The sequence below is a fragment of the Ochotona curzoniae genome, unplaced genomic scaffold (genome assembly GCF_017591425.1).
Source record: "Ochotona curzoniae isolate NIBS_2020 unplaced genomic scaffold, NIBS_Ocur_1.0 contig_392, whole genome shotgun sequence".
Taxonomy (NCBI): Eukaryota; Metazoa; Chordata; class Mammalia; order Lagomorpha; family Ochotonidae; genus Ochotona; species Ochotona curzoniae.
This window is the reverse complement of record NW_024466046.1, coordinates 202371-274459: the sequence shown is the minus strand read 5'-3', so window position 1 is coordinate 274459 and position 72089 is coordinate 202371. Positions and strand designations below refer to the sequence as shown.

Genomic DNA, 72089 nt, shown 5'->3' with positions numbered 1-72089 from the left:
TGCTGGGTCAAGCCAAGTCATTGAAAGTTACTGGTGGGTAACACAATCCTTTTATTGTTATTCCATATCAGCAGTAACACTTTTTGTGTTTTTATACATGGATTAGTAAAATTTCTCTTTATAATGATTGTTCATATTACATTTTAGTGGATTGTTACCTGCTGAAATTGTGTATAGGACTACGTTTTTTGGGCATCTTTTTTGTCCTTTGTATTAAGAGCTGCAGCAGTGGATCTTATTTATGCTGCAAGAGGTTCTGTACGCATTCATGAGAGAAGTTTCTGCTGTGTGTCCTTGCAGAAAAGTCACTGGTGCAGCTGGACAGTCTCCTGCTTTATGAGCCGTTTGGATATTATTTGCATTTGCTCATTCATTTATTGTTTTTTGTCTAATGTTACATTCTTGCACCATCATGGGATTATCATGTCATTTTTTAAAAAGTTTCATTTTTTTGTGATACTTATTTTTAAGTGAAGGGTCTCACCACTCTCCCCCATTCCCTTCCATTCCCCCCTCCTGTGATTTGTTTCTAATTTATTACAATGGCATACTCCTTCATCCTTCTATTATAAGCTTAACCTCCTGATATATGTGTGTATATGTATGTATGTGTGTATATAAAAATTTACAAAACAAAATTTCCAGCTGCATGCAGGATTCATCTGGCATGTGATGCTTGGGGAGAAGATTAGTGTAAAGTTCTCCCAACCCCCAAGAGAGGGCTGGACCACAGAGGGCTGGCTTGTCACTGACCAATGACAAGATTTCTGCTATATAAATGTTTATAGTGCTTCAAGGTTTGAGTCCTCCTTCCAGCATAGAGAGAGTCATTTTTTTTCCTTCTAAATTTCCCATTTTCTTGGCCCCTCCTACTCACATAGCCTGTTCACTTAGACTGATGCCTACCTAATGCTGTGATATTGCCCCCTCACAGAGACATACCCCACAGCCTTAACTGGATGATATGGATGGAGGTCCATTTGCACCTGCGAGCAGCCAGCTGTGGTGACAGGTGCAGGGCATGGAAGGCAGCATGTCCGGGTGCAGGTGTAGGTGCAGGGTGGTGAAGGGAGCAGGTCCTTAGAGTAAATGTGGGGGGGGGGGGATTCAATGTGTAGGTCCCTTGAGTTCCTGACGCTTGGACAATGTGCACACCTCCCTTGTCAAAGTGGTGACCATCTCACTGCCTGCACTTCCATGGAGGGAAGACACTGTTCCTAGGTGTGTGGTAACTTGGGGTTCATGTAAAATGCACATCCTGAAGGTGGTGGGTTTGGAGCTGGGATGAATCTGCCCACCTGTTTGCAGCTCTGCCCCAGGATTCCTCGGATCTGGATGAAGTCACTCTCCCTGTTGACGCAGACGTGCTTGAAGCTGAGCTAAAGAACACCTTACCCCTTAGCCTGGCATGCCTAGCTTTCAGGACTTGGCAATGGAAATGACTGACCTCTGGTCTCGCTTTTCTACTTTTCAGTGCATGAGGTGAAGGTCCAGATGCAGGAAAGCCTGACCTTGCTGAGGAAGCCCTGCCTCTCCCACTCCACCTGAAGCTAAGAATGCTGCACAGCCTTGGGAAGGTTTGAGCCTGGTTGCTCTCAGTTCTTCCCAGCGTGGACGCGTTCCTGCCTTTCCCAGCCTGCAGGAGTCAGAGGGTGCTGTGCAAGCACACTGAGTCAAGGCCCAGTGGTGATGGTGGCAGCAGTGGTTGACCATGGATGATGCTGGTGGCCCTGAGGAAGACCGCTGGGTAAGTGAGGTGGCCCTGAGGTATCCCTGTCCTCATCTGCTCCCTGTTAAGGCCTGGGCCTTCCTTAGAGTCCGTGTGGGGTGGGAGGTCCCTGAACTCAGTTGTGGGAGTTGTGGCTGTAAGGTCTTGAAGGTATCTGGAGCAAGTGTGGGCCAGGTGGCTGCCAGCTCTAGGTGCTCCGTGGAAGCCTAGGTCCCTGAAGGCCTGTCTCTTCCTTGGGGATTCTCGTTTTGAGAAAAATCTGATTGACTTGGGCTGCGGGGTGGTCACTTTCATTAGCTGTGATGGGGGCAGGGCAGGGCAGTGGGGAGCACTGTAGCCCCTTGCAGAAGATCCAACGTTCTGCTCCATCTGTAGTTAGCTGGGATTCTGACAGAGAAGGCAGTGCAGGGTTTGTGGTGCAGGAGGAGGTAGCCAGCAGGGTGGGTCCCCGTTTTTCTTCTGACTGACAGGGTGCTTGCTGTGTGCCCTGCTATCCTGGTGCATATGCACACCTGGTCTGTGTGTGTGTGCTTTCATGGGTCAGATGTGTGGGGTTTAGAATTTTATTCGTTTTTAAAAACCAACTAAACAGATTAACTAAATCAATGACGTGACCAAGCCAAAATGGTTGGTTAATTAATTAAATCAGCTTATTGATTGAATGAATTGATGAACTTGTTAGAGCAGATGAGTGAGAATCTGAGAGGCCTGCAGGAGGCAGGCCCTGGAAGCTGACTAGGAAGCCTGTCTGCCAAAGGCCTGGTGAGCAGTGACAGTGATCAGAAGCTGAGAAGATGTGCCTGTCTTTTGTAGCCCTGCACCTGAGGGAAGAGCTGTCAAAAGTCAAAAAGAAGGACTTTGAGCACTTGCTGATGGAGGTGATGCAGATCTGGGACTTTCTGCTCAGGATCCTCAATCAGGAAGTCCTGGAGAGTTGCTCCAAGTTGAAGATTGTCAACAAATTGAGTCTCCCTGCATCCCTAGTGGGCATCAGCTCGGGGGTGTGTAATTCATTCATTGCTGGTTCAGCCTAGATGAGCAGCTACTAAGTAACTACAAGTGACTAGAAAGGATAGTTAAGCATTGGTGGGTGCTGGGCAGAATTGGGCTGCTTTCTGAAGCACCTGCCATGGCCTGTCTCTCTCTCTCTCTCTCTCTCCTTTCTTCTGGCTCTCCTACCCATCAGAGCACGTTTAGGTCTTTACTAATTGGAGAAAATGAGGTCCTTTCCTTGCATAAATGAAGGACTTTGCTGTGTGGACATCTGGCATGGAGTTGCTGGCTGGGCCATGTGTAGTGCAGACTTTGACTCACAGTGGAGCTGATGTGAGAAATAGCCTTCCAGGATCCTGCTGCCATCGGAGATTACCCTAAGGGAGATTTGGACCTGGCCTGTCTGGGATGGAAGTAAGATGAAGGTGGTCTTTTGTGGTTAAGGCTACTTTACCAGGCACTGTTTGACAGCCCCCCCCCCCCCCCGGAGTGTCGTTCTGGGCAAGGAGATGTCAGGGATCAAGAGTGTGAGTTTCTGGGTTGAGCAGGTGAATGAGCCTGCCAGCATGAAGCCAGAGGTAGAATGTTGGTAGTGCTATGCGACAACAGCCTTATGCTCTAGGGGTCAATTTTTAAAAATTTTTTTTTACATTTTATTATTATTATCATTTTGTGATACAGTTCCATATTCCCTTATCCCCTCCCCACTTCCCTCCCCCCCCCACCTAGTTCCTCTATATCATTACTAATATACAGTTCTTCATACACAGTCATATGTCCATCATTGTGGGCATGTCAATGGTAGAGTCCAGAATCCAATACTCAAAATATAGAGGACATAATATAATAAATTGCATTAATCCAAAATAATCATTCACTTACCCTTGACTCTAATAGACAACCTTTATTTTAATCAGTTCAAAGATAGAATAAATTTTCTTCAGGTATGGTGATAGCAATATAATTTCTTTTTTTTTTAAAAGATTTATTTTTATTATTTTTTCATTGGAAAGGCGGATATACAGAGAGGAGAGACAGAGAGGAAGATCTTCCGTCCAATGATTCACTCCCCAAGTGAGCGCAACGGCCGATACTATGCCGATCCGAAGCCAGCAGCCTCTTCCGGGTTTCCCACACGGGTGCAGGGTCCCAAAGCCTTGGGCCGTCCTCAACTGCTTTCCCAGGCCACAGGCAGGGAGCTGGAAGGGAAGCGGGGCAGCTGGGATAGAACCGGCGCCCATATGGGATCCCGGGCGTGCAAGGTGAGGACCTTAACCACTTGCGCCACCGCGCCGGACCCATGTGATAGCAATATAATTTCTTAAGAAACAATATGCAGCAAAAAAGAATATGCAGCATGTGCTAAAGTTATGAAATAAGAATGAAAATTAGATGATCATGCTCTGGGAATCCCTAGTGCAACACATACCTGTTTGTGTGTGTGTCCAAAATGTCTCTGAAATACAAGCCAGAAACACATGATGATTCTATGAGGAGCGTATGCTCCTTGGATTAGGAATGCAGAAACTTACACTGGTGTCCTGGTATATGTCAGTGTCAGTCTGTACTCACACTGACATTGCAGAGGTTACCATTTTCCCCACAAGCAAAGTTACCAGAAGTAAACACTGAATCTCTTTCCACTGATGCTTAGCAGTGTATCCCGTGCCCAGAACGTGAGTACCCAAATATGGAGAGAAGTTACTGCCTCCCAAATCGGTGATCTGCCTGGTGTTGGAGGATTCACAGGGGACAGCTCAGGCCTCCATGAGAGTATCCCTCATTGTCACCACAGTTGTGGTTTTGGCAGTCTTTGTGAAGCCCTGAGATATGCTCATCATCAAGGCCAATAACCAGACACTCAGCTACACCCCGCTCAGTGCACTAGTACTCTGCATCTTTTTCTTCATTGGTTGTTCCAACACAGTCACCTGCCCCCTGCAGTAAATTACACTTGGACTCATGTTGATAGAGGCTGCTCCTGCCATGCTGTCCAGAACCATCACTGAGATTCTGGACTTCAAGGCCATGAAACCTGGAAGGACCATGAGGCAGTTGCTGGTGGCAGGAGCCCAAACAATGTCATTCCTGTCTGCTTGCCAATGCAACTAATTACCCATTGTATCTGTCTGTGAACATCTTCTCTTTGTTGATACAGACACATACGTTGAGCACTGCCACATCATCATAAATCTGCAATGATGGCTAAATCATTGCCTTTAACTGTGCCCTGGGATGCCTGAACACTGTGGCCTCTGGGAGCTTCATCGTGGCTTTCTCTGCCAGAAACCATAAGACGAGTTCTGTGTGGGGAATTGCCCTCAAGCCTTTCTTGGAATTGCCCTCAAGTCTACCTGGTGGACATGACTTAGAAGTGACCTCCCTATATATTGAGGCAGAATTTCCAGGCTGACACATGGAACACAACTTCCAACATGACTAGAAGATCAAGGGGAATACATGTGGAACATGACCTCCTACCAGAAAGGGAAATGGACATTTCATGAAGTTCCTGGCTCCTGGCATCAGAGAAACACAACTCTGGTTGTTGTGGAAACTTGGGGAGTGAACCAGTGGACATAAGATCTTTCTCCTCTCTGTATATCTGCCCTCCAAGCAAAAATCAATACATTTTGGCCTTGCCAGTGTAACCTACCCACTAAAGTCCTTGCCTTGTGTGCCCGTTATGCCATAGGTGCACTGGTTCTAACTCCAGTGGTCTTGCTTCCCATCCAGATCCTGCTAGCACCCTGAGAAACAGTCGAGGAGAGCTGAAAGGTTTGTGACCCTGCAATCATGCAAGAGACCCAGAGGAAGCTACACACTCCTGCTGTGTATTGGCTCAGCTAATGCTACTGAAGCCGGTATGGGGCATGAATCAGCAGACAGAGTATCTGCCTCTCTGTTTCTCCTCCTCCCTGTATATCTGACATTACAATAAAAAAATAAATTTTTAAAAAAGATCTAAAAAATATATCTTAAAAAAAAAGTCTTGAACAACCAAGCTCTCAGATTCTGTGGTTTCAATGAAACAACTAAAGGCAACTGCCATAATTTTCAATCACTCATTTCTCGGTCTATAAAAGCTTGATACTACAAATAAATGTTCTCTATTGACCATAGGTCAGTAGTCCATGTGTATGATTATTAGATCTGTGCACCAATTCCATCACAGTCAGGCAGCAAACAGTGACCTCAAAATTGCCACATCTACATCCAAAAACAAACAAACAAGAAAAAAAAACAACCCAAAATAATAACCATCCATATCATATGGAATGAAGAAAATCTGAAATCTTTTCTACATGAGAACAAGGATGTCCACTTTAACCACTGTTGATACAGTACTGGAAGCTATAGCGGGAGTAACTGGGGGAGGGAAAAGTGAATACAGAACACCAGCTTTATAGAGGTGCAAGTGAAAATAGCCATAAGGTGACATATAAAAAATCAAAATACTGGGAAGTTCTTTGGAACTGAAAAAAAAAAAAAATCAAAGGATGGTATTATGGCACAGCAAGTAAAGACTGCCTGTGACAAAACATCCTATTTGGTGTCCTTGCTGTTTCAGACAAGCTTCCTGAAAATCCAACCGGGGATAGCAAGGGGTGAAAGCACAAGTGCTTGTGCTGATGTCACCCATGTGAGACTCAGCAGAGGCTCCTAGCTCCTGGCTTCAGCTTGGTCAGTCACAGTCACTGGGACCTCTTTACTTCTTTATCTAATGGCTGGAGGAAGCTCCTGGATCCTGGCTTTAACGTGGGTAACCCCAGCCATTGTGACCATCTAAGTCATTGTCTAATGGCTGGAAAGTAATCTCTCGGTTTCTTGCACTCTCTCTGTTAACTCTGACTTTAAAATAAAACTCATGATACATCTTTTAAAAAGCGCTGATAAATTGATTTGCTAAATTCTCAGGATACAAAACATTTTAAAAATACTATTAATTTACCAATAATTATCTTTTCTAGGGGCGATCAATGAAAAAATGCCATTGACATTAGTTCCAAACATCCTTAAGCATAAATTTAATCAAATGAATGAAAATTACTCAGCACCAATGAAAGGCATCACTAAGGATGGAGAGAGAGTTCTTATCCATGCCCATGCTATCCAGAATCAATGAAATACTTATTACAGGAGGACATTTCACTGGCTATAAAAAACTAAGAGTTAATTCCAGGCAGGGGTTTGGAAAACACTTAAATGCATCTATAGACAGGCTTATGGGAGCTGCCAGAATCTCATGTCAAATCTCTGTTGTTGATTTGTAAATTCCTGAAACCCTCCACCCTCACCCAGTGCGAGCACCAGTCTATACATGCATGATGCTCAAGAAACCTCAAGATTGTAGCCCACATGTTTGCTTGTTGGCTCCGTGTACCATGTCTATCAGTGCTGAAGAGCGAACAATCTATTAAATTCCTAATCACGTTAAAAAAAAGAGAGCGTGGAACAGAGAAGAGCTGTTAGGAGAAAGGATTGGGTGTCTCTCTCCCTCCCCTTTCGTAAGGCACCCTATCCTCCTGGCTTTCTCTCTGGAGGTGCTCCCCCTTTCCTCTCCCTTCCCTGCTTATCTGGTCCCTTCGTAAAGAAACTTTTCTGTATGTAACAGATTCCTGGCTTTTTTTTTTTTAAATATATATATACTAAACTGAGAAAAGAATCCACAGGGCATTTCTGGTAACAGAGGACAGCTGTGAAAGCCAGGCCAAAGCCTCCCTCGAAAAGCCAGCCTGTGAGGCACTGCACAAAGCCAAAACCTGTGAGGCAGGCCAGACCCAGCCACATGTACCCCACAGCGGGCCTCAGAAAGACCCCGCTCTTGGGCCTCTTCCACTTTCCACCTCTCTGGGGTCCTCCCACCTGTGGCTAGCAGCTCTTAGCCCCTGGAGGTCAGACTGCCGCCTTACCAAGAGCTGCTCACTCAGCAAGACCCTTCCTGAGGGGGACGTGCCTGAGCCCCGGAAAAGCAGCAGCACAAGATGGCACCACCCGCGGGCGGCAGCAGTTGCCCAAAACAAAACCAAGTTGTCCAAGAACTTACTGCACTTGAAGTTCATGCAAAGGGGATTGCAGTTGGTAACCAAGAAACAACTTGAAGAAGGAAAGAAAATCATTAGTGAAGAACACTGCTTGGATTTGCCAGAGCTAAAAGAAAGAGAGTTACATAATAGAAGAGCAGAGCTTCCTGTTGTGTGAAGATTTTCTCCATGGAAGAATGTCATTTAGAGGATTTAATTCTGAGGTTGAGAAATTAATGCTTCAAATGAATGCTAAGAGCACAGCAGAAGGAGTTGAAGATGAAACAGTGGAGCTTGATGAATCAGATGAAGAAATGGCTAGAAGATATGACACCTTGGTTGGGACCATTGGAAAAAGTTTGCCAAGAAGATAGACCATGCCAACTATGAAGAAGATGAGAACGAAGACATGAAGCCCATCCAGACAAACAAAAATGTTCCTGAAGCACCAAGATTCAAGTGGACACCCCAAGTTACAGCTCAGGGAGTAACTCACTTTGGGACACTTCTGGTGGTGTCTCTATAGTGATGCACACTTCAGCATTTATTGGTGAAGAGATGTGTCATGTTTCTGAAAACAAGTTGTTTTTGAAACACGTGTAGTGGATGTTGTACGTCCTTTTCTCAGTGATGTTCATCATGAGTAGTCCCTGGACTCAGTCTTCCCACATCCATAGGTTCCGGCTCCTTGGAGGGTTTTTTTTTTTTTTTTTTAACCTCAGCTGGTTTGTTTGTTGGTTAAACTCCAGTACCTGCCCTTGAATTGACTCATAAACTTTTCCACCAATGTTTATATTTTATGTTACCAATCATGTGAAGTCAATTCATGCATACATTTTAAAATCCATCTGTTACCTGTAAAAATATTGAACACAGACAGCTTCTCCAGCCTTTAGATTTTGCATGCTGCCAGGTTAGTTTATGGTGGAAGAGGTTTGGTTTAAAGCATTTAATGTAACATTCGGTGTATTATAAATGCCTATTTTCACATTTAACATTTTAAAAGGTAAATAAAAAGCTGGATGGGAAAAAAAGAAAAAAGGAGAAAGGATTGAAGTAAAAGGATGAGACCTAATTATATCATAAATGATATAAACATATTAGTATTAGTATTAGTATCATAAATGATACTAACCTTGTAAACAAGGTTAGTAAACATCGTAAAACTCATGTAAAGCCACACAAGACAGAATATCCAGAGAAATTCTGACAGAGAAATCGAACTAGTGGCTAGACAGGGAAATCATTCATACCTCACTAACAATCTCATTGTCATCATTCCCCATCACAATTGTTGATGCCACTGAGAATGGTGTCAGTTTATGCTATATACCCATTTTGACATATTCTTTTCTACACTGTCAAATATATGAAATTTCTAAATAACAACTACTGATAAAGTAATGCTGACTCTAGAATTCCATTTCTGTAGGCACCATAATGCTCATGATCACTTCACGGATGATCGTATTTTCTGAATGCTTAAATGATGGATAATGCCAGTGGGGCAAATTATATCCTAAGCAATATGCACTCATAATATTCCTATTATTCTATGAGCAATGAGAAAGATCTTATTTACCCAATGTGGATTTAGATATTAAAATATCATATGAACAGTATATTTTGCACTGTAACAAGCTCTGCTACAGGTAAAATGTGAAAATAAGGTGCACAAAAATACCCAGTCACCAAAGATTTCAGATAAGGAGCATCAATTTACACAGTATGTCTAATAGGCAGATCCGTGGAGACAAAAGATGTGTTAGTGTTATCTAGGGCAAGAGGAAGGTGGAAGGATGAGAATACACTGAAAATGGGGATAATCTGAAGGGGCAATGAAAACCTGCTAGTTTCTTGTCACTAAATAATTTGTAGGAAGCACCAAGAGTTTTATGACACAGCATGACCTCCTGATTGCATATAAATAGCCCTATTTTCTCTCTGAGAAAAATGAGGCAAATGTATTAAATAATAATGCTTCTTACATATTACTTACAACCACTCATAACCAGAATCACCAGTGTCATTGTAAACGTTCTATACTGAGTCACAGCAAGGGTCATTCTCCCAAAATAAAACTTAGTCAGCATAAAACACTAACATGGTGTTAGAGGGAAAGACACTCCCGTTATATTGTTAGCTGCCTATCATAGACCGTCTACCACAGTTCTGCATATCACAGGACTGACCTGGGTCAAGAACGAGATCTTTCTAGGACATGACAAACACAAAGTGAAGGTGGGCAGACATGCTTCAGCTGGATGACAGCAGCGGAGTGGAAAGTTTATAGTGTAGCCTAGGGTTCTCATCTGGGGGCCATGAATAAGACTTTCAGGTACAGCAACAGCACACACACCACTCTTAGATGCCACCACTCTATGCTCAGGCTTGCATATGAAGAATAACCAGATCATTACTGCTTCTGGCTCCATGTAGCAAAGGAAGAAAAACCCAGCAAGCTCCAAGGGCACATCTCTGTCTGAGGAGATTCTAAGCCCAGGCTGTGGTTGGTACACAGAATAGGACAACAAAGGAAATACGAGTTGATCAAATGTAAATGACATGTACGCTGGATGCACAAGAGATACAGTCCCAGACTTACTCAGCCATTGCAAACTGTCCCGTATCACCCCAAGTACTCACACATACTGCTTCACATTTTGGCATTTACACTTGGACTTTTTCCAATAGCAAAAATCTCAGGATGTAATATTGATAAGGATATCAACCAAACAGCATCTCATTGACATCCAATACTAATGGTGGTAATATCCTCCATGAATTCACTGGAGCTCTTCTTTCTTTTTTTTATGATGTATTTATTTTTCATTACAAAGTCAGATATACAGAGAGGAGGAGAGAGAGGAAGATCTTCCGTTCGATGACTCCCCAAGTGACAGCAACGGCCGGTGCTGCACCGATCCAAACCCAGGAATCAGGAACCTCTTCTGGGTCTCCCACACGGGTGCAGGGTCTCAAGGCTTTGGGCCATCCTCCACTGCTTTCCCAGGCCACAAGCAGGGAGCTGGATGGGAAATGGAGCTGCCAGGATTAGAAGCATTGCCCATATGGGATCCCTGCGCATTCACGGCGAGGACTTTTAGCTGCTAGGTCACTGGGCCCTGGAGCTCTTCTCTCTTGTGACAGCATAGGAGGTGATTAGGAGTACATATGGCATTGCACCACCTCCTCCCACACCTGCATGTTCCCACTGCTGTCCTCTGGTGAGCTCTCCCCATGTGCTGGTTCACTGTGTTGCTTTCCGCCCACACTAGCAGTGAGCTTGCTCTGAAGTGGAGCAGAACTCAGCCAGCTCTGCAATTGCATGTGATTGTCTCCTGAGGAGACGTAATCTCCAGAGTCACAAAGAGCACTCCTGAGTGTGTCTCTCCATCTATCTATCTATCTATCATTTCCTTTTCTAAAATATTTTGCCTATGGTCTGGTGTCATAGCCTAGTGGCAAAAAGTCCTTGTCTTGTGTGCACTGGCTTTCCATATTAGTGCTGGTTTGTATCCTGCTGGTCCTGCTCCCCATCCATCTCCCTGTTTGCTTTCCTGGGAAAGCACACCAGCAGTGTCTGGTCGGGTTGGACATCAGCACAGCAGACCTAAGTGCACCTCTGGCCCAGCCACAGATTGCTCCATGTCTGTTCCCCTGTTGGATCTGGTTCTGTCACAGGAGCTCTCCAGCCAGCAGGTGACTCCAGGAGACATCCAGCACGGGCATGGAAGGTGAAGGAGCCAAGGAGAGGGTTGCACAGGCCTTGAAGGCAGGAAAGATCATGAGGGAAGAAGAATGTGCTGCAGCTCCTGTGGAGGAGAATGAGGAGCCTGGTAGTGTGGGACTTTCCATGTTGCATCATGTGTTTTCTGCAAGTCCTGCTCTCTCTCAAATTCTTTGGCACCCCTCTTTGTGCTTCATGACAGTCCTTGAAAATATAAACTATTGTTTCCTTGGTTTTTATTCTTCATTTATTTTCCTTCCTTCCTTCTTCCCTCCTCCCTCCCTCCCTCCTTCCCTCCTTCCCTTCCTTCCTCCCTCCCTCCTCCCTCCCTCCCTCCTTCCCTCCTTCCCTTCCTTCCTCCCTCCCTCCCTCCCTCTCTTCCTCATTCCTTATTATTTTCTTCCTTCTTTCTTTCTTTCTTTCTTTCTTTCTTTCTTTCTTTCTTTCTTTCTTTCTTTCTTTCTTTCTTTCTTTCTTTCTTTCTTTCTTTCTTTCTCTTTCCCTCCCTCCCTTCCTTCCTTCCTTCTTCCTTCCTCCCTCCCTTCCTTCCTTCCTTCCTTCCTTCCTTCCTTCCTTCCTTCCTTCCTTCCTTCCTTCCTTCCTTCCTCCCTTCCTTCCTTCCTTCCTTCCTTCCTTCCTTCCTTTCTTCCTTCTTCTTCTTCTCATGCTACATCTTGCATTTCCCTTGTGACAAGAACACTTGGGATGGAATTTATAGTAGATACATGGATGAGGCAGGAAAGCATGTGTTGTGGGTTCACTTTCCACTCAAGGGAATCCTAGTGACCCTAACCTTTCAACTCAGGCTCACAAATGAAGAGGTACAAAGCAGCTCCACCTGTCATGGAGGCATGTGCTGTAGTGTAGACAAACCACCTCAGTGGCAGGATGATGGACTTGTGAAAATCCATTGTAAGACTGGAGGAGAGAAGAGTGTGGCGGGGAGGGAATTTGGGAGAGGGAAGGGGTACCCCAGTGTCTATTAAATAATGTGATAAAGCAACAATAAAAAATATAGTAGATTAGAACAGAAAAAAAGAGTAGGCTTCCTTTTCCTTGCTCTATGAGGACTGGGTCTGTGATGTGGCACTGTGCAACAAGCCACCACTTGTGACACTGGCCTCTCCTATTGCAGTGCTGGATTGAGTCTCAGTTACACTTGTAGCCATCTAGCTCTTGGGAGAGCAGCTGGTGATGGCCCAAGTGCTAGGGTCTGTGCCATCCTTGGAGACAGCCACCAAGTTCATTCACTGTGGGCACAGCATCTTCCAGACTTGCTTAATGGAATTGCTATGGCATGGCGCACAATGAATATGTGCGTGTAAGCACAGGAACTGACACCCAGAAGAGGCTGGTGCGGTAGTGCCGTGGGCATAGCAACCTCCTTGGATGCCAACCTGTCATACTAGAGCTTAAGGAACCCAAGCTGCTTGGTTTATATCCGGCCTCCTCTTAATGCACCAGAGAGAGGAGCAAGAGAATGCCCAATTATTGTGGTCGCTCTTTGATGCTTTTTATCTTATTGTCTTTAGATTCTTTCCTTGTCTTTAACTGTAAAAATTTTGGGGAATAAACTTTAGGGAAATCTTTTTGTTGGCTGATTCTACTTGTGGCTTTCTGAGTTTCTTGTGTTTTGGGATTCATATCATACTGAAGATATGAGATATTGTCAGCTCTTAATTAATTTAGCAGATTCTCAATCATTACTTTCTTTTCTTCCAGGAATCACTTTAATGCAAATATGTGCTCAGTTAATGGTATCCCATTTTTTGGTTTATATTTTTCCATTCCTTTAAATTTCTTCTCTTTATTTTTCTCTGATTGCCCTTTTTAAAATCTTGTCTTCAGGATCAAAAATTCTTTTCTACGTATGTTATAGTTTGCTGTTGAAATGCAAAATCATATTTTTTACCTCATTTATAGGAAATGAATTCTTCAACACTGTTTTTTTGTTGTTGTTGTTGTTGGAAAGGCGGATATACAGAGAGAAGAGACAGAGAGGAAGATCTTCCGTGCAATAATTCACTCCCCAGGTGAGTGCAATGGTCGATGCTATGCCGATCCGAAGCCAGGAGCCTCTTCCAGGTCTCCCACGCAGGTGCAGGGTCCCAAAGCTTTGGGCCGTCCTCGACTGCTTTCCCAGGCCACAAGCAGGGAGCTGGATGGAAAGCGGAGCTGCCTGGATTAGAACTGGCACCCATATGGGATCCTGGGCGTGCAAGGCAAGGACCTTAACCACTGCGCCACCGCACTGGGCCCAACACTGTTTTTTTTTTTGTTTGTTTTTGTTTTTTTGTTTTTTTTTTTTGTTTTAACACTGAGTTTTGATATAGCTTTCTGGAATTACATACATCATAGCATCACACTCTACATGATGAAAGTAAATTTAGTAAAGGTGCTTTTTTTCTTTTTTTTTTTTTTTTAAATTCACTTTAAAGTCAGAGGGAGAGAGAGTGTGTGTGTGAAATTGAAAATAAAAAGGAGAATGAAAGACATAGGGGCTAAGAGAATGAGAGAGAGGCTGAAAGGTCTTCCATTATTAGATTTTCTCCCCTGATGGATACAACACCTGCAGCTGACCCAATCCAGAGCCAGCAACTTCCTTTTGAGTCTTCCAAGTGACTATATTCACAAGCACTTGGGCAATCCTCCATTGCAATACAAGGCACGTTAGGATGGAACTTGAACAGATTGGCCAGACAAGAGCTGAATGGGTGTCCATGTAGGGCACCAGCGAAAAGGTGGCAGTTTTGTCTGAATGCTACATTGAAAGCCCCAAATATACAAGACTTTAGTTGTTCATTACAAGCTATTTAAATATTTCATTTTTAAAGTTTGGAATCTATTGATTGTCCAGACATGTCTTACTATTTCTGTGCATAATGGAAGGGTTGAAAGAATGTTTTTGAAACATTTTTTCTAATTGGTTGTGAGATGTCTTTTGTAATATTAAAACAAATTCTTGTAAAAACAGAGAGATGACATTGTGATGCAATGTGTTAAGCCCTTAGTCTTGGCATCACATGTGGGCACACCTTTAAGAACTGGCAACATTACTCCAGCTCCACCTCCCTGATAATACAACTAGAAAAAAAGCTGAATATGCTTCGAGTGCCTAGGACTCTAAAGATATATGGGAGACCCAGAAAAAACTCCAAGCTCCTAGATTCATGCTGGCACAGATTCACCTGTTGCGGAATTTTGGAAAGTGAAGCAGCAGGTGGAATATTTATCTCTGCTTCTTTTACTCTGTCTGAAATTCTGCCTTTCAAATTAATAACAGTCATAATAACAAGCTTTTTTAAAAAAAGAAATCAAAGAACAATTTTCTTGTAATATTCTAAGTATGAGTTTATTTCCCCCATATTGTTTTCTTCTTCAGATTACAGTGTAAATTTTTTTCTGTGATAAACTTTTTACACATATAGGAATTCCTCCCTTCCCTTCTACTTCCTCTCCCAACAGTGTTTCTTTCCCACCATTTCCCCCTTATTATCACAATTTTATGGTTCTTTAGCAACAGTTAACATTCTGCTCATTGAATGTACCATGTCAATGTAGGTATAGACAAAGATAGAAAATCTATATATGTCAAAACATTTTTAATGTGATCATTTCCATTGTACAGTTAATATGTGACAATATATGTGCACACTTCTTTACCCATAAATCTGGTAGGTTTGTATTTTGCAAGAAGGTTGCCTTACACCAAAGAGAACATATGGCACTTGTCCTTTTGGGATTGACTTATTTCACTGAGCATAATGGTCTCTAGTTGGGATCATTTTACAATTGCAACCAATAGAATTACGTTCTTTATAATGGCTGTGCAGTATCCCAAGGTAAAATGCATCATAATTTCTTTATCCATTTCTCTTTCAAAGGACATGCATTGTTTGCATGTCTTCACTATTATGGATTATGCTGCTATAAATGGAAAGTCATATTTCACTTTCTCATATGCAGGTTTCACTTCAGTTGGGTGTATGGGAATATGTATCCGATAGCTGGGCCATACATTCAATAAGTTTTCAGTGCAGAGTGACATACATAGTGACTGCCCTAGTACGTAGTTGAAACAACAGGGAAGTAGGGAACTTACTACCACATTCTGGCCAGCAGGTGGTAGACGTAGATTTCTGAGTGTAGACCATTCTCACTGGAGTTAGGTGGGATCTCAATGTGGTTTTTATTTGTACTTGCCTAATAGCTAGGGAGCCTGAGTATTTTTCATATGTCTAATATCTGTTTGAATTTGTTCTTTTGACAAAACTGTTGTGTTGGTTGCCTCCTCATTTCCTTTGCTATCCAGAGCTTCTAGGTTTGTGTTCATCTAATTTGTATAGTTTGGCTTTGACTGCCTATGTTTTCAGTGATTTTTCTAAATCTTTGCCAATGGCTGTATCTCAAGGAATGCTTCCTATGTTTTGGTCTAATACTTTGATGATTTCTGAGGTTCCTTATTTAAAGCTGATTTTGTGTAAGTGGGGGTAGGGAGAGAACTTGTTTTGTACTTCTAAAAGTAGATACCACTTGTCCCAACAGAAGTGTTTGAAAATGCTAAAATTGGGACCGGCAGTGTGGCCTAGTGGCTAAAGTCCTTGCCTTGAACGCCCCGGGATCCCATATGGGTGCCAGTTCTAATCTCGGCAGCTCCGCTTCCCATCCAGCTCCCTGACTGTGGCCTGGGAAAGCAGTCAAGGACAACCCAAAGCCTTGGCACCCTGTACCCATGTGGGATACCCGGAAGAAGTTCCTGGATCCTGGTTTTGGATCAGCATAGCATCGGCCGTTGGGCTCACTTGGGGAGTGAATCATCGGACGGAAGATCTTCCTCTCTGTCTCTCCTCCTCTCTGTATGTCTGACTTTCCAATGAATAAACAAATCTTAAAAAAAAAAAAGAAAATGCTAAAATTTTCCCTCAAATATTTTAAATTATGTTGTCAAAGATTAGTTGACTGTGCCTGTGTGAAATCACTTCTGCCGTTTCTATTCTGTTCCACTGATCTTTGTCTGTGTTTGTGCTATTACCACACTGTGTTGATTACCACTGTCATGTCTCGAAATCTGAAATCGTGATTTCCCCAGTTAAATTTTATTCTTCAAGATGGTTTGGTTGGCCTGGTGCAATTGTCCAATGAATTAATCCTCTGTCTTCCAAGTTCTGGGATCCCATATGGATGCTGGTTATTGTCCCAGAAGTTCCATTTCCCTTACTGCCCCCTACTTGTAGCCTTGGGAAAGCATGGGAGGATGATCCAAAGCTTTGGGACCCTGAAGCCATGTGGGATACCTGAAATAAGCTCCTTGTACCAGGCTTTAAATCAGCTCAGCTCCAGCCATTGCCGCTTTTTGGGGAGTAATTCAGCACATTGAAGAGCTTTCTCTCTGTCTCCCCTCCTCCCTGTAATTCTGCCTTTTCTATAAACATAAGAGTAAAAATCTTCCTTCTGCTGGTTCATTCCTCAAGTATCCACAGTAGTTCAAACTGAGCCAATCTGAATCCTGGTGCCAGGAGCTCCTTTCAGATATCCCAAATGGCTGCAGAGTGCAAAGGATTTGGGCAATTCTCCAATGCTTTCCAAAGCCTCAAGGAGAGGAATTGATGGAAATTTGAGCAGCCAGGGTATGAACCGGTGCTCATGTAGAATCCTGGTGCTGGCAAGTCGAGGTTTTACCCACTGAGCCATCATACTGGGCCAATAAATGTTTAAAACGTTTTAAAAATAGGATTAGCTATTTGCGATCTCTTATGTTTCCAGATGAATGCTTGCATCGTTGTTTCCATCTCTGAAAAGAACATTGAGATTTTGATCGGGACTGTATTGAATCTAGATATTGCATTAGTAATATGGCCATTTTGATTGTTAATTCTGCCAATCAAGGAAGATGACAACTTTCCACATTTTATGTCATCTTCCTGTCATCTTTGACGTAGCCATGCAGCACCTTGTTCTACATATCAGAAGTGAAAAAGAAGACCCATAATCATTCTTTTCAGTAGATCCTGTGTGAAAAAATGACCACAATTCACCGTTTTTCCATATGTCCACCAGAAGAAGCACCACTAAGGGAATTAGGAAATAAACACAGCCAGATTCAAATGGCCTGATGTGAGTGAGTGAAAGACATGAACTCAGAGTCTGAATGTCCTAATTGAAAGATTGAAAGAAATACTGTATTTGTCTCTTCCCAGTGTTTTTTTCTGGAAGTTTTCTGCCACGACAGCTGTGTCTGACATCCCACAATCAAATTTCTAACAGAAAAAGTTTGTCCAGAAACATGTTGAAGGTGCTTATAAGTCATAAAGAGAGAAGGACAGAAGACTACGGACAGACTGGTTAATGAATGTGGAGTATTGGCTGGGAGAAGCAAGTTCTGATCTTCCATCACTCAGTGACTACAGATGAGGATACTGTGTTGCATATTAAAAAATAATAAAATGCTAGTAGACAGGCAAGGCAGCAGCATCCAAAAGCAAAGGTCAAGACAGGTGAGGGGCTTTGCTGAACTGTGTTAGAGCAACCATTGGCATGTTTAAGGTCTTTAGCTGGGAATAGGCCTGGTTGAGGAGCTAAGAGAATGCCCTGGTGGGGTTTTGGTTCCCACTGGTAAGCATGAGAGCCAGAATAGAGTGTGATCTGGTATGAACATGACTGCAGTGTCTCTCTGCAAGCTTGGGGACTGGTGTGCCAGACTGGGATAAACTCCAGCACCTACTGGTGCTCATGAGAATCAGGGTAGGTGTAGGACAGCCTGGGCAGAGAACATAAATGAGCTAGGTCTGGGAGTGCACCAGGTGTAGCTGGGCTGTAACACCCACCAGTGAGAATCGGAATGGGTGTGAGCTGGTCAGGCAAGGCTACTGCTGCTGCTAGGACAGGAGGTGGACTAAATCAGGCTGGGCCATGGACCCACCCTTGCACATGACATCTGGCATTGGGAGGGGTTCTGATGGAGGAATTTGGGTAACCCCTCTGTCAGTCTGCAGCTCCTGCACATGAGTGCAAGAGCCAAGGCAAGGAACATACCTTCTTCTTGTGCAACTCAGACCAGGCCAGGTCACAGTACCCACTGGCTTACATATGGCTCATGTCTTGGAGAGAGCCAGGCTGAACCAGTTCATATCACCCACTGGCAGAGCCAAGAATCAGAACGTAGTGCAGGACAAGTTGGGTTGGGCCACAACAGCAGCCAGTTCATGTGAGGGCTAGGACTTGGGGCTAGCTGGGCTGTGCTAGGTTGTAACCTTTACCAGCATGAGCTGAAACTAAGAATGGCAAATGCTGAGGTGAAGCAGGCCATTCCAGAATGGCCCACAGCACCCAGCTAGCACAGTTGAGATCCAGTGGGAGGGTCTGAGCCCTGTAGGGAGCTGCAGGGGCCTCCCCTGCAGGGCCACTGCTTCTACTGGTGAATATAAAAGCTGAGATCAGGGGAAGAACAAGCTTGAGAATGCTACAAAACCTATTGCCCTCATGTGAGCTGGGTTAGTGATAAAGCCAGGCTGTACCTACTGGTGCATGCATAAGCCAGAGGGTGAGGGTTGATTTGGCTTTGCTGTAATATCAGCTGGCAAGTGCTGGTACTGGGGGCAAGTCTTGCCAAGGTTAACTGCAGAATCACCTGGAGAGCACAAGATCTGGGAGTGGGAGTGGGCCAGTAGGGAAACTGTGGGCACCGCTCTCTTGGTTGGCCACTCCCACTGGTGAGCATGAGAACCAGGGCTGGGGAAGATATCACTAGATAGAGAGTGGCACCCACCGGCACAAGTGTGGGCTGGAAAGTATGGCTGGTTGGGTTGAACTAGGCTTCAATTCCCATTGACATGTTTGAAAGTTTAGTGGGATGTGGGACAGACTAGACCAGTGTGCTGTACATACTGGCAAGCACAGGAAACAGCAGGGGGTGGGCCAAGTATGGGTTATTGGGTGTCACTCTAACTAGGCTACATCACCCTCTGGTATACACAAAGCTGAGTGTGTGGTTTTGTGTGGTATACACAAAACCCAGGATCGGGCTGGGTTGTAACACCCATTGGTTTGTGTGGAAGACAGAGCTGGAGATAGAACTGGCCCACCAATTGAAACCACTAGTGTATGTAGGCTGATGTGGCCAACAGACTGAGCCAAACCATGAATTGGCAAGCACACACAGCAATCAGACCTGGGATCACCTCAGATGAGGTTTCTTTAGGAATTCCACCAACTGAACCACTGGACTCAGAACTCTAACCATGGGGAGAGTTGCAGGTCCCATGGTCTGACCATGGAGTGCATGTGTCAGAGGTGAGTCTCCTCAGTGGCTTAAATGGAGGAGTCGAGGGCACACCCAGATGCATATGGAAGCTGTGGCAGTCCACTGGAGCTTCCAGAGGACTTCTGGTACCGTAGCACAGGAAGGGGAACAGAGCAAGTTGAACAACTACCCCAGTAAAGTCTTGACAAAGAGTATTTGGGCAAATGGAGACTCTGAGGTGGACTATGTCAGCCAGTAGATCCTGGAGGGATTTCATTGTGCTTGGAGTGGCAAGATCAACAACAATTCAGAACTTTTGAATTATCAAAACCACTTGAGTGGGACCCTTAAAGCATGCCCCACATTGGGGACCCTGAGATGACATCAGGTGGCAGTCTCCCATCCCAAGATACAGATGTGGTTTGGAGGCTGAATGTTGCTTCTGCCCTTATTTCCCCCCTTCCCCCCAAATACAGGAACACAAGGGGGAAAAAAAGGATGTGGAAACAATGGTCTCACCCACTTTCCTCTAAACTTTGACCCTTCCCACCCCAATCAAATGTGTAAACATCATCAAAAATAAAATTTAAAAAAACCTGAGGATATTATTTTTATGAGTCATTTTTTTCCTGGAAATGAAATCCTATTAAGTTATAGCATTGGTACATCTTTAAAGTAAGTGTTAAAGTAAACATATCTTAAGGGAATGAAATGTGAAACCACAAAAAATATATAACATTTAAAGAGGAAAAAAATACAATTGCTGGTTAGATGGAAGAGAGAACATAGACCCATCATGTCTTATTAGGAATTGCAATTTATGCAAACATTACATCTTAACTGTAGTACACAGAATCTTCAAGAAGATTACAGGTTATGTTCCTCTCTCTTACTCTGCAATCTCCAGGAGTTTATGAGCTAGAAGCTAGTGCCATAAGGGAAAAGATTTATGAAAGAATTGGATGGCTAACATGTCAGAACTGTCACTCATTTGACACAATCACCCTGCTCAAAACAGGGCACTCCTTCTTCACTTGGGGCACCAACTTATTTGCTAAATTCCTTAAAGCCCCAGGCACCATATCTAGCAAGATGATAAGATTTCAACATTTTATCATACAGCAAGTTAAAACTTGCTTATACACATTTATACATATTCTTCAATGATATAGAGACCCTTTACAACCACCCATTTAAGTATCAGAAGACAGAAAAATATGATATCCTTTTATTTATATCTATCCAAAAGCACAATGAATTAGAGAAGAATCACATAGTAAGCCAATCATTGAAGATCTGAAGATGTTTTAAAAAGTAGAAGCGAAAAATAGGTGAGACAGCATGGAATACATTAAAAATTCTACAAATTTTTAGGTCATTGTTGCTTTTTTGCTGTTGAGTGCTATACTGTGTTGAATATTCTTAGCATTAGTCTTCCTGAAACAGTACTTTTGGTGAGCCTGAATATTGTAAGGAAGGTGATAAAACACAGCCTTATAGCTTGGGCTTGTCAGAAAATCCAATGAATGACCCTTTTTTTGTTTTCTCAAACACAATAATCTGGAAAGAAATAACAGTAAAAAAAAAATTAGGATTTGTGAAAAAGCCACATGATTAGATGAATGGTGCAATTCAGATTCTGAGAATGAATATCAATCTCAAACTGGGTACTGCGATGACTCACCTCATTGTCTTCTGGGTGAAGCCAGACCCCGGGCAGGTAAAGTGTTTTCTGAGGTCCAATATGCCAGTATCTCCCAAGGTTCCTTCCATTGATAAACACAAATGCATAATTCCAACCCTGGAAAGATGGCGACATGAGGTACAGGATAAGTTTCACGTTGTCATGGTGAATCTAACACACTGGAGGCTGAAGTACAAGATTTAGGAGCATTAATGAAGGGAACAAGAACATAGATTTAGGATGAGAAATGTTCCAGAGCTTCTACCCAGATGTCTACAAAAAAGGTTAAAGGGCAGTAGAAGTGAGCTTCAGGAAACATGAGTGTAATAATACCTCCCTGGTATGCTGATTTCACTTATTCAGGGTAAATACCCAGAAATAGGAAGGCTGGACCATATGGTAGTTTTATTTTAAGTTCTCTGAGGAATCACCATACTCTTGTGTAATTTATGTTTTGTTTACATTCCTACTAATGTTGTGTTAAGGTACAATTTCTCTCCACAAACATACGAAATGAACATTTTCAGATCTGATTATTGTTAACAGTCTTAGGTTACATTCTTGAGTAATTACTTTTCTGTTTCTACTTGAACTTTTGCTTTAGGTGGGGTTAAACCTATGACAAGTAAGAGGAATTAAAGTATGTCACTGTAAAATATTTTAAGAAAATAAAGCAAGAGGGAGAGAAGGGTTAGAAATAAGACTATGCCTTCGAGCTTGATTTGAAACATGCACAATGTATGTTCACACTTTATGAAAACAAAAAGAATAGAAAGAAACCTTTACGGCTAATTTGATTAGTATTGTAGGCATAGTAAGTTTCTGAGAATGAAGATGGAGAAATAGGGAAAGGATATATTTAAATAGATGGAGAAACATTAGCCAGGGTGAAGCAGAGAGAGCACGTTCCAGGCAATAGGAGGGGATAGACAGATGGCAGAGGGGCACCTGGAGAGTGACAGATATGCAAAAGCACTGAAGACAAGGGTATGGGCTTGTAGTAACCAGATAACCCAGCAGCATTCAGCAAGCGGTGATCTGAACTGCATCAGTGGCTGGAACTCCACCAGAGGCCAGGTGGGAAGGGGCATTAACCAAAAGCTCAGGTGGCAAACTGAGACAAAGCACTGCCCATACTCCTGGATTGTTTGAATTGACCAGGAGCAGAGACAGAACAACAGATTCAAAACAAACAGTGTGATAACAGGGTGAATTGTACACTAGAGCTGAACCAGGCATCATTTTGTGTAGGGAAGCAAAGGCTATGGGACAGGACTGCACACACACTAAGCTGGGAGCAAACTCATTTCTGGCTCAGTGAATTGCAATGAGGTGGCATCTCACAGGTTCCACCCAAAATAGGTCCAGGTACTCCCATATCTAACAGCCAGTAGATCAAGAATTCCATGAGTGACACACCAGTTCCCATTTTTGTACAGTGTGGCAAAGGATTTGAGACTGCAGGAACAACAGTGTGCTGAGCTGGGAGTGAGCTAGTTGAGCTCAGTACGTTGTACTGGGTACCACTCACTTGAGGGAGTGGCACAAGTGACTGCAAATGACAACAACAACAACAAAAAAACCTGTACTAATTGTCATAAGTAAAATCAAATTGTAGACTTGTCTGTGAGACAGTTTAGAAACCTATCCTAAGGAGAAGAATCTGATAACCAGAAGTACAATGACCAAGAGCAAAAGGAGAAACAAAGGCCCAATGAATAATATTGAACACTCCCCCCGTCAACGGAGCAAAAGCCTTTGCCAAGCTCAAAGTTAGCTGAGCAATACATTGAGAAAATGAAGAATACAGAATTCAGACAACTCGTTTTAGAACTTCTAAGTTCAAGGATTTTAAAGAATGTGTCGCACAGGAAATAGCAACACAGAAACAAAATTAGGCAAAATCATTGGGAATGAGGGATGCAACAGAGTAAACTAAAAATCCCATGAGTGAATGAGGCAGAAGAAAGAATCTCTGAGTTGGAAGATATTTCTTGTCACAATGGGAAACAATCAAAAGGCTGAAAGCAAAGCTAGGTAAAGCTTTAAAAAAAGTCTATAAAAATTAACAGGTGTTATTAAAAGGCCAAATACAAGAATTATGGGAGTTTCAGAAGGTGCAGAAAGAGAAGCTAGGTTTTAAAATGTATTTAATGAAATAATTAAAGAAAATTTCCTTAATCAGGAGAAGGACTTAGGAAACAATATCCAGGAAGGGCACAGAACTCTCCATAGGGTTGACCAAAAGGAATCTTCATCATGACACATGATAATCAAGCTCTCTTCAGCCAAACATAAAGAAAGGATCCTTAAATGTGCAAATGAAAAAAAAAAACAATGGATATATAGAGGAATGGCAATTAAATTCAAAGCTGACCTCTCACAGGAAACTATAAGCCAGAAGGGAATGCAGTGACATATTCCAGATACTGAAAGCAAAATTGGTCGGCCCAGGATAATGTACCCAGCAAAGCTTCCCTTTCTCTTTGAAAATGAAGCAAAATTCCTCCACAGTCAAGACAAGTTAAAAGAATTTGCCTCTTTCAAACCTCTTACATATTTAAACATGCCCTCTCCTTTTAAAAAAGAAGTATATTTTTTATTGGAAAGTCAGATATACAGAGAGGTGGAGATACATAGAGGAAGATCTCTCATCCATTGATTCACTCCCCAAGTAGCCACAATGGCTGGAGGTAAGACAATCCAAATCCAGGAGCTTCTTCCGGGTCTCCCACGCAGGTGCAGGGTCACAAGGATTTGAGCTGTCCTCCACTGCCTTCCCAGGCCACAGGCAGGGGCAGCCAGGATTAGAACCAATGCCTAAATGTGATCCCAGCTCATGCAAGGTGAGGACTCTAGCCACTAGGTTACTGTGCTGGGCCCAAAGATGATCTCTTGACAGAGAAGAGGAATAGCACCCACCAAAACCAAAGGCCAATGTAAAGAACATCCCAGCAAAATAACAGCAGCAGAATAAATCCATAAACAAACCATCGCTAAAATGACAGGACTAAATTACCACTTATTTATATTAACCCTGAATGTAAATGGCTTAAACTCATCAATCAAACATCAAAGATTAGTAGACTGAATTTAAAAAGCAAAATCCTTTACTCGTTGCCTATAAGAGATACATCTTACCGGGCCTGGTGGTGTGGCCTAGCGGCTAAAGTCCTCGCTTTGCACGCCCGGGATCCCAAATGGGCACCAGTTCTAATCCCGGCAGCTCCACTTCCCTTCCAGCTCCCTGCTTGTGGCCTGGGAAAGCAGTCAAGGACGGCCCAAAGCCTTGGCACCCTGCGCCCGTGTGGGAGACCCAGAGGAAGTTCCTGGATCCTGGCTTCAGATTGGCATAGCATCAACCATTGGGCTCACTTGGGGAGTGAATCATCGGATGGAAGATCTTCCTCTCTGTCTCTCCTACTCTCTGTGTATATGACTTTCCAATAAATAAATAAATCTTTAAAAAAAAAAAGAGAGAGAGATACATCTTACCAACAAAGATCAGTGGAAACTATATCATGGAACTTGATGTATTTGTTTTTATTTTCATTTCTTCAAAACACTTTTTCACATATTAAGTTCTTCACTTACTCATAGGTCATACAGTGGCATTGTTTTCTGCAAGCAGATTATTGGTTTTCTTTTTCATTTCTTCAGCGACATGTTAGTCATTCAGTAGCATGTTATTTAACTTAAGGGAGCTGTAATTTTTTTTCTTTCTGTTCCTGATTTTGTTTTGTGGCTTTGCATTTAAGGGGATGTATTCTAACTGTATAATGGAGACTATCATATCCAGCAGCATGCTATTTAATTTCTGTTTTTCTTTCTGTTACTGATTTTGTATTGTGGCTTTTCATTTAAGGGGGTGTAACTGTGTAATGGAGCCTATCATACCCAGATGTGAGGATAGAATGCAGTATGCATCTCTCCTTCCAGATCAAAGATGGATTCCCAATGAAACTGTTCAACATATTTTGACAAAGGGATGTGGGACTCTCTAATGGACTTATGACTATGCTATTATGATAATATAGGAGAACTCAGTGGGGAGGGATGGGGGAGGGATTAAGGGAAATCTCAGGGCTAATGGATCTGTATCACAAAATTATAATAATAATAGAAAAGGAAAAGCAGGTTTCTATTTCCAAAAATATGTATTATGCAACAAAGACTCTGCTCCCTAGCATGTCTAATGTTAATCATGTCATGCATGGGATAATCATCAAAAGCAGAAGGTGATGGAATCATAACATCATAAAAGCATAAGGTGAAACAAAAGAGAAATCATGGAGGAAGTGATGATACATTGCAGATTATCAACAGCGAGTTGTAACATCTGCTAGTATCAAAAGCATGATTTTTTTTCATGCAGTCAATACTATGAGTGATACAGTGAGCTATGTCATGATGGTGAAATTCTTAATTTAGCAAAAAGGTATATGCTGTTTGTAAGGAAAGCCCTAAGGATAGTTGAAAAAATGCAAAGCCAAGTGGAAAAATGAAAGAATATGTAAATAAATTCACAATCGGAGAATATTCACACAGTCATAGACTAGTTTGTAGAAATCAATGAAAAGAACAAATTTTGAATAAAAAGATTCTTGCCTCCCTTCTACATAGTGCATATGAGGCAATTATTTAACAAGTAAATGATCCACATAATTCTGAAGTGTTCATAAGAATATTTGCAAATATTACGCCACGTTGAGTAAACAAGTCTACGTATTTAAAGCCTATCATTCTACACTGTAATTAAACATGAAAATAATTAAAATATAACCTAAGACATACCCATAACCTTGAAAATTAAGGAAAAATGTCTAGGTAACCCATAAATCAAATAATCACAACAGTACAAGTTTAACAATATTTCAAAACTTTACCGGGCCCAGAGCAATAGCCTAGTCTTTGCCTTGCACAGACTGCGGTTATAAATGGGCACTGGTTCTAATCCCAGAGGCCCCCACTTCCTATCCAGCTGTATGCTTGTGGCCTGGGAAGGCAGTTGAGGATTAACCAAAGCCTTGGGACCCTGCACCCACACGGGAGACCCAGAAGAGGATCTTGGCTCCTGGCTTCAGATCAGCGCAGCTCTGGCTGTTGTGGCCGCTTGGGAAGTTAATCAATGGGGAGAAGATCTTCTCCTCTGTCTCTCCTTCTGTCCCTATATCTGACTTTCTAATAATAATAAAAGGAATCTTAAAAAAATATCTTTGCCAAGAGTAAAATAACTGAAAACTGTGGGACACAGAGTATCTACAACATGTGCAGCAGGACCTTATGTAAGCCAGGAAGGAGTTAAATGCTTTATCTGAACTGTCAAAAGTACAAACAAGGAAATGAGGAATATTAACTCACTAAAACGAGTTTCAAAAATGAGAGAAAAGGTGGGCATTCGACCTAGTGGTTAAGTCGCCCTTTAAGAAAGCCATATTCCTTATTACAATGTGGAGGTGTTGGAAAGAATAAAGAAAACATTCCTTAAAAGAGTAAAATTAAAAAGGAAAGGTATAAATGATCCGTAACAACCTTTCAGCAGTGGATGTCACTGCTCAGTTTGAAGGTTTAGTTCATCGTCAATGCTGTAGTGCAACGGACCAGGCACACATTGAGCTGTTCCTTTGACGTTCCGGCTGCTCTTCTTTGGACCCAGCTTCCTACTAATGGACCGATTTGGCAAGTGTGATGACCCCGTTCCTTTGCCCATGCTATCCACTTGCGAGGCTGGGAAGGAGTTCCCGTGTTCTGGTTTTGATCTGAACGGACGTGGGTGTTGAAATCTTACAGGATTGAAACATAAAATAACTGCTCTCTCTCCCTTTCTCTCTCCCTCCTTCCATTTCTTTTGGAGATAAAAGCAAAAATCAAGGAAATGAAATTGAATACAAAAGGTAGGTGAAATTAAGAATTGAAATTTTCCAAATATGGATAATGTTTAACTTTAGATAGGCTAACAAAATAAATGCCCAAATAAATGAAGTCCAAAGTAAAAAAAAAATAAGCAATTGCAACTAAGACAAAGAAAGACAAAGGATCCACAGAAAGACAAAGGATCATTAGTTAGCATTGTGAACAAGTATGTGGTGTAATATAAAACCTGGCAGGAATGGAGGCATATATTATCTATGCAGATAACCATAACCATGGTTTCATAACCATGGGACACAGAACCAAACAATACTGAGTCCATAATGGAAAAGAACCCAATAGAGAGAAGCTCAAGCAAGCCTAATTTTCAATCAAAAATTAAGAAATAAAGATATTGTAAATATATCTTGTTTATATATATAATGTGTATATATAATGTATAATGTATTATATAAAATATATCATATTACATGTAAATATAATGTACTATCCTATATTTTATATATAATATATTATATGATATATTTATATACCAGATATAAAATATTTATATATTACACATTGCATGTTATATAATAATATTCTATATAATACATTAATATGAAAATGATATATTATTATATTATATAACATATAATAGAACAAACACAGAAGCATGTTGACCTTTTATTTGGAAGAGTCATATCCATTCTTGTCAGTCATCCCGTGAAGGAAATGAGGAACTGCTAGCTGCAGACAGATTTCCTTGTGAGATGTACTGAATCCTGATCACACAGCACTCCTGAAACCCTGAGTCTCATTCCCGAATCATTTATTAGAACCTAAGCCTTGATATCAAGCCTGAGAAACATGTCTCCGTGCCAAACATAAATGTAAAAGAATCTTAATTTCCTAAGCTAGTCCAACCCTGGCGATCATCAAACTCTCCTTCAATAGTAGAATCCTGAATAATAAAGGGTAGTATATTCATTTTATCTCTGTCTTTGTGGACAATGTCAGGATGCAGTTAAATAGCAGAATGATGGACTTGTGACTGCTGCTGAAGGACTGTACTATTGCAATAATCTCCGGGAAAACAGTGAGGGGGTGGATGGTGAAATCCCTGAGCCTATGAAATTGTGTCATGAAAATTTTTTTAAAAGTTAAAAATGTTATACAGCATTGAAAAAAATGAACAAAAAACCTAGAGAAATGATTGGGTTTCACAAACAATGATGAATAAAAGACACAATACTAAAAAGAATGAATACCTTATAGTTCAGTTTCCATAATCCAAAATAGGAAGCACTGAACAAGAAGTAAAAATGACAGCTATATTTGGTGGAAAAGTAATCCTAAAATTATACTTTGTATCTCAATGATAAGTATGAGATGACAATTCTGTGATTGTGATTTGGAACATTTATGTTACTGTTGTGCATTATACATAAAGCAATATACCAGATTAAAAACTAAACTGCCTCCTTCTCAAAAATTCAAGTAGCAGAGTAGAGTCTGCAGATGATGCCAGTGGTATAAAACAAGGGCACGTATATTTTACTAATGTCACGCGTGTAAACACAGGCTGGTTGGAAGTGTGGACCCAAAGTATTATACCATTCTCTCTTCACATCTTGTTATTTGATTTTTCGATGGCATTTCAACATATTATTTTCTTGAACAATACTAAATTAGGAAGATTGAGAAAACGTGTGAGGTTTGTTTGGCAGTGAGGAAGAAGATGGAGGCATGGAAGCGACACAGAATATGAAATAATATGGTTTTAAGACTAATTTTTAAAATCATTTACTTATATCAATTTGAAAGGTAGAGTTACAAAGATAGAAGGAGAGAGAAAATTTAGAAGGAAACAGAGTGGGAGGAGGGGAGAGAGGGTGAGAAAAAGAGAGATCTTCACATCCTAAATTGTTTCAACACTGGAGGTGGTATCAAACTGTAGGAAGGAGCATGGGCATTCTTCCAGATATCCCCATGTGTGCACGGGGTCCCCAACATCTGGGCATTTGGGATACATCCCATTGGTTCCTCAGGCCCACTGGAAGTGGAACAGCCATTTTTCATACAGGCACTCACAGGGAATGTTGATGTCACAGGCAGTGGCAAAACAGGCTACACTACCACCTCAGGATAACACTAGCTTTAAAAATCAAACAAGTGGGCACACGAAGAGGTCCACTTACAGGTAGACTCAGGAAGGTGTCTTTGGGAGAAGCGCCGGCTTTCAGGGTCCCCCTGTAGAAGGCAGGACCTATATGGCTATCTGTGATGGACCTCCAGGTGGCAGAGCGGAGTCTGAAAAAAGAACCAAGATGTGAAGGAAAGGAAAACTGAACTCTAGCCTCCAACTTCACATCACCTTGCCCCATGGGATCAAAGATTCTGCTTCAATGATATGAGTAAAGCAGGAAGCACTGGACTAGGAATTGGGCTTATTCTTGTAGTTATTCCGAAGTAACTAAAAGCATAGACTCAATTCCTTCACTTCTCTGAGCTTCCAGAACATTCTCTGCAAAGTGAATAGGTTAGAAACGCAGTCAGCTGATCGCTAAAAGTGGCCACTGAGTTTGGGCAGGGACATACCTCTCAAGGAAGTTCATTTTCATTTCCAAGCAGTAGATGTTAAAGCCCTTCAGAATCACTCCATTGAGAGTAATAGTTTCAGTTATTCCTGGGAAAGGGAGGCAGAAAAGGGACTATGAAGAAATAAAGATTGACACTCTCCAGCGTCTAGGGTAGGTAAATGCATCATAGAGCACAGCCAGGCCACACACTTGTCTCATGCTGTGAGAGCAAGTTTCCTTGCTTGATTTTTCAACACTCCCAATAAGTTGCCCACCTGGCATTGAAACGCCCTAAAACTCTGCACAGAAGATTGATGTGGTCAAGGACATTAAAATGTGCACATACTTACCTTCGTGCGCTGGAGAATAAGAGGAGATAGAACCAGGACGAAGAGAAATTTTTTATCTTAGAACCTCAGTGTCTAACCATGGAGGTCCTAATTACTACTTTCCCAACATAACTCAAAGTTCATGTTCCAAGTAACTGAAGAGAAGCTGGTGCCTGATTTCCAGGCCTAGAGCCTACCTTTCTGCTCAGTTTGCATTCTGTCTGAAAAAGCCACCCGTCCTTGATTCTCCACAAGGATCCTGAGAAGTTGACAACCCTATTTGGAACAGAACAATGCGTGGCAGTTGTTTAGTAAGGCTGATTTTTTTCCCCCTCTAGAATGTACTCTTTTGTTGGAGTCTCAGAGAAAAAGACATGCAAATGGATGAAAATGGCTTCACAAGTAACAGTGGTCCCATTCTCATAAGGACTGATATATATATATTGCTCTTCTCCATATAAAATATCCCCACCATCCTCCACAGGTCCTATTAGAAGCAGCAAAGAAACATGGCTATTCCTTTAATCAAGAATCCAAATAAGGACTTGGAACAAACTTCTAATGGGGAATTGCAAGTCATAGATAAGACAATAGTTACTAATGGATGCTGTCCTGGGAGATACATCATGCTCTGCTGATGCCTGAAGTGAGAAACAACACCAAATGTAGTTTAATAGCAAGGGGAAAACCTTTAGGAGGAACAGATTACTCTGGCATTTCATTTGGTGAAGTAGGACTTTGAAGTTACCTACCGTGAATGCTGGAATGTCCACATTCGTAAGCTCACTATTAATAGACGCTAGTACTGTGTCGTTAAGAAAAACCTGCACAAAAAGGCAGCCAGTGTTAGACACAGAGACACGTACAGAAAGGTTCTTATGAAGTCAGGGTTAGCTCTGTTGCATCATGTTGCAATAGAATTTGAAGTGTGTAAAAGAAGGAAAGTTTGACTTTGTATTCCTAATTCCCCCCACATCAGAGATAATGTCAATGCAATCAAAAATGCTAATGTTGATATGTGACTAAGCGCCTTCTCCAATGGCAGAGGTCTGCTAAGCATTTGCTGATCCAAAGTGGTAGTCTGAAGACACTTACCTCTCCAATATCACTAACATGGACATGCAGAAGGCCTCCAGAGCAGATTTTAGTCTCATAGAGGATGAATCCAAACGACTGTCCACTTCCATTATTTAAAGGAAGATTTTCCATGTTGACTGGAAGATTCAACTTGAATGGCTATGAGAGAGACATGGCAGCAAAAAGCTGCCAAACTAATGAAAAGTCAGGAGACTTCTTTTAAAGCTATTTTTCACATTATATTGTATCGTATAATAGTCCCCAAGATTTCTTTGGGAAATGAAAGGAGACACTGTGTGATAATGCTCCTGTACTTTCACCTTCAATGACTAGGAGGTGCTGGTAATGGTGGAAGCATACTGAAGAGGCAACATTGGCTGTAACATCATTAATCTCTCATTAATACTGAGGGTCACACATGTGGGTCAACAAGACCAGACTTGTCCCCATTAGTCTAGAGAAAATGATGGGCACCCCTCACCCACAGTCTAATGCACCATGCTTAGAGGTGACAGGAAAACTGTCCTTTCTGCAAGAATGACATGCTTTGTAGGTTATGGGATAATTGCACAACCTCTGGAGCCTAGGCCATGACCCATTTGCACATATCACCAGCTTTGAGTTATAGATGAAGAAGGCACACAGGCATTGCACTAAGCACCCTATCTGTAACAAAAGCCAACACAGCCCAACTGATACTGGAGACATCATGAACAGAAATGATGATACTATAAAAGCTACCCAATAAAATTGGTAGAGATAATTAATGTAGCAAATCCATAAAATCAAACTTGGACCACAGGATCATTAAAAAGACAAGTTAATATGATGCTTCCCAAAGAAACCAGCAGCATTAGGAAGAAGAAATGGAGATAAGAATGTGTCTGACAGCACAACATACAACAACAAAGACCTGGACAAAGCCCAAAATGCCTTGCAAAAGATAAAGAAATTGTGGTACATCTACTCCATCGGAGACTACTCAGCCATGAAAAACAATGAATGAAATTCTGCCATTTACAACAAATTGTCCCAGCTAGAGATCATTATACTCAGTGATATATGCCAATCACCAAAGACAAATATTATATGTTTGCTGATTTAAGGCAACCTCCACGTAAAAGACAAGATGTATAAATACAGGTATAGATCTACATATACATATATTCTCATAAATGAGCTGTAAAATTGAGACCAGCATACCAGGAGAGAAGATACGTTGCAGAACGTATCTCTATTCCCCAGTAGAAGGACTGCCAATGAAACTGTTAAATATACCTGGATAACAGGATTTTAAACTGTCTACCATTGTCTGTACCTATGATGCCATAAAACACTTGAATAACAGAATGATGATCTTCCAGCTGTTGTTGAAGAACTATAATATTGTAATACAATGAGGGATCTCAGAGCTGTGGAATAATGGAAGGTAGAGAAAGGATTCCTTGTGTCTATGAAACCATACCATGAAAAAAAATTTTTAATCAAAAGATTTTGTCTGACAAAAAACTCAATGTAGTGACACTGAAATACAAGATATCAGCAACAGAAAATTCAACACCATTTGGAAGAAATTTCATGATATGTAATTGAGAAATGCATAAAGCAATTTGGTATTATAAAACATAAACAGAAAACATGGAGCTTAAAAAAACACAAAATAAAATGAAATAGAACAAAATAAAATAAAACGTGGTTGACACCCTCACTAGCTAAGTTGGGCTGGCACAGGAAAAAGTTCTTAGTTTGAAGATAGGTTATTTGAAACATCTATATCAAGAAAAAAAAAATAGAAAAGAAAAAAAAATTGGGGAAGAATGGAAAAACTTTATTCAATGCATAGGCCATCATTAAATGACCATCATTGTTGGTTCAGCAGGAAGGATGAAGAAATATAAACACAATCAAAATGTGGCCAATAAAATACTTGTTGAGAACTTTCCAAATTTGAGGTAGAATGCGATGAAATAATTGTTGAAAATTTTCCAAATTTGAGGTAGAATACACTCAAAGGACAAGTAAAAGTGACAAAATTCATTGACAGATTGTCAAAAGTAAGAACATAGAATTTTCAAAACAGTATATAAGTATAAAAATAAAATTATGCTATCACAGATAAAGGAACCATCAAACTAACAGCAGAAAACTTAATAGAAATCATATAAACCAGGTAAAATTGGGGTGATACAGTCAGATTCTTGAAAGAAAGATATCCAGTCAAGAATACTGTTTCAAGTAAAGTTATCCAAAGGAAATGAATGAAAAAAAAGACTTTCTAGTACAAGTAGAAATGTAAGGAATTCATCATTTCCAGAGTGTTCTGTAAGAAATACTCAAGACAATCTTACAGTATAGTTAAAAGGACAACAGCTGCCATCACAAAAACACAAAAGTAACAATCTCACTAGTGAAATAGATATGCAATAAAGAAGATGAAAATCAAGCTTTGGTAACAGCAAATGATAGAAATAGTTAGATTAATAGTAGAAACTCAGATTACCATAATGGTAATTTCAACTAGGGAAGGCTGGTGAAAGAAATGTTGAAAAGGTGCATTCCAAGGTTTGCGTTAGGTAGGGGTCCACCACAGAAATTGGAAGAGGATTGAGAAACCTTGTGGAGCAGTGTAGATGATGCCAGTGTAAATGGTCATCCAGCAGCAAGCAGACACCACAATAGGACCAAAAAGACAGCAGTTCTGGAGAGACAGGTGGGTCAGAGTCACTGAGATACTGCCTGGAGAGAAATCTCTCAGACCACAACGACTCCCAGTTTAGACTGAAGCTAGAGTAGAGGGAAGGGCTGTGGTGGGTTAACATGCGGGTGGCAGAAACTTCTTTAATCTCATTATCCCACAAAGCACCTGGACCAGTGGGGAGCAGGTGCAGTATGAAGATGGCCTGAAGCAGTCAAGAGTAATTGCTAATACATATAAATCAGTAGTATCAATGAAAACTGTGGTTGCAGGCTCTACCTAGGCACACACATTCCCTCTTTTGAGTCTGGGTTGGTTTCCTGACAGGTGGCAGCACACACATTTGTTACTGTGAAGAACACATTCATTTCACTATCCAACAGGCCCCACAGGGAAGATGAGGTCCCAACATTCCTTGGCATCTGGAGCTGGGAATGCCGCTGCTATCTTGGCAGCCAAGGGATGCTCTGGGGCCGAGGGAATCCTGAGCAATGTCTGACAGTGGGGGTTTTCTGTGCCAAAATGGTGGAGACTCTATGATGGCATAATAATATGTGTTGTGTAGCTGCGTCTCCAGGCACTCAAAGAACTGCACAGATCTTTTGCATGGTATCTGTCCTGGTCTGAGTGAGGAATGTACCTGGTCTGGGTAAACCTGGACATTGGACACCGTGAAAGAGAAGACATGACTGTGACTACACTAACAGTCATGGTCATTGCATCCCCTATGCTGAGCAAATAGAAGATATATCATGCCCAAATCGGGTGTTAACCTGTGAGTCTCACTCAACACTTAAGCACTGACCAGAGTATGCAAGACATACCCTATCTGCACCTCCAAAACCCTCTGAAAAAATAATCACTCCACCAGTCCATAGAGGCATTATTTTCTCCAGCAGAGGACAAAAAACAATAGTGCTTCCAGAAAAGCCTAAAAATAAACATAGGAATACAAGGAACAAAAACAAGGAACACAGTGTGACTCCCCCAAAAGGAACAGGACAATGTTTCAATTGTGAATAAGAGACTGATGAACTATCTGAAAATGAATGGAAAAAATCACGAGAATAAGCAAAAGAACACAGAACAAGTTATTGAGATAAAATTATAGATGACATTGATGAAAAATTATGCATTACAATTGAGATTTTGAGACAATTGAAATGGAAATAATAGCAATGGAGAATTCAAGACTCCAAATACAAAACAGAGTGGGACATCTCAGCCACAGACAGTATGAGGCAGAAGAAAGAAGACCTGATATAGAAGGTCAACCCTTGGCAATCAAAGGTGAAATATTAGAAAACTCATAAGTTCTCAATATATATGCACACAAGATAAGTAGCAGCTCATTTTTAGAGGATCACAATTAGACTAACATTTGATTTCTCATCAGAAATCTTAAGGAGTAGGAGAGAATGAAGACATATAGTCTATAATCCAAGAATTTAAAATAAAATAAAAATTGTCAACACAGATTACTTTTCTATCAAATAAATGAAGGCAAAGTAAATACCTTCCAAAACAAACAGAAAGATGAAATTATTTGCCATTATCTGTCCAGCCCAACAAATGTTGGTAAGGATGTAGTGCACGCAGAAATAGAGAATTGATATTCACCATAATAAAAATCAATATGAAGAGAGGAAATCTCCCGGTAAAATGTACAAAGGAAATTCCAAGAAAACCTTGAGGATTTATGAAACAATGGTACAAAACATTGTTACACTTAAATAATAATAATCACTTCAAGTGGTTTATACTCTCCAGTCAAACGATACAGACTGGAAAAATTAATTTAAAAAGACTCAGCTATATTCTGCCTTCATCAGCAAGGATATGCACTGAATGAAAAGGAGAGCAAGGCAAAAGATAAAGGAAAAATGAGCATGTGCAGCCATGTAGAAAATGAAAATAAAATCCAACACTACATTTTACATTTCAGTCACATTATCCAATAGAATCTGAGTGGTGTAAATATATTTCAATATGCACGTTAGTAAGCATCATAGAATGAAACACATTAACCATATTATTATCTATTAGATATGTGTAAAAAGTAACATTCATTAATATTAATGATTTAAAACTGTGTATTCAAGGAATATTCCTTAACACAATAAATGCTACTATAACCTACTATTTAACCTACAATACAGATCCTACAGAATGGGGAAAACTAACAGTATTTCCTCAGAGATAAGAAATATAATAATAAACTTCACTTTAGTTTTTTCTAAAGATGTACTTATTTGAATGGCAGTGAAGGACAGAAGAGAGAGAGAGAGAGAGAGAGAGACAGAGAGAGAGATCTTCCACTTGCCAGTTCACTTCCCATTGTCTGAAACCAGAATTCAGGAGCTTCTTCCAAGTTTCCAGTGTGGGTGCAGCCAGTCAAGTGCTTGATTCATCTTGTACTACATTTCCTGGCACAGTGTTAGCAGGGAACTGGGCTGGAAGTGAAACCACCAGGACTCGACTGACAGCCATATAGAATGCCAGAATCACAATGCCTTACTCACTTACTCATGAACAAGTGTACTAAGCTAGAAGTGCAAAACAAAAAAGCTAAAAATAAAATAAAACAGGAGCCAGCGTGGCATAGCTCAAAAAGCCACTTTCTGCATGCTATCATCTAGTATGGGCAGCAAATCATATCCTAGCTGCTCTTCCAATTCACATTCTAGTTAATGGCGGAGGGGAGGGCGGGGGAAACATCATAAATTCTTCCAGGTGCTTGGGGCTCCTGCTACCAATGCTGGAGACTTGAACGGTGCTCCTGGTCCCTGGCTCTGACATTGCCAGACCTCCTGGACTTCTTTAAATAAATGTGTAAATGTGGAATAAAAGAAAATAAGGACAAGATGATGAATTATGCTCTGGGATGCTGTTTCTTTAGGATGTTCAAACTGACAGTCACTGCACTTTGTCCAGAAGGGTAAGGAGGAGCTCAGCTCATTTTGATTTCACAAGCTGATTTTGGAATTTGCGGCTGTTATTCAATATAAGACAGATGTGTAGTTTTCCGGTGTGAGTAAAGACCTGCAGAAGTTGAGTGATGACTGATTGACTATGAATGCTAGCAGACATTCTGTGCTGAAGTTTCAGATGCAGACATTTTAGGGCTTTCATGGTTGTCTCCATTTGGATAACAGTTCCACACGTCAGCTTTCACCACACACCTGAGTCAGGCAACAGGATCCCCCACCCACCAGATAGCCCTTTCCTCCACGTTTTAGTTCAAGATCAAATCCATTTAAAGTCCACTTGGATGGACTGTGATTCCAAGTCTGGATGAAATGCAGAGGCTTTTTATTAGCATTGTTTTGTTTACTTGAAAGCAGAGTGAGAGAAAGAGACTCTTGCACTTGCCAAATCTCAGTCCTTTTGTCTCAATGACTGGGGCTGGAGCCACCAAACAGGAGCCTGGCACCAAGCAAATGCCAAGCAACCAGTTCATCTTCCCCTGCTTTCCTGAGATTATCAGCAGGGAACCAAGCCACCAGGATGTAAAGCAAAACTCTGATATGGGATGCCAAAATTTCAGGGAATGACTAAATTGCCCACACCACAATGCTGGCCCTTACATTTTTAAAACAAAGTTCCTTGGAGGAATCTCTATTCCACAGAGCTAAAAATGTCTTGCCCTTGGCCACCCCTACCCCAATGCCCAAAGAATACTCACCTCATTTAAGTAATGTAGGGTTTCCCACAGTGGCAAATAGTGTAACATACTCACAGGAGGATACACAGACTTGGGAGTAGGATCAGGTAGTGGGGGCAAGGGAATTTCTGAAGTGAAAATAGATCGCAGCATGAGAAGTGTCCAGGACAACTACTGCCTTCTGTAAGAATCTTCACCTATTGTAAGTAAACCAGTGGCAGGAGTCCTATCCTAAAACATGGATATGCTTTTCCAAGAATGATGGTCAGCAGGCAGTTGCTGAGTGAACCCTTTTGAATCTACACATGCCAAGGCACAGAAGCCTGTGAGTTCTAACCCTGGCCATCAGAATGAAACCTTTCAAGAAGCTTTTTGACAGTGCTGGGTTTTCCTTGGTTCTAACTTCAGTATATGGTTAAACAACGCTGTTTAACTGAGCAATAGTTTTCTCTTGTGAAGATGTTACTATGTCACATATTTTATGGAGAACTTTAAAAGTAGGTTTATATAACATTCACCAAAACCCAGGAAACCAGTGCCTTTAATTTGCGTGTCTCATTGGAACCACCAATATACCTGGTCTTGGAAATGCTTCCTCAATGCCATATCCATTGCCCTTGCTTTTATTAACATCGTTAAGCTCTTGCCAATCTCACTCATAAAAACAATGCAGAACCTACGTAACAATGACCATCCTCCACTTAAATGTTGACTGATTACCTGAGAGGGAGCCAAGGAGTCTTCGAAACCTGAAATATTTTTCTGTGTAATCTCCAGCCTCTGTCAGCAAAGCCTCACAGTCTGCAAGACAACCAGAGCCCTGTTCATGGACTTTCAACCCCTGTAGATGTTTCTATGTCTGCATTCGGCATGCAATGTGTCAGACTTATGGGAAATATATGGAAACAACATCTCCTTACCTCCAGAATATTGTAGCCCACACTAAGAATGGGCATGTCATGGAAATATAAGATCTTGTCCCACAACCTTTCCTGGGAAACACTAGCTTCCAGGACATTGGAGTAATCCTTCCATTTCAAAAAATATTGGACATATTTTCTTCCCTCTATCTGAATTTTCCATCTGGGCATTGCAGCAATCACCAGTTAGAGGCCCAAATAAAAAAGTCAGTGGACAAGATGAGTGAAGGGACTCCTAGTGCTGTGATGGCCAGATGAGATATGATGGACATCATGGAAAACCAGAAGAAAGACATGAATGTGCTCATTGCTCAGTAAAGGTCATAGGTCTTAGATTCAAGGATTTAAGAATGTGTCCAGAGCATTCTTTATAGTGTTGCAGTCCCACTAATGTAGAGGAGCAGGAAATACTTGCCATAGCTGGTCACTACAGTCCTGTGCATCTTGTTGACATATGTACCCCCACTCAGGAAACCAAAATTGGTTCCACCATGAAACATGTATACATTGAAAGACAGCTCGTACTGGATAAATTCAGATGCAATATATTCAATAACTATAGAGGGAAAAGAGAACATAGATAATATTAAAAAGTAACAGGAGGAAGAAGTTTAATTTGAATTCTTGTCATTTAAAACATCATTGATTGTTTCCAATCAATTTCCACTAGAATTGCAACATAAAATGAGAAAATTACCAGAACTGTTCTAGTAATTACACCATTCTAGAACCTTATAAACCTTTCTTTTTCAAATACTGGAACTGGAATTATTAAATAAAACCCAAAGTATTCTTCTTACATTCCTGAAATATCCAGTTTTCATTAGTTATAAAGATGTACAAAGGTTTAGCATACCTCCACTAATAAATGCTAAGAAACTGTCTCTGGGCACAAGTGATTTGAATTCCTGTTAATGTCCATAGAGGGTTGTGAAATTTAATCTACAAAAACTCTTTGCCTTCATGTGTAAATAGACACAATTTGTCTTTCTACTAGTCACAATATCATTATTTTCTAAATACCTGTATATATGAAGTGTATAAAATTTCTCCAGTCATAGAAATACAAAGCAAAAGAAATTTAAAAATAAAAATATCAGTGAGGAACAGCAGAACAAATTCTAAAAATGTAAGAGTGTCAAGATGAGTTAGATGTGGCATTCAGTCCTTCTGTGCCCTGCACTATTTCTCTTAATCAATCTATTTTCTTTCTCAAAACTTCTGATTTTTAATTTGTTAATTGCATGGAATGACCCCTAGTACCTCACAGGCTTAAAAGAAAGTTAGCTGAAGATGATATGCACACATAAACACATATACATAAAACATGACACAATGCATGACATAGAACTGATCAGATAACTGCTGCTTTGCCATATGGGTATTCTAGCTGCTGTTATTCTTCCTTTTTGTTGTGGATTATTACTTCCGTTGGCTCTGATATGTTTGTTTCTGCCATTGGTCACAGTTTTGTTGAGTTTGGTATTGCTTATTAGAGTTTGCAATGGTATTGGAATTCTGTTGTTGGTTCGTGTGTTGATGATAGGAGTGTTGCTTTTGCTGTTATTGCTACCACAGTTACTATGATCATTGATGACGGCAGTGCCATCAATACAAGTATTCTCAGTGGTGCTTTAGTTACTATCATTGTAGCTGTCCTGGTAGGCGTTACTGGTGTTACCGTTTTGATGACATTACTGTTGGCAGTAGAAGTGTCCCTGAAGTTTGAATTGTGTAGTTTCTGTTGCTGGTAGTAGTATTGGTGCTTTTGTTGTCATATTGGTGTTATTGTAGTTGGCATGGTTGTTGGTAGTGATGCCAGAGCTGTGTTGTTGCTGGCAATGACAATGATGTTTTATTTTACTCATTCCATTTTTAGTCTAAAAAGCATGATTTTTCTCAGCCAACAAATATTTTTTTAAAAAAATTTTTCATATATGTACAAGTGGGTCTATCCACTTAATAGTGATAAAAGGTTATTTTTAGTGAAAACATGATTTTCAAAATGAACACAACTCTTCAGCCTTTGTTGTACAGAGCAGTGTCTGTCCCTTCCAACAATACTGACAGTAGACTTACTGATAATTCCCAATATTCTGTGAGGACACTGACACAGATCACGGAAAGCTATCTGCCTCTGGTCATACGGCTTGTTCTGTAGGACAATGAGCAATACCCTTACTGTGCTCCCAGGATGCAGGCTCTCAACAAGTCACTGCACTCTCTTGCTAATTTTACCCTCCAAATTCAGTTCTGTAGTAAGATTTGCTCCCTTTGGGGAGATGCCACAGAAAATACATAAGCTCTGTGTCCTTCCTTTATCTGTGCCGATGTGTTACAACTCTCCTGTCACTGCTCCCTATTTGTCTTCTTTAAAGAAAACCTCCACAGATACAATGAAATAGTGACTGGCGTTTCAAACATCTGTCAACTCCCCTAAATCATGGACTTTCCGTCAGTATAAAAATATTATAATTTTTATTTACTTGTGGTTCCTCAGTACCTGGCTCAAAACAGGGGCCTAACAGGCTGAGTGAATATTTGCATCAATCAGCATAGGCTCATGCAAATATTCTAATGCAGAAACATTTTCCATTGTCTAGAATTGTTTAATACTTACTATGTGGGTTTTTAGTCACATGGGGGAAACCCCAAAGATCAAACCAACCAATCCAGAATTCCATAATTAGAATGGGCATGTTTCCCTAGAAACAAATAAAATCAAGCAAGAATCATCATCATAAAACAGAACATAAATATCATAAGCCCTGAATGAATCACTAGAAAATGTAAAGATCTCGGTTTTAATAAATTCAGAGCTTTTTCTTTTTGATTCATTAGTTTTCACCACCTTCTTTTTTTTAAGATTTATTTATTTTTATTAGAAAGTGAGATATACAGAGAGGAGGAGAGACAGAGAGGAAAATCCTCAGGCTGCTGATTTACTCCCCAAGTGGCCACCATGACCAGCCAGAATTGACCCAAAACCAGGAGCCAGGATTTTCCTCTGAACCTTGCACATGGATGCAGGGTGCCAAAGCTTTCCTGTGCCACAAGTAGAGAGCTGGATTGGAAGCGGGACAGTAGGGATACAAACCAGCACCTGTATGGGATCTCAGTTCATGCATAGTGAGGACACTAGGCATTAGCCACCACGCCAATCCCAACTCCTCCCTTCTTTAGTTCCATGTTTCCCACCATCCATACTTTGGTTCCTCAACTACACTGTCCCCTCCTTTCAGCTTCAGGCACCTGCTTGAAGTACACGAGAGCAACAGCCATGATTCCAACCTTGTGTTCCAGGCTGGAACCAAAAGAATTCACTCTGGATATAAAGAAACCTGATTGCAATTGAGTGGAAGGCATCTGCTGTGGAATTTAAGATGTCTCCTGAAATGCACATATTGCTGTGCCATGTTTCAACTATGAATCTTTCACTTTTAAACTTGGTCTTTGCTAATGTGCTCACTAGAAGGTTGTGATGATGGCCCGTTTCATCTCGTTTCCTGTTTTTAACATGGGGGATCCAGATGTAGTCCCTGGAAGTTGCAGAGGTTTGAAGTATGGGCCAGTAGATGAAATAAATCTCTCTGTCTCTTTTCCCCCTCTCAGATGGACTAATTTTTTTTTTTAATTTTAAGAAAAGCTGTTGAATAACCCACTCTAAGAAATGTTCTCTATGTCGGAAAGCAGACATTCAGTACTCCACACCCTCCCTTTACCCAGGAAAAAACTTGTCAGACTGCCTCTTGAAGCTGCTCTGCCTTATAAGCCTCATGTAGTCACATATGCAATTCAAAACAATGAAGAGGTCCTCCATAGGAGCATCCTGGTGCATCCATGCCTTAAGGAGCCTCACACACTGACACCCTGCCACATCACTGTGCACGATGTGGAAGTGACAGATCACACGTAGCCAAGTACACTACACCCAGAACTGCCAGCAAACTTCCAGAATTCAGGGAATAGTCATGCCTGCTAGGTGTAATCTCACAACATTTTAAACTAGAACACTGGGACACCTGTGGGTAGCACCGGTGTTGATTATAATTCAAGAAACTAAACAGATTCTAAAGTGCTTACTTATACCAAAGCAGGTACAAGGAATACAAGGAATACTAGCAGAAAATCTTAATATGAAAGACAATTTATAAGTGTATAGGTTCAACTGACTCACCATAAATACATTATATATATATGAACCCAGAAAATAAAAACTCAAGGAAACATAAGTCCTACAAATGAATTTAATAGTCGAGCAAGAGACACAAGGAATTATTAAAAACAATGGCTTTATGGGAGCTCAAGGAAACCCAAGAGAATACGGACATTTCAGCAACATTAAGAACTTAATACATTTTATGAATTAGAGATTGAGGAATGAATTGGTCAAAAATAATTGACCAATAATCGAAACTAAAACATAAATACAGAATCCACTAGCATAAGTGATTTGCTAGGAACAATTATGAATTTGAAGATTGATATTTTAAAATAAACCAACCAGTAGAAAAAGTCTTCCAAAAATAAAAATTAATAATGTCATGAAACTCCCCAGGGAGCAAACATTTTAATTATGAGTGCTCCAGATGGAAAGATGACTAGAAAGATGATTAAATAACAAGATTTTTGGAATAGAAGAAAAGAATTTTTCAAAAGAGGAAGCTCAAAGGTCCACTAGCAAATTCAAAACCAGAAATGGCCTTTCAAACATACGCCACTGAAAAACTTTTTAAAAATGCAAAGTAATTAGAAAACAGAAAAATCTGACATGTAATTTACAAGGATTATGTTAGATTATCGTATTTATCAGAATATTTACAGACTAAGCGAATATGAGTTCAAAAGCGCGAAATCTTGATAGAGGGGAATTGCCATCTAAGCACACTCTATCCAGCAGAAGCATCTAACAAAGCTTAGAGTAAAAAGACTTTCCATAGCAAGCAAATCCTTACAGAACTCACCACCACCCAACCAGCCCCACCAGAAATGCAAAGGCAATTACAAGCACAGAGTTAACAATTACAGACATGAACAATACACAGAATCTCAACGGTGCAGAGAAAGAACTATCTAGAAAAAGAATGCAATTATGTGTATTTCATTTCTACTTTTTGGATTAGATTTGATATGCAAAATGCTGAAAGCGAAGTGATTTTTTAGTCTGTGTTAGCACTGTCCCTTGCATATATATTTATTAGGTTTTGCCATCACTGTGCTGTTATGCCTACAAAATGAACTGAGAAGCATTTCATAAGCATTTTCTGAAACAATATATCATTGTGCAATCATTTATTCTTAAAATATTTGCCAAAATTTATCAAATTTTTTAGTCATTCTGGGGTTAGTATTTCAATAAGAATTTACTTACCCCGCTTCATACGCATCTTTTCAAAATTATCTTCCTTACTGTTAAATTTTCAGAATTTTCTAAGATTTACTTATTTTAATTGGAAAGTCAGATATTCAGTGAGGAGGAGAGACAGAGAGGAAGATCTTCCATCCATTATTCACTCCCTAAGCAAATGCAACGGCCGGAGCTTAGCTGAACTGAAGCCAGGAGCCTGGAGCTTCATTCGGGTCCCAAGGTTTTGGGCTGTCCTCAACGGTTTTCCCAGGGCACAAGCAGAAGGCTGGATGGGAAGTGGGGCCGTTGGGATTAGAACTGACACCCATATGGGATTCTGGTGTGCATGCAAGGTGAGGAGTTTACCCACAAGGCTATCATGCTGGGCCCAGAATTTGTTTTTGGAAAACATTGGATTTTTCACACAAATTAGCAAAATTCTCAGCATAAATATATGTAACATTTAAAAACAAAAATAGAACTTTGCCTTGATCTGACAAATCTAAAACCAATCAAATATGTAAAGAAATTTAATCCACCTGTTGAGGAGACATTTGCACTCACGAATTTATCTATTGTACAAAATACTTTTGGGAATCCAGTGAAAGAAAATGAAATCTTTATATAGGAAAGTCGCCTGTCATCCTATATTTACAGCTGTACAATAGCAAAGACATGGAAACAAGCCAGATGCCCATCAGAAGAGGAATAGCTATAGAAACTGTGGTACATCTACTTCACAAAATACTATTCAGCCACTAAAAAGAATGAAAATCTACCATTTGCAACGAAATATTCCCAACCACTAAGCCAATCCTGGAAGAAAAAAAACATCATATGTTCTCTCTGATATAGGAAAACCTTCCTGCAAAATATAAGATCGATAGATATATAGGTAACCATGTGTATACACAGATTTGTCTGGAGGCAAGTATACCATGTCGTAGAGGTACATTGCAGCATGCATTGCTACGTCTGAATGAAAGATGGACTCTGAGGGAAAATGCTAAATATAGCTTTGCAATAGGATGCCGACTTTCTGCCATTGAACATCTACGAAGTCATGATACACTTAAAGAGCAAAGTGATGGACTTATGAGTGCTTTTGAAAAACCATACTATTGTCATAATATAGGGGAAATTAGTTGGACGAGAGAAAACCCTTGAATCTATGGACTGTATCATAAAACTGTGTCACATAATGCAATACGTAATTTATTAAATTTTTAAAAAAGGGTGATCCTGACTTCAGAATGTGTTTGGAAAGATTCCCTCTTGTTCTGTTTTTTGAAATAATTTAAAAAGAATTAATGTTAATTGTTCAACCGTTTGTCAAAATTCAGCAGTGAAGCCTTCTGGTCCCAGACTTTTCTTTGATGACAGAATTTGGTTTTCTTATCCCATCCCCTATTCATCATTGGTCTGTTTAGGTATTCTGTTTCTTTATGATCAATCTTAGTAAGATGTGTGTGTCAGAAAATTTTTATTTCCCATATGTTATCAAATTTGTTGCTGTGTAATTGTCCATAATCTATAATAATCCTTTGTTTTTCTGTGGGAAAAAAACACATATTTACAGTGGCGAACACTATGGAATCAGTGTAATTTCTTAACAAAAGATGTATAGATGACACTAAAGTGTGTATGCATAAGATAGAATACTATTCTTAAAGAAGAAATGATTGAAATTCTGCCATTTGCAACAACATAGATAAGCTTAAAGGACACACTTTTAGGTAAACTAAACTAGATCTTAAAAAAGCAAATATTTCATGTTTTTATTCATATTTCAACCTAAATAAGCTTGTGTCATAGAAGTGAAGTGATCAGAAGAGGGGAGAGAGGAAGGGGGAATTGGAAGACATTAATTTGTGAGCACAGTATTACCATGTGGCAGACCTTGTTCTATATAGTGGGGTGACACAGCTGGACATACTCTAAGTTATTCCTAAATATCCAGGAGAGAAGTTGCTCACGTTGTTAGTAAAATCAAGGTATAAACACTTGAAGGAATGCATATGTTATTTATTCTAATGCAATCATTACACAAAGGATGCCTGTACCAAAAATGTCAAAGTACCTTAATAATATGCATAACTGTGTTTTCATCCAAACTTTTTAAAAGCATCATATTATACTAATAATGCAAACATACTGAAGACCTTTTCATAAAGAAAAGCTGTACATTTTTTAGTATGGCCATTGCTTTGCATATATGAGCTCAAAACTAGATTCAGAAACTTGCCAAAAAGGACAAAGAATTGATTCATGCTACAGCACGGATAACACATGTGTTGCAAAAGACAGATTTTACTATATTTCATAGCTGAGTAGTATTTCATAGTGCATATGTGTGTACACATACACGTGTTTCTGTATCCAGTCATCTGATGATGGACATCCTGGTTGATTTCATATCTTAGCTATTATTAATTTTCATATAATAAACACATGTATAAAAATAACTCATCGGGCCCGGGGCGGTGGCGCAAGTGGTTAAGGTCCTCGCCTTTCACGCCCGGGATCCCATATGGGCGCCGGTTCTAATCCCGGCAGCCCCTCTTCCCTTCCAGCTCCCTGCCTGTGGCCTGGGAAAGCAGTTGAGGACGGCCCAAAGCTTTGGGACCCTGCACCCGCATGGGAGACCCGGAAGAGGCTCCTGGCTTCAGATTGGCATAGTATCGGCCCGTTGCGCTCACTTGGGGAATGAATCATTGGACGGAAGATCTTCCTCTCTGTCTCTCCTCTCTGTATATCCGCCTTTCCAATAAAAAGTAATAAAACTAAATCTTAAAAAAAATAACTCATCCTGATTTGGTTTCCTGTGTTAATAATTTGTATTAGGTTGGAAAATGTGTAGAAATTGACAAGTGTCATTTTCTCTTTGATCAATATTTATGGAGTAGTGGGAAAAGCTGAAATGAGAGCAATGGAGTTGCAATGTACAAGGTTTGGGCAAGGGATGGCTCTGTATGTGCCAGAAATGGTTGTAAATTGTGGGCTGCAACCAGAAACGAAGGCTAGTATGCAGTCACAAGAGGATTAGGAGAACTTGGCAGTGGATGTGAACGTAATGGCCAACCCAAGGGAAAGCTGGGAAAAGCAGAGCCAGCACAGAGGACAACATTCAACATCAGGCTGTTCGGTAGGGAAAGGATATGGCATGGACCATGTTTAGTCTGTTGTGAAACTGCCACAGAGGAAATGCACTGAGAGGAAAGTAGAGACTTCTCAATTCCTGTTAAGTAATAAAGAAATAATACCACGGATTCTCAGGACTTGCAGCATTTGGCTGGAAAACAGCAACATTAACAAAACAAGGTATTGATTGATTTCTGAGATCAGTCTTAGAATCATCTATCTCTGAACAGATGATAAGGGTTTATATCTTTAAACCTTCACTATGCTTGGGTCCAGCAAGGTAGCCTAGCAGCTAAAGTCCTTGCCTTGCACACACCAGGATCTCATATGCACCCCCATTCATGACCTGGCAGTCCCACTTCCAATCCAGCTACCAGCTTGTGGCCTGGGAAAGCAGGCAAAGAAAGGCCCAAAGTCTTGGGAACCTGTGCCCCTGTGGGAGATCCGACTGAAACTCCTACTTCCTGGCTCCTGGCTTCAGATGAGCTCAGCACTGGCCTCTGCCGCTGCTTGGGAAGTGAATCAGCAAATGAAAGATCTTTCTCTGTGTTTTTTTGACTTTCCAATAAAAAAATAAATGAATCTTAAAAAAAAAAGAAAAACTTCACTAATCTTAGACATTTGCACAGTGTGATCTCTAAGCCGAAATGATGGTAGCGGGAAGTCTTCCTAATTCTCCAAACATAAAAACAAATGCTCCTGAAATGACTGGCAACTATGCTAGGGCTCCCTGACACCAGACACACAGGCTATGAGTAGTGGAAGAAGAGATAAGATACTTCATCTTTCAGATATCTTACCTGTACTTGATGCAGCAATTTAAACATTCTCTGACACAGTGTTCTTTGATTGACTGTGGCCAAGGCTGTAGAGAGAAAAGACATGTCTACTGAGGCATTGTGATATGTGCCAACAAGGAAGAGCTGAAGACCCATATGCCTATCCCTATATTATTCATTTACTATTGCCACTGAGAGTTTCCATTTGCTGCTACTTAGTATCCAAACGTGTGTACACAGAAGCCTGAGGCAGTAGGATTTCATCCCGGACTGGGTTACTTGATTTTCTAGAAACACCCCATGTTGGTGGATTGGCAGGGTTGTTAAACTCTCCTAGCTTTAGGCAAAGATTCCTAGCAATGCAACTGCTGTGACGAAGGTAACATGCTCAGGGTGAAGGGTTTCCTCATGATCTGTCCGAGACAACAGCAGCAGCAGCAGCAGCAAGGAAAAGCCACAAAATCCGAGAACACTGAGCAGATACGTAGGTCCTCACACGCTGGAATACAAGTCTGAAGAACTCGGGCAAATGGGCATTGGAGAGCTTAAAGTTCACATCAGCGAGGTAAGAGCCCCAGTTATCCCTTCAAACTGTTCTACATCTGTACCTCCTTTAAGTTGACCTTTCCGCACATCATTCATCAAATCAGAGGTCAAAAGCAGCTCCACAATCCCTCTTTTCAGCAGGGCCTGTTGATAAAAAGCAATAACATGAGCTCCTTTTCTTTGTGCCCATTGGAAGAAAACTTGTATAAACAAATTGGGAAATGAACACAACTGGAATAAAACAGCCATGTGTTACTGCGTAACAGTGAAATCAGAATCTGAATATTTTCAAATTAAGAAGTTGGAAGATTACTGGGTTTGTCTCATCCCAGTATTGTTCCAGGGGTGAGCTCCAAAAGTAGATTAAGATGAGATCTGAAAACCCCTAAACCAAGTCCCCTTTGGAAAACATAGAGCGGGGTCTGTTAGGAAACACTCTGGAGGCAGTCGTAAGTTACAGGATGTGAAGGAGAGCAGACAGGAGAACCCTTTGTGCTTTGAGGGACCAAGGACACTGAGCACAGGTCTGCATCACAAACCAAGCAAATTATCCGAGCCTATTCAAGAAAACAAAGCAGCCTTTTCTGCCTTAAAGAAGAGGGACATCTGATAGAAAGCTTATGAGAAAAGTGACCAGAGAGCCGAACTTTCTCCCTGTGATTCTCTTCCCTTCCTTGAACCCTGTTTGGGAACGGTACGAGATTGGCACATCACCTGAAAGAAGTCAGCCACAGAAAGCCAGGTACCCAATAATTCCACCCATGTGTGGAGCTGATGCATGGCTTCAGTGAAGCTGACGGTAAAATGGTGGTGACCAGAATTTGAGAAGAGTAGAGCAGGAGGAAATTGGACAGACTGGTAATACTTGGTAAAAACAGTTATGATGTGCAGTGATGTGAGTATTGGTGAAGATAAAACACCGAGTATTTAAAAATAAGAAAGTAGAAGAAGCAAGATTTCAAATATGCTCACCACAAACAGTAAGTATTCAAGGAGAAGGATGTATTTATTGTGCTTTGAGTATGACACACTGTATCAAAATATGGCATAATATTAATATTTTTGAATATATAAACATATATTTCTAAAAAATATAATATCTGCTGTGAATTATTGATGCATTGATGCCAGCCATGAGCAAAGGTTCAAGAGACAAATGACTCAGATTGGATCCAATTCTAGACAGAATCCATCACTTCCACTGAGGCCTATGATGTATTTTGCCCATCTTCCTTGCATAGCAGGTGAGCTGCATGCTTTTTGTGAACAGAGCTGATGATGGGTCAGCTCAGACCCTGAAGCCTCTAGCCCTATTCATTACACTGATCAGGCATACAATCTGGACTGGAACCTCATCAGCCTTTGAATATGGAAATTCAGAGACAAGAAGCTCCAACATCAGGGAGGACAATGCACAGGACTGCAGGTACAGCCTGACCGGGAATGTCACTCTGTGAGGGAACAAAAGGATGCATGGGCCCCTATGTAGACACCTAGTAACCACTATCATCAACTCATTGACCACTATTTACTGTACTTGCACATTCACTAACCGCAGCTTTAATGATTCATATTTAACTCTAAATATTCCTGATTGTACTGATGATATTATAAATTCATAGTGGAATTAAACTTTGGCTTAAATATCCTTACAGTGCATGTTAGCCCTATTACTGCAGGAAGAAATTAGAAATGCATGCCAGAAAAATACAGTTTATAGAAGGAAACATATAAATGAAGAAACACACAAAGTGTTATTACCTCTTTGATATAAGGCATGTAGTTTTCATCCTTGTTAAATGTACCATATTCATTCTCCACTTGGAATGCAATGACAGGGCCTCCATGGCGGTACTGAGACACAAGCATATGAGGGTTGAAACATAAGGTTACCAGGGTTCAAACTTACAATGAGTTTGCTGAAGAAGATAACATATATTTTGGGTACATGCGAAGCCAAGCTTCCTGAAGACTCGGCCTCTGTCTCCTCCTGGGCACTCAAAATGGGGCAGAAATCCTCCTCTCTGTGTTTTCTTCTATGTCATACCAGTTACCACTAGAATATGAACTCTGAAACCTGCGGCTCTGTCCCTTATTACACACTGACCCAGGTTCCACATCTGGAAGTTCAATGACTGCTGTGGGCTGAGGAGTTGACTAGCACTCGTTAAGTCGTTAAGCCGAGCACTACCGGGAGTGGGCTTGGGGCTAGAAGCACCTGGTCTCGGCTGTATCCAATATGCTCTAATGAGGGTGTGGGTAAAGAGTAAACAAGAAGTAGATGAAAGGTCAAGAGAGGAGGCAATAAAGAGAGGCCTCAGAGAGAGGCTTTCACTATCACTGTTCTCCTGTTGGTGCCTCATCCCTCAGACCCTCACTGTGCCCACGTTACTGGCAATGCTGGTGGAACAAGCGACTATCCAAACCTTCCTATGTTAAAAGCAGCTTCCAAACCTAATGGTGATGGAGCTAGCGATTGAGGTTTGAAGAATGAACTAGGGTTAGATAAGGTCATGGGGTGGTCATAACTTGCTGTCTCAGTGGTGGTACCAATATCTAACCGTGTCATTTCAATTTGCAGGGCAGAACATGGCAGAAGATCAAGTCTTTTCCACAACTGACAATCAGATGATCTGCCACTCTCTATCAACTATTCAACCCGTGGGATGTTATTACACACAAGAAAAATTGACTATCTTGTGACATCGGAAAGAGGCATCCTTATTCCATGCAGTCTCATAAGATAACAACATTCCTGTGTGCTAGAACCAAATGCTTCTGCCGCCTGCTCAGGAGTGTGGCTCCTGGAACAGCTCTACACCTTTGTAAACTTCTCTTCAGCCCTCTCCTCAGACAGTGACCACCACCACCATGGGTGCTTAATCAGGATCTTCCTTCACATCAGAGTGATGGGTAGAGGTCTGAAAATGCAACCTCCCCATAACAGTTCTCTCTCTCTTCCTCATTGACTATGTGCAACTTATGTTCTATGTGATGCTGTTCTTTAGAGGCCCTGATGACCGTACAGGACAAGTGAAAGCTTCTGCCCTCAAGCTGATGGTACAGAATCTAAGAGCCCAGGAATGTCAGCTTCATGTTTTATATGTGCAGATTGTGGCCTATTCACAGGTGGAATCAGAACAAATTCTCTCCCTACAGTAAAGGAATTAAGGAAACACTTCCTGGGCCTTACCTGGAGAGGAACCATTATGGGGACCAGAAGATCAAAATATCTGTCCACTGATTCAACAAAGCCTTTGTCAGTTGTCCTAATTCGGGACTTGGGATCCTGCAGTAGCCAGCTAGGGGCAAGGAAAGACAGACTTAGTGCAGAGAGGAAGGCGGGAGAACATAACCCCAGGTCCTTCTCTAAGCCCCCCCCTTTTTGGAGCTCCATCACCATCTAGCTCATGCCCGGAACCCTGTTACAGTTAACAGTCCTGCAAAGGCTGCATCTGGTTAAGCTCTTGTACCACTCCCAGCTTGTAGGGTTTATAGGAAATCATTATTCCATTGCAGAGGCACCTCATGATTCTAGAAGAAATTTCAGGTCTCTCTAGTCAGTTCGAGAATCTGAGCCTGGTTAGGCTCCCACACCGGCTTTCATGAGTCTCTCTCACACTCAAATTATCTTTCAAACACGTTAAGATCATTTTTCATGAATGCCATATGTGTTCCTTGGGAAAGGCTCACATTTCTCCTATGACCCAAGATGTACATGCTGGGTAGGAACTACCATTTCATAAACCTCTTTGCTCTTGTCACTGGGGAAGTGCCAGGTGTCAAACTGATCAGCACGCATAACAGTTACTTCCATAAAAGTGCACATCTGTCAGGCTCAGCCTTTTTGCGCACCTGAGTTGGACCAGAGGAGAAATCCATTGTAAAAAAAAAAAAAAAAAAAAAAAAAAGCAATGATTTCAGGTGGATCTGAGGAGGGAAGGTGTTTATCTTAAAGCATAGCTGAGAATTAAATCAGGATTCCCATCTAATGTTTCAGGCCAAAGAAGTAGATCCTGGATTTCTCAACCAAATTTCATGTATTGGGGCTGAGAGCTAGATATGTCAAAAACAAGCAAACACATCTCCTGCAACAACAAAGAAAGAGATAGGGTGAGGTGAAATGAATGCAACAAAGTAAGAGAAATGCCAGCAGGATTTGACTCTCTGGGCAAAATGCTTTTGTTTCCTTCCTTCTCCATGCATGAGGAAAATAGAGTTGTCTGTTTTGGGGTACAGAAGAGGTCAGGCCTCCTATGGCTCTTCCTCCCTTTACACCCTGTCATGCTATTGGCACGAACCAGGGTATCCATCTCCTCTTCTGTTCTTTGCAATGAGAATGGCCATGAAACCTGCTCCTTGCCACAGCTCTCAGACTGCATGTGAGAGATGCACCTAAATCCCATGCAATAAGCACTTTGTCAGTGGAGGTTGTTGTCACTGTCCTTATCATTACTTTATGTGAAGCAAATAGTTTACTATGCCACAGTTCTGATGTCATAGTCCGGCTTACCTGCACAGACATAGGGGCCTGGACGCAGAATCACCCACAGGCCGAGCTCCTCTGCAATCATCACAAAGGCCCTGGGAAGCAAAAACTCCTCAATATCACACATGATTCCATAGTAGAGTCTGGGCAGCATGCAGTCTGCACATACTGGGGGGTGAAGCAGCTGCCTACCTCTCCCCCATCCTCTCACTGCCAGGGACACAGGTGAGGGAACACCCGAAGAGCAGGGCATCCCTATCCCAGGTGGGAGAACGAAGATCCTGCCATCTAGGCATCTACTGGCTGCTAGCCTCAGAGCCTCAGCAGAGCATTACTTGTGTATCAGGCAGGAAACAGTGGTAATAGCAGTAAATCTACAACAACCTTGCTAATCCAGATAAAAGACTCATCATCCAAAGTTAATAGGTCCCGTTGCAGGTATTGGTCCCATTTCATTGGCCAATGGTCTAGAAATGCAGAGTGGAATGTCCCCAGTGATTGCAGGACTGGCCTATCTGGGAGGCAGCACACACCTGGGCAGCATCCCACCTTGATGCTGGTAACAGGGCTTTCAGCACAGAGTCAGCACACGGCTGGGCAGCATCCCACTCTGGTCCTGAGAACAAGACTCTCAGCACAGAGGCAGGACATGGCTGGGCTCCTAATCCACCCATGTAACCACCTATCAGAGTCCTCCTCTTGCTCCAGAAACATCAACCCCACATACTTCAGGTCCAAGTTTCCAGAGAAGTCAAATTTGCCCCTTTCTGGCTCGTGCAGGTTCCAGGGAATGTAGCTAGAAAAGAGAAGAGGGAAAAATCCTAAAAAACTTATTGCTTTCTTACAAATTTTTGAGGTCATCCTCAGACCCATGCTAAAACTGGCATAGTGCTACTGCAGAATAAATGGTACTTATCCACTGAATTAAACTTTTATTTCAAAAACAAATCTACATAGTTTCCTTCTTAGCTACCCAACTATTTTCCTGTTGTTCTAGATTCTATGGGTTTTGGTATAATTTTCCCATTCACTCTCTCAGCCACTAAAAGGAATAATGAAAGACAAAATGTATGGTATGCACTTAATATTTCTCAGTGGCAGTTAAACTATAAAGAAAAAAAATCCACAAATAAATAAAACAAGTGGGTGATTTCTGTGTGGTTCCCGGAGATAGAATGCAGAAATGACTCCCAGTGGAACTTGAGAAGAGCAGTGGCAAGCCTAGCTCCATGACACAGCAGGAAAAAGGCACTGCCTGAGGCTTTGGCCCTCCATATGGGCTCCAGTCTGTGTTCTCACAGCTGTATATCCAATCCAGCATGCTGCCCATGTCCATGGAAAACAATGGAGGATAGCACAAGTCATGGGACCCCTACATCAATGTGAGAGAACCAGAGATAGCCCCTGGATCCTGGTCTCAGATCAACCCAGCTCCATGCATAGCCACCATTTGGAAAGTTAATAAGCAGAAGGAAGCTCTCTCTCTCTTTCTCTCTCTCTCACATGCAGACTTTCCAATACAACAGTAAATTGTTTCCAATAAGACTTGTGGTTTTTAGTCCACAGTAGCCATCATATTAAATAGCAAAAGTTGACAGCACTTTCTCCTAACATCAGGAACAAGACAATATATCCATTCTTGTCAATTTTACTGAAAAGTGATTAGAATTTTAGCTAGAGAGCCTAAAGCAATGGCCCAATGGTTAAATCCTTGCCTGGAAAGTGCCAAGATCCCGTATGTGGGATGGCTCATGTTTTGGCTGCTCCACTTCCCATTCAGCTCCCTGCTTGTGGCCTGGCATAGCAGTCAAGGATGGCCCAAAGCTTTGGGGGCCCTATACCCAGATGGGAGACCTGGTAGAAGCCCCTAATTCCTGGCTTTAGTTGAGCTCAGCTTCAAACATTGTGGCTACTTGGGACGTAAATCAGCAATGGAAGATCTTTCTGTCTTTCCTTCTCTCTATAAATCTGAATGTCCAATGAAAACAAATAAATCTTAAAAAAAAAATAGAGAGGGGGCCCAGCACGATGGTGTAGTGATTAAGGTCCTTTCCTTGCATGCCGGGGGTCCCATATGGGTGCCGGTTCTAATCCTGGCAGCCCCACTTCCCATCCAGCTCCCTGTGTGTGGCCCGGGAAAGCAGCCAAGCACGGCCCAAAGCCTTGGGACACTGCACCCCCTTCAGAGGCCCGGAAGAGGCTCCTGCCTTTGGATTGGCTCAGCTCCAGCCATTGTGGCCATTTGGGAGTGAATCATCGGACAGAAGATCTTCCTCTCTGTCTCTCCTCTCTGTATATCCGCCTTTCCAATAAAAATAAAATAAATCTTAAAAAAAAAAATAGAGAGGGCCCAGCGTGATGGCATAGTGGTTAAAGTCCTCGCCTTGCACATGCTGGGATCCCACATGGGCACCAGTTCTAATCTGGCAGCCCCGCTTCCCATCCACCTCCCTGCTTGTGGCCTGGGAAAGCAGTCCAGGACAGTCCAAAGCCTTGGGACCCTGCACCTGCGTGGGAGACCTAGAAGAAGTTCCTGGCTCCTGGCTTCGGATCAGCTCAGCTCCAGCCATTGTGGCCAACTAGAGAGTGAACCATTGGATGATAGATCTTCCTTTCTGTCTTCCCTCCTCTTTATATATCCGCCTTTCCAGTAAAAATAAATAAATCTTAAAAAAAAAGAAAAAATAGATTTCTACCCAGAGAAATTAGACAAAAGTAAGACGAAAGCCTAAAACTAGGAACGGAAATTCAAAATAACTATCTATGTATCTTATTAACGGTCTAAGTATCTATACTATATGGTACTGTATATACTACAATCTATGCACGGAAAAAAATCGAAAGATTACAGCAAAACATTATAAATGATAAATGAACTCAGTAAAGGTACAGGATAGAAAACTCAACATAAAATCAATAATATTTTATATGCCGATAACACCTTTTATGAATACCTAGATTACAAAAGTTAGAGAGTCAAAACCAATTCTCGCAGGACAAGCCAAATCTTCAAGTAGCAAGATTAAATAAACACAGCAATCATGACAAAACAATCGATTTCAAGACACACCTGAGAGTCATGGGGGCACAGAAACGAATAACTAGACCAGTGGAACAGAAAACACATTATAGTTACAGGAAACTAATCTACACTTCTTTAGTCAATTGATTCTTTACAGAAGAGCCCTAAAAAGTGACAGATCTTTCAATAAATTGTCCTGCGTAACTGAATACCAGGTGCAGGAGATAGAACTTAAACCCTGCTTCCCCACTTCTCCCCCATCCAAAAACTCAAAGTGGGTCAACAACATAAATGGAAGACATGAAACACTAAAATTACTAGAAGAAAACCGTAGAAACAACAACTCAAGACACCGATCGAAGTTATAACTTTATGGATGAGCCATTTAAAGTACGGAAAACAAAGTGAGCATCAAAAACAGGGCTGTTACCAGGCCATGATGCTTCTACACAGCAAAAGAAATCATCAACAGAGGGAAAAAACAAGCCAAGATCGGAAGAATTACTTGCCAGCTTTTCATTTGAAAAGTCTGGAGTTCATTCAGAATATGCAAGGAGCTTAAAAAAAAAAAGGCTAAAAGAAAAAATACCATATAGTTTCAGCTCAATTTAAAAGTAGACATTAAAAATATATTGCTGCGAAAGAATTTTATTTCATTTTCAAAGACAAAAGAAAGCTTTGCTGGATAAGTTATCCTAGGCCGACAATTTTTTTTCTTTTAGAATCTGGACTATGTCACTCCATTTTCTTCTTGCCTGTAGAGTTTCCTGTGAGAGATCTCCTATGAGTTCAATTGGCATTCCTTTATATGTCACTTGATTTTTTTTCTCATGCACATTTAAGGATCTTATGCTTATGTTCAATTGAAGAGAGCTTGATGAGCATGTGTCTTGGTGAAGATCGCTTTTGATCAAGCCTGTTGGGAGTTCTGTGCCCCTCCTGGATCTTGTTTCCCAATTCTTTTTCTAGATGAGGGAAATTTTTTCCGTTATTATTTCATTAAATACATTTGCAAACTCAGCTTCTCTTTCTGCACCTTCCGGGACTCCCATAACTCTTAGATTTGGCCTCTTAATAGGGTCTAGCAGAGACACACCTCACCAACAAAAATCAGCGGAAATTATATCGCATGGGTTTTGTTGTTTTTTGTTAGTTTCATCTCTTCAAAAAACATTTTCTTCTGATTAAATCATTCAATGACCCATAGATCATACAGTAGCATCATTTTCTTCAAGAAGGTTTTTGATTTTTCATTTCTTCAGCTACACATTATTCATTTAGTAGCATGTTATTTAACTTCATGGTGTTGTTAATTTCTTTTCTCTTCCTGATGTTGATTTTGTTTCGTGGCTCTTCATTTAAGGGGATGTATAGTGGCTGTGTAATGGAGGCTGTCATATCTAGTAACATGTCATTTAGCTTCATGGCTTTGTTCATTTCGATTTTTCTTTCTATTGTTGATATTGTATAGTGACTTTTCATTTGAGGGGATGTACAGTAGCAGTGAAATGGAGACTAACACCCAGGTGTGAGGATGCAACATAGTATGCATTTCTACTTCCAGACAAAGATAGACTTACAATGAAATTGTTCACTATATCTTGACAATAGGATTCTGGACTCTCTGCCATTGTCCATGCCCTCAATGATGGACATGTGACTGTGTATGAAGAACTACATTTTAGTAATGATATAGAGGAACTAGGTGGCAGGGGGATGGAACTGGGGAAGGGGATAAGGGAAATTGCAGGAGCCTGTGGAACTGTACCATAAAATGATAATGATAATAATTGTAATAAAATGTAAATATATATATATATTGCACAATTCTCATATGATTATCAATCACAGAAACAGATGTCCAAGCCATGAGGCAGGACCTACATAGTTGTGCAATGGGCTAAACCACAGTCTGAAAGCCCATTGCACGTATCAGAATATCTAGGGAAGTTCTGGATCCTCTGCTTCTGATCCAGCTGATGCTAACAGGAAAGAGTGGGAGATGGCTCAGGTGTCTGGGTTTCTGCCACACACCTGGGGGATCAGGTTGGATGTGGCCCGTCCTAGATCTGGATATTGTGGCCACCTGGGAAGTGGCAACAGGATGGAAAATATTCTATGTCCAGAAACACAAAATAATTTTTTAAAGAATAATTTCAATGTGATAAAATCTCACTGTAGTGAGAATGGCTAGTGTTAAAGAGACCAAAATAGAGTTAGGATTTCAGATTAGTGGTTAAATATGGCATGTTTCACATCACAATGACTGGGTTAATCCTTGGCTACAAATCCTTTACTCACACTCCTCACAGCAGTGAAGGTAGTCACTGTGTTTCAGCCAATCATGCAGGAGACCTGAAGTGAGTTCCTAGCCCTTCAACTTATCTTAAAATAGCAAGTGTGATTTTTATTTTTACAATATGCAATTTTTTAACACTTTCATTGGGAGTCCATTTTTATTTAGCAGCAGAAATGCATACTGCAATGTATCTTCATTTCTCAGTGTGCCATTTTCCTTTAGCTGTTGATCTTGCATCTTACAGTAAGGTTGCCTTATATCACAGAGAACACATCATATTTGTACTTTTGAGATTTGCTTATTTCAGTAAATATATTGTTGCTATAAATGTAGGATTGAGGTCACGTTCTCACATGAATTCATTTCCTTTAGATATATTCCCAGGAGGGGGCTAGCTGGGTCATATGGTAGCTCAGTTTTCAGTTCTCTTAGCATTCTCTTCACCGATTTTCATAATCACTATACTAGCCCACCACATCCAACTTGGGTGTCACCCTGGACACTGGCCAGACTACCCTGGCTGCAAGGCACAGAGGCATAGTTTAAAGATAAAAAGCATCATGGGGGGAGAGTTATGGGAGGGGTGGTGGGGGGGGATCCCAGTGCCTATAAAACTGTATCACATAATACAATGTTATTAACAATAAAAAAAGTGAATTGCAAAAAAAAAATGTAGTCTTCTTCACACGTTTCAGTTAACATGCATATGTTTTCATTAAGAACTATGAGCAAACACACATATGAACAAATAGAAATTACTCAAAGTAGAGTTAAGATATATCACACATTCAAATCATGTGGCTTAATGTGGTTTTATTTAGAAAAATATAGTGAGGATGTGTGTTGTTCTAAATATTTTTTGCCAACCTGTATCTTTTTACCCTTAACTTGTTGTTCTACATCATGTGTACATAGTGAATCATGAATCATTAAAATTACTTGCTCTCCTGAAAAAAAAATTCTTTTGGCAAAAAAAAAGGATAAAAAGCATCAAAAGAAAAAACCAACTATAATTTACACAAATGCCTAAAAATAGACATACAAAAACAAGGAAGACACAATGACTTCCACAAAGGACCACAGCTCACCATAATTTGATTATGAGGATGAAAATCTTGATCAAATGTTGAAAAATGAATGGAAAAATGATAACATTACTCAACAGCACACAGAAACAAATTCTTGAGACTAAGAAACACATTGATTATATGGAAGAAATATTATGCAAAGAGATTGAGAACTGACTGTGGCATGGTGGTGAACCCACCAACACACCTCCTGATATCTAGTCAAGTGCTTCTTGCAAGCCATAAAAGCATCACACAAAGATAATAGCCATCAGAGTTTTTTTTTTTTTTAAAGAACTTGGTGGCAATAAAGTGGAATCTAATCATTTGTTTGTAGAAAATGAAGGAAGGGCTTGATTTTCAGATCAAGGCAAATTTCCAGTGAGAAAGTAAAGCAAAATAGTGGACATTATATGGGACAGGAGTACAGAGCTCATAAGCTGCATTTGAGGTTGGCTGTATTGGGGCCACCAGGGGCCAGTGTGAGCTATGACTCACCAGCACTTCAAGTAAGTTAACTGCACCAAAGATTTTGGGAGAAGCTAAGACACAGAGTGCCAACTGGAGTGTTCAAGAAAGTGCCAGGCATAGAATGTCATAACCCACATTGACTCTCTGCCCAGACAAGCACTAGAAGGAGGGAGAGATCCTATTGGGTCACCATGGAGAAGGAATATTCTCCTTTATTTTTTATTTTCCTATAGAATGCCTGAACTGGTGGTAAGAACCTGTCATTTTTAAATCAGCTAGTCCTATTGCTACATCAGCTTTGGAGTACATAATTCTGTGCTGAGACATGGAAATGGTAAATGCGTGCTCCTCCTCAACTTTGAATTGGTACACGTACGTCACTGGAAGTGGCACATACAACTCCTATCCCCAGCATTGAGCCCCAAGAGAAGGAGCTGCTCCATCCACTCAGGTGGAACAACCAGAAGTGGCTGGATCAGGGGCCAGTACTGCAGCATTGTGGGTCAAGAATCCACACCGCCTGTTGTGAGCATCCAGTACAGGTGCAGGTTATGTTACAGCTACTCCACTTTGACTCAGATCTCTGGTAAGGAGCCTGGGAAAGCAACCAAGAGTTACCCAGGGTCTTGGGCACTTGGACCCTTGCATGAAACCTGGAAAAGCTCTAGGCTTATATAACTGAGAGAGTATGGACATCAATGCTCTCTAAAGAACTCAAACCACTCAACAACGGTAAAACAGTGAAGTTAAGAAATGCAGAAGTGCATGAAAATGCATTTCTCAAGTGATGAAATTCAAGTAATCAACAGACATAGGAACATTCAAGTTCACTAGTCATCAAGAAAATGCTAATAGAAACCACAATAAGGTTTCACCTCAGTCAGTTAGAATGACTGTTACCAGAAAATCAAAAACAGCAAATGCTGGTGGGAATGGAAACTAATGCAACTATTATGGAAAATGTTATGAAGGTTCCTGAGATATCTGAGAATAGTCTACCAAAAGTCCCATCCTTCTCACTAATGGGTATCAATCTGTACTGGGATGCTTATAGGAGCTCAATTCACAGTAGCTAAGAAATGGAATCAGCCCAGATGTGGCAACTAAAATACAAATTAAAATAAAAAGAAATAGAAAGATAAAAATTAGGGAGGAGTTACTCAAGTTAACCCTGTTTGCAGATGATATGATTCTCTACATAGGGGATCTAAAGGACTACTGATTCTCAAAACGATCAACAATAGCCTTTTATACACAAACAATTGCATGGTTAAGCAAGAAAATGTAAGCTCACACTCATTCACAATAGCTGCAAAAATGTAAATAACTTGGAATATATTTAACCAAACATATAAGGGATCTCTACAACGAAAATTACAAAACATTTAAAAAGAAAGGAATAGAAGAAGACACAAATGTTGAAGGACATTTTTCATGTTCATGGATTTGTAGCCTTAATCTAATCAAAATGCTTAAACTACCAAAACAATTTACAGAATCAGCGCTATCTGTGTCAAGTTACATACAACATTCTTTTCAGATCTAAAAAAAAAAAAGATGAGAAAGTTTACATGGAATAAGAAGAGATCCCAAAGAGGTGAAATAGTCTTAACAAAAATGAAGCTGGAGGAACGAGGATACCAGACTTTAAGACCTATTACAGGGCAGTTGTAACCAAAACAGCCTGGCACTGGCATAGAAACAGACCTGAACAGAATGGAATGTACAGAAATAAACTCATATATCTACAGACAACTAACATTTCACAACTAACCAAAATCAATCCAGAGTGAAAACATGGACTCCTCAAAAAAATGATCCTGAGAAAAATGGGTCTTTGTATGCAGAAGTGAGAAATAAGACCCTTACGACATATGTCACACACAGAAAATATCATCTGTGAATGAATCAAGGATCTAAATATTTAATTGGACATCATCAAATTGCTGGAGGTGAACTTTAGGGGAACTCTGCAGGACATAGGTGTAGGCAAACATTTTATGGGAAAGATACCGGAAGCAAAAGCAACTAAAGAAAAAGTAAGCAAATGGGATTGGACCAAGTCAAGAGGCTTCTGTACTTCAAAGGAAACTTTCAACAAAGTGGAGAGACAACAGAAAAATAATTGCAAATTATACAACTGACAAAGGTTTAATGACCATAAGCTACAAATAACTTAAGGAACTCAACCACAACAACAAAAAATCCATTAAGAAATGGGAAAAGAACATGAACCCATAGGTTTAATGTTTCCTATGTATTGGTGGAAAGAACTTTGAAACGCACTCATGAGGAGTCTTCAAATAATTTTTGGAAAACAGTTGCTTCTAAAAGTTGTTAGAATGTAAATTTGCATTTTATTTGTGTTTTCTCTTTGCTTCTTAAAGAATCTTTGTGTATCATTAAGTTAAATATTCCTAAGTGCGGGAGAACTCATCACATACACAAAGATATTTAAGGAAGCATCTACCCTGTAGCCAGATAGGATAAAATTGTGCATAGATTTCTCTCTCTCTCTCTCTCTTTTTTCTCTTCTTCTCTTCTCTTCTTTTCTCTTCTCTTCTCTTCTCTTCTCTTCCTCCTCCTCCTCTTTCTTCTTCTTCTCTCTCTCTCTCTCACTCTCTCACTCTCGCTCGTTCCAGACAAAACTGCAGATCTTTCAATTCCTGGTTGAATCAAGCCTATTAAATAACCCTATATTTCTCTACCTCATTCTGTTTCCAAAACGTTGATCATACAGTCATAACAGTGATAGACAAATGCATGAGCACAAAAGGCGACTGCAGGAAGCCTAGGCAGAAGGAAGGTCCCCACTTTGTGTCCCAAGCAGAGTCAAGGCTCAGAGTCAGGCTGCAGCTCCAGGTGCTAGCTCCCCAAAGATCCCGAGGTGAGGGGGCTGGGGCTGTACTCACGTGGTGACAGTGTTGAAGCCACAGGCTTTCAGCTTCAGCAAGCGGTCCCTCCAGTACTCTCTTGGAACCCGGAAGTAGTGGATGGAGCCACCAAAGATACGGAACTTGTGACCATCCAGGGTGAAGTATGCGTGACCCATTCTTGGGCTTTCAGTGCCAAGGCCCACAGATCGGTTTTTCAGGTCCAGGGGGGTCAAATGAGACCAGTTATATCTGCAGAGGGGATGAAGGGGGAGGTCAGAAAGGGACCAAGAATGGGAAAGAGCAGAGACTGCTGAGTCCTCAGGGAAAAGGCAGTTCCTGTGAGCAGGATGCACTATGCACGCGCAGGTGCCCATAATTTCCTCCCAGGGGAAGAGTGCCACCGCTGTCCCTGCCGCTGTTACACAAACCTCGCCTGAGATGGCTGTGCTGTTTGAGCTAGAACACTCCTTTGCATTGTTGAGTGAAGATCGTGATACGACGAGATAAACTGTAGGAAAATGATGGCCAGGAATCTATTCCAGGAGAAACTCGGGCTATCGGGAGAGAGGGACACAAGGACAGGGAATGTGAGACCCCCTAAGGTTTTCCTCCACACCTGGAGAGACCATAGTCACCAACGGAGTGCCTGAAGGTACAGCCTGTCTTAGAGACCCCAAGAAAAAGAACCCAGGCTTCCACTGCTTCACAAGACTCGCCATGCCCAGTCTGTCCTCCTCAGTCTGAACCTGTGGATTGAAAGCACATGGAACACATGCAAGTGGAAAGCTGGAAAAGATCAGCACCTGGCTGAGGAGAGAGGAAGTCCTGTGAGAGCATTTTGTTCCCCTTGGATTTCCCTCTATCCCTCCACCCGACGGTGGGAGCATGCTCAGCATGCTGGGGGAAATGTCTACAGGTGAATTGGCCATAGCTGGCTCACAGTTAGAGATGTGCGGCATGTCTAATACAAAGCTGCAGTTCCAAAAACACTATGACTGACACTAAGAACCTGAAGGGGACAAGGAGATTTGCACATGAGAACACAGAGAGCATGAGGTAGGACTAAGGAAAGGATGCCTGACAGAGTCCTGGGCTGTGGATCTGCTTCAGCAAAGGATAGGCAGCAGCTCTTCACCTGAGAAGGGGCTGGAAGCCCATTGTGCAGTAATCCAGCATCACTCGTTGTAGATTTCAGCAGCTCTTTTCCTCAGCCCCAAACCAACACTGAGGTCCAGAACTTGCTACAGAGGCAGGCTCCTGTCTGCTCTGCAGGGGTGGCCAGGAAGAAATCCTTGTAGTCACCAGTCATGGTATCAGTGATCTGCACACTGAGTACCACAGCCTGGCCACAGTCTTCCCAGCCAAATACCTGGGTCTGGAAGCCTCTTGTGGTGCCAGAGATGGCTAATGGAACTCTGGACCTAGAGCCATCCAGAGCCCATGGCCACGTTGAGCATCTGGACCACCAGACACAGCGTAACTGACCTCTAGTTCTGAGGGAAAGAAAAGGCATTTCTTTCATTGGATTTCCTGAACTGTCTAAGAACCCACTGCCAGTTGGCACAAAACTAAAAGTTAGTGGGAGGAAAGGAAGTGGCCAGCCTAACCCTGGTATACCTGAGAGCAGGATGTCCTGATGCCCCCAGTTCCGTCAATTTACCAAGTGCCCATTATGTTCAGACCCAATGACTCAGATCAGAAGCAAAGGAATCATTTTTGTGTGCAGTTAAAGTTTAGATGGGATAAATAAAGGCTACATCAAGTTTTTACAGAGAACAGTGGAAGCACTGAACGGGGATCAGGCTGCCCCCCAAAATGACACTTTTCCCAATTTATGTATTGATTAGAATGAGATAAGTCTTGGAAGAAACTTAAAAGTGTCTGCAAAGTCCAATAAGTACACAACATGCTTTGGAAATCTTGGAGTGTGACTAGCTGGAAGCTGGCAGGAGGCAGGTCAGGTTGCCAACTACTATGGATGCAGTGCTAAATTTCCAGGAATCAATGGAGAATGAGGGTACAACCATTAAGTGATTCCAAGGAGGAAGTAAATGAGATTTTATTTATATTCATGGTGATTTATGCAAGGTTGAAGCAAAACCAGAAACCAGCAAATCATCCTACAAAGCTGGTGACCCCAGAGTAAGGGTAATGGATTGCCCTATGGTGGAAACTGGAAAAAGAGATGGCTGTAGGTTCAAGGAAGACCTGTGGGTGGAAAGTAGTAGTTCTTTTTTAAAAAATTCTTTTAAAATATTTTATTATTATTATTATCATTATCATTTTATGGTACAGTTCCATAGGCTCCTGCAATTTCCCTTATCCCCTCCCCGTTCCTCTCCCCTTGCCACCTAGTTCCTCTATATCATTACTGAAATGAAGTTCTTTATACACAGTCACATGTCCATCATTGCGGGCATGGACAATGTCAGAGAGTCCAGCATCCTGTTGTCAAGATATAGTGAACAATTTCATTGTAAGTCCATCTTTGTGTGGAAGCAGAGATGCATACTACATCGTATCCTCATCTCTTGATATATTAATCTCCATTTCACTGCTACTGTACATCCCCTCAAATGAAAAGTCACTATACAATTTCAACAACAGAAAGAAAAATAGAAATTTACAATGCCATGAAGTCAAATAACATAGTAGCAGTAGTTCTTAATAATGGCATGAACTCATTGCTCCAGAGCAAATAGTCTAACCCCAATGCTTCTGACCACCTAACTTGTTAGCTTTGAATGAGATCAAGGCAAAGAAGGAAAGGTGGCCCCAACTCCGAATATGCTGTATTTACGTTACATTTGCCCCTATAGAGAAACCTATTGATTTTCTTTTGGATTCCTCACCTTATTTAAAATAAGAATGAAGACTGAAACCTGGAACGTGGTCTTCAAATATGTTGTAGCATCATATTCTCCCCTCTCCTTCATTGCAGCTATGCTTTCCTTCCTGACCCATAAACTCCCTGAAAATTTTGTAGTTCATCCATCTTGTACTCAAGCTTACATTTTAAGAAATGCACTATTGTGTCTTCATTAAGGTTTCATAGACACATTACATAATTATTCTTTGCCAAGTTTTAAAAAAATATTCTGGGGCTTATTCCTTTCCATTTAAATGTGGGATGAATTTGTATGCTTCTACGAAAAGCCACCTAGAATTTGATAATTGCATTGCATATACAGATACATTTTAGAGATTTGACAGGATTCTCATATGAAGCCTTCAAACCTGTGAACCTAGGATATCTCTCAACTAATAAGCATACTAGGTTCACAGTTATCTCTCAATAAGTACATCTTTATTTCTTGTTTCAGAATGTTTTATTTTATGAAACAGTATTGCATATTTAATTTCTGCTTGGACATTTAAAAAATATTTATTTATTTTTACTTGAAAGGGATTTACAGAGAATAGGAGAGATAAAAACAGAAGGTCTTCCATCCACTGGTTCACTCCCCCTATAGCCACAGTGGCCAAACCTGAGACAATCCAAAGCCAGGAGCCAGGGGCTTTTTCTGAGTCTCCAACATGGGTGCATGGTCAGTGGACGTGGACCTTCCTCTGCTGTTTAATCAGACCATAAGCAGAGAGGGACTGGAAGTAGAAGCCTGAGTATGAATCAGTGCCCATATGGGATGCCAGCACCACTGGGTGAAGGATTAGCCTGTGGAGCCACACTGCCAGCTCCAGGGCTGGTTTGGGTTTGGTCCTATGTTTGTGAGATTATGTTTCATATGTTAATGTTGTGCTTTGGGACCTTGGTGAATTGACATCAGTTAAAACTGATTATGTATTTCTTGGTCTTACATGCTTTCAGGTGGTTGCAAATATGGATGGTTGTTCCCCATCATTCCATCTGCTTAGCTGTTCCTTTTATCTTCTTCTTATGGTAACTGCAGTTTATATGTTGAATGGCAGTGGAAGGAGCTGACATCCGTACCTTGTCTCTAGTGTTAAATGGGAAGCAGAGCTTTTCGCTCTAACTGAAGCTCACAGTTTTGTGCACACATTATTTACCAAGTTGAATGAATTTGTTCTATTTCAAACTTACTGATCATTTTCATTATGAGTAGCTTTTTGCAAGTTGTCAATGTTTTAACCCTCTCTTCCTTGAAAACATCTCTACCTGTTTTCCCAGCTTCTAGAGAATAGGATTGGACTCCATTTTTCAGAGTTGGCTACAACTCCACACACCATTCCTCTAAAGTTAATGAGTTATTTCGCCCGCTTTAGATTTACATCTTCACTTTAATTATAATGTATCTTGGTTTATATATATTTACTTATATTTATCTTGGCTTATGTATATTTATTTGTATTTATAAATAAAGATTTATTTATTTTTATTGGAAAGAGATTTACAGAAAGGAGAGAAAGAGAGAAAGATCTTCCATCTGCTGGTTCACTCCCCAAGTAGCCGCCATGGCCAGAACTGAGTCAATCCAAAGCCAGGAGCCAGGATCTTCTTCCAAGTCTCCCACATGAGTACAGGATTCCAAGGCTTTGGGCTATCCTCTACTGCTTTCCCAGGCCACAGGCAGGAAGGTAAATGGCATTTGGGACACAAACCAGCACCCATATGGGATCCTGGTACTTTCAAGGTGAGGATTTATCTACTAGGCTACTGTGATAAACCCTAATTTCATTCTTCATATATAACCCATTTTGCAAGCACCATGTAATGAAAGGATATACTTTTTCAATGTATGTTCAATACACCTTTGTAAAAAATCTTTTGGCTAATGTCCAAGAAGTGACACAAAAACCATCCAAACTGGAAAGAAGTGGTTGTGGAATTACACTTTGCATGCAAAGCTGACAAAGAGAAACCTGAAGTCTCACCACTGTGTGTTATCTTCAGTGGGATGGTGTCAGGCTACTGGCCCAGCAGCCCAGCACTCACTGGAGGGTTCCAGGAAGAGGCCTAGAAGCCCAGCACCAGCCTGGCAAGCTCCAGGACTCACCTCCTAAAGTACAGGTGTCAGGCTGAGCACCAGCTGGCGGGCACCAATAATCACTCCCTAAAGTAAGTGTATTAGGTGAGAAGCCTAGAGGCCCAGCACCAGCCTGACGAGCTCCAGGATTCATTCACTAAAGTATGGGTGATCGACGAGAGGCCTGGAGGCCCAGCACCAGCCTGCAGGCTCAAGGACTCACTCGCTATTGTTAGGGTGTTAGACTAGAGGCCTGGAGCCCAACACCAGTCTGCCAGGCTTTCAGACACACTCCCTAAAGTCAGGGTGTCAGGCTGGAAGCCTCAAGGCCCACTGCCAGCCTGGTGGCCTGCTGTGCAGCTGGGAGCTGTGTGACCAGCCACGACAGGAATGGGGATTCAGTTTTTCCTGTGCCACAGCTGTCAAAATGTTTACAAGGCGACATGTTCAAGGTTAGACAAACCCCTAAGAGGGCAGGTAGATCCCTGGCAGCCTCTTGGTTTCTCCTGGCCAGGGCTGAAGATGTTTGGAAAGGCTTCTACTAGAAACTGGCACCATGTTGGAGCAAACTAACCCTCCATCTGCAGCCGTATCATCCCATATGAGTGCTAGTTCAAGTCCAGCTACTCCACTTCCCATCCAGCTCCCTGCTGATGTGTCCTAGAAAAGCGGCATGGCATGGTTGAAGGGCTTGGGCTCTTGTATCCACGTGGGAGATGCAAAAAAAGCTTCTGGCTTTGGACTGGCCCAACTCTCACCGTTGTAGCCATTTCTGGAGTGAACCAGCAGCTGGAATCAATCTCTCTCTCTCTCTCTCTCTCTCCCTCTCCTTCCCTATTTCCCCTTCCCTCTATGTATTTGTTTTTTTTTTTTTTAAGATTTATTTTTATTGGAAAGGCGGATATACAGAGAGGAGAGACAGAGAGGAAAATCTTCCGTCTGATGATTCACTCCCCAAGTGAGCACAACAGCCGATGCTATGCCGATCCGAAGCCAGGAGCCTCTTCCAGGTCTCCCATGTGGGTGCAGGCAGGATCCCAAAGCCTTGGGCCGTCCTTGACTGCTTTCCCGGGCCACAAGCAGGGAGCTGGATGGGAAGCGGGGCTGCCAGGATTAGAACTGGCGCCCATATGGGATCCTGGGCATGCAAGGAGAGGACCTTAACCACTGCGCCACCGCGCCAGGCCCCCCCTCTATGTATTTGTATGACTCTCCTTCTCTCTGTGTAAATCAGCCTTTCAAACAATAATTTTATAAAGTTCTACCTGCCAGCTTCTCTCCTGCTAGATTCCACAAGCACACATTGAACAGCCCTCCCACCTGGGGTCATCCAAAAGTGCACAGAGGTAATTGAGTAAAACCTGAAGTCTATATTGACCTAAATTTTAGAACCGCATGCCTAGCTTTTCCATCATGCACATTGTGCATGATTTGGCCCCTGCATGCCTCCTCTCCCCCTGTCCCGGCGGCGGTCAGCCAGGGCTGTTTTCACCATCACTGTCATGAAAGTGACTGTCACTTTGATTCTAAAAGGTGCTCACATTTGAAAGTTCTTCGGGAGAGGTTTTCTATGCCAATGCTATGTTGAAATTGACTATAATCTAGAAAAGATTTTTTTTAATCATCTCATAATTCCTGTGTTTGGTAAGGCTGGAATTTTGCCTTTTAAGAAAGCCTTAACTTTGCACCCCTTAGTGGCTGGAAGTGAGCAGCCCAACTAGGTAAATGAGAGCTTCTCCATGTGCTTACACCTTGTCCTGGGCGGGAAGCAGAGATGTAAATTATAATTTGACAGCCCATGAAACTAGCACCAATGTGAATGGAGCAGAGATTAAATAGGATGAATTTTCAAGAGGTTGGACTTTAGGCAGGGATTAATAATGCCTTTGAGGAAGGGTTCTCAGATTGGAACAGTTTATTTTAAAAACAAAATGAAAATTAAAATTAAAAATCCCTGCAGCCTCTGCTGGAGCTAGTTTTGCGGGGATTTGGCTCCCTCTAGTGGTAATAGATAGAAGTATGAATTTGAGATTGTTCTGTTTTTTTCCAATATCGAGTCACTCAACAAATTTTAATGAGATTTTGCTCTTTACTCAGCTCTGCATTAAGGATACAGAGATAAAACAGAAAAGTTGAAGAATTGCTATGTATACGTACTTTATCTGCAATAAAAACATGGCGGTGAAGTTGTCTAGCCCAGCCCTGGAGACAGGGGGTGCAGTCTGGAAGACTTCCTAAAAGAATAATGGCGTGCTCTGAGTTTTAAAGAGTTATTTTATTTTTATTGCAAATCAGGTATACAGAGAAGAGTAAAGACAGAGAGAAAGATCTTCCGTCTAATGATTCACTCCCCAAGTGACTGCAATGGCTGGTGCTGCGGTGATCAGAAGCCAGGAACCAGGAACTTCCTCCAAGTCTCCCACGCGGGTGCAGGGTCCCAAGGCCTTGGGCCATCCTCGACTGCTTTCCAAGGCTACAGGCAGGGAGCTGGATGGGAAGCGGGGCTGCTGGGATTAGAACTGCTGCCTATATGGGATCCTGGCACTTGCAAGGCAAGGACTTCATTTGCTAGGCCACTGTGCCTGGCCCTGGATTGCATTTTTATTTACTTTTTGTCTTCTTCAAGTTTGAAAGTGTCAGATGCTGTTTAAAGTCCTAGCAGTTGTACTCCTTAAATAAAACAAAGTAACACATGCGCAGTAATACAATCCCATTAGCCCGGAATTAGAAACCCAAAGAGTAAAAGCCCAACTTCATTTTTTTTTTCACCTGCATAAAAACTTTCCTCTCTTCGCCAGAGCAATTTTTTACAGTTTGGATGTTTTTATAAGGTGAGACTTATTCATTTTAGCAGCTACATTATCTGCTAGAAAAAATATGAATTACAATATACTTGTTGAGCACTTAAGTTATAATCTATTTTTACTTCTTATGTATTTAAAGATTTGTTTGATTAGAAGCCTTAGCTACAGAGAGGTGGACAAAGAGAGAGAGAGAGAGAGAGAGAGAGAGAGAGAGAGAGAGAAGAGACAGAGAGAGATCTTCCAACTGCTGGTTCACTCTCTAGGTGACAACAACAGCCAAGGCTAGGTCATGCCAAAGCCATGAACCAGATTTTTCTGAGTCTCTGATGTGGGTGGCAGCTAGAAGCCCAAACACTGGGGTCAGGTCATCCTCCACTGCTTTTCCAAGGCGTTAGCAGAGAATTGGATCTGAAGTGGAACAGCTGGGACACAAGTTGGCACCAAATGGGATGCTGGCATCAGCTTTACCCACTCTGCCACCAGCTTTACCCACTCTGCCTCCATGGCAGCCCCTCTTTCTGTTTTTTAATGCTACAATATTTTCTCTTTAGATTTGTGCAGAATTCTATTTAACAGATTTCTGAAATGGCATTGCTGATTGCATGGGATGTGTACTTGAAATGATGACAGATATTTTCACATGACTTAATATTAATTGTATCAACTTATTTTCTCACTGATAATTAGTGTACAGACACTTAAATAGCCTTAGTAGTCAGCCAAGCTGATGAGGAGAAATAAAACCATGTTACTCAAATATCAGTAATGACAGGTTTATTCATTTCCAAAAAGATTTTTGAATACTTTTGGCCTCATAATTATTTTCCCCATAGTTTTGCATTGGCCAAATGCATAAAGAGCAACATTGAGAATTAGATGGCCAGACTTGTGTGAGCTCAGATAACAGGCAAGGAGTTTACTCAGCACCTCACACCACTTCTCTTATAATCTAGCTTTAGCATACAGAAGAACAGATTTCATCAGAAGCTGGCAGTACTTTGAATCAAGGATTTTTGTTTTGTTGCTATCAGATATTTATGGAAATGCAATTAAAGGTTGAGTTTGACAGGACAGGTATATACTGGCACAGCAGGTTAAACCCCCATTTGGGATGCCAACATCAAATATCAAGTGCTGATGCAAGGCCCGCTTCTAGCCCAGCTTGCTGCTAATGTTTCTGGAAGACAACAGAAGGTCACTCATTTACCAGAGTCCCTGTCATCCTTGTGGCAGCCCGGAAGGTGTCCCTGGCTTCTGATCTTGACCTGGTCCAGCCATGGCTGTTGCATGTACTTGGTAGGGGTGAACCAGTGCCATAAGAATGCTCACTCAGTTTTTATTTGGATTCCCTTGTCTGTATATTATTCCACATTTCGAATGAATTAAAAGAATATTGCAAAGAAAGATGTATTTGAACAGGAGTCATGGCTCTGAGTTATGCCATCACTGGCAACAACTGCACCCATAGCCCTGGCTACTTTATTTCTGATCCAGCCCTCTGCTGTTGGACCTAGGGGCGGCAGGGATAACCCTGGTGACTGGGTCACTGCCATCCATGTGGGAAACCCAGTAGACGTTCTCAGTTCCCAGTGTTGGCCAGGAACTGGCCTTGATTGATGTGGATATTTGGAGAGTGAACCAGTAGGGACAAGCATCTCTTTATTTGTCCTTTCAACTCTGTCACCTTGCCATTTATCTGATTTTTTATATTCTATTATTTTTAGTATAAATTTTATTTTTGATGATGTTTACATAGTTGATCATGATGGGAAGGATACAGCATTAAGGG

General features: G+C 41.3%; 1 protein-coding gene and 1 pseudogene across 1 annotated transcript; one reads left to right on the top strand and one right to left on the bottom strand.

The window, feature by feature from the left end:
* Positions 1-7736: 7736 nt before the first annotated feature.
* LOC121158918 lies at positions 7737-8272 on the top strand (annotated as a pseudogene).
* A 12937-nt stretch (positions 8273-21209) lies between these two features.
* On the bottom strand, positions 21210-63862 carry LOC121158917 (beta-galactosidase-1-like protein 3). The gene is made up of 19 exons (XM_040983931.1): positions 63777-63862; positions 62590-62802; positions 53546-53614; positions 52809-52913; positions 51523-51631; positions 50091-50183; positions 48392-48473; positions 47805-47869; positions 41137-41221; positions 38932-39072; positions 38317-38397; positions 37618-37724; positions 31256-31396; positions 30913-30984; positions 30358-30436; positions 29851-29938; positions 29451-29562; positions 21400-21516; positions 21210-21275 (listed from the first exon to the last, which is right to left on the bottom strand). Exons 1-19 carry the CDS (start codon positions 63860-63862, stop codon positions 21210-21212), a joined length of 1911 nt encoding a protein of 636 aa, XP_040839865.1.
* Between the last annotated feature and the right edge of the window lie 8227 nt (positions 63863-72089).

Bases quoted from the DNA above. Each gene is read 5' to 3' on its own strand.
- LOC121158917 (XM_040983931.1), bottom strand. From the start codon at position 63,862: ATGACTGGTGACTACAAGGATTTCTTCCTGGCCACCCCTGCAGAGCAG. The intron at 62,803-63,776 runs GTTGGTTTGGGG...TCCCCTCTGCAG, and splicing joins AGCAAGTTCTGGACCTCAGT to ATATAACTGGTCTCATTTGA. The intron at 53,615-62,589 runs GTGAGTACAGCC...TCTCTTTTCTAG, and splicing joins GGCTTCAACACTGTCACCAC to CTACATTCCCTGGAACCTGC.